General features: G+C 36.4%; 4 protein-coding genes and 1 non-coding gene across 6 annotated transcripts; 3 read left to right on the forward strand and 2 right to left on the reverse strand.

Annotated features, from left to right (window-relative positions):
* The first annotated feature begins 12222 nt into the window (after positions 1-12222).
* Positions 12223-25334, forward strand: LOC105032023 (protein LOL3). Of its 2 annotated transcripts, XM_010906345.4 has the most exons (7): positions 12225-12592; positions 13622-13735; positions 18389-18502; positions 24290-24399; positions 24521-24598; positions 24713-24778; positions 24885-25334. In XM_010906345.4, the coding sequence occupies exons 2-7, from the start codon at positions 13624-13626 to the stop codon at positions 24924-24926; spliced, it is 522 nt and encodes a 173-aa protein (XP_010904647.1). In that variant the 5' UTR covers positions 12225-12592; positions 13622-13623; the 3' UTR covers positions 24927-25334. The 2 variants fall into 2 exon arrangements, with proteins under 2 accessions (XP_010904648.1, XP_010904647.1); XM_010906346.4 differs by lacking the exon at positions 18389-18502 and having other exon boundaries at positions 12223-12592.
* Positions 25335-27415: 2081 nt separating this feature from the next.
* Positions 27416-27505, reverse strand: LOC114912793 (small nucleolar RNA snoR114). The gene has a single exon (XR_003798658.1). It is a non-coding gene; the product is annotated as a small nucleolar RNA snoR114 (small nucleolar RNA).
* A 698-nt stretch (positions 27506-28203) lies between these two features.
* On the forward strand, positions 28204-29629 carry LOC105032025 (CASP-like protein 1B1). Its single transcript, XM_010906347.4, has 3 exons — positions 28204-28479; positions 28691-28802; positions 29031-29629. Exons 1-3 carry the CDS (start codon positions 28253-28255, stop codon positions 29259-29261), a joined length of 570 nt encoding a protein of 189 aa, XP_010904649.1. The 5' UTR covers positions 28204-28252; the 3' UTR covers positions 29262-29629.
* Positions 29630-31778: 2149 nt separating this feature from the next.
* Positions 31779-36320, reverse strand: LOC105032026 (NAC domain-containing protein 21/22). Its single transcript, XM_010906348.4, is given in 5 exon segments — positions 31779-31906; positions 31909-32380; positions 33783-34030; positions 34033-34050; positions 36065-36320. Coding segments are annotated over 5 exon segments (945 nt in total). The 5' UTR covers positions 36249-36320; the 3' UTR covers positions 31779-31883.
* Positions 36321-57542: 21222 nt separating this feature from the next.
* On the forward strand, positions 57543-59034 carry LOC105032027 (uncharacterized). The gene has a single exon (XM_029260874.2). It carries the CDS (start codon positions 57718-57720, stop codon positions 58912-58914), a length of 1197 nt encoding a protein of 398 aa, XP_029116707.1. The 5' UTR covers positions 57543-57717; the 3' UTR covers positions 58915-59034.
* Positions 59035-72089: the final 13055 nt, after the last annotated feature.

Raw genomic sequence — 72089 nt, forward strand, 5'->3', positions numbered from 1 at the left:
AGGGTTGAGGGTGAGATTTTCTCTTGTAATATTTCTTTTTCATAGTGAAGTTTGCATGCCCCATGGAGGCGAGCCTTTTTTGGCTAATCCACGTATTTGATTATTTTCTATTTTATTTCTTCTTTCTTCCTACTGCATCACGCGATATCAAAAAGGTCTTGAGAGGGGGTGTCTTGGCCAGACATCCACCCAACATCTTTATGGCCCAATATGCCTTGTAAAGCAATAAAATTGGTAGCAAAATGTGTGGGTGCCGAACGAATTATCTCTTTTCCATCAGTAAATTTTCTCATCAAATACAAAAGATAACAATGGTTATAAATATATTTTGTGATAACTACAGCATGGGCTACAGTGTTCTTAATTGAAACTAACTTGCCAATATCTTGCATGATGAGATTAAGACAATGAGCACCACAAGATGATCAAAAAAGCATAGAAAAGTCTTGCTCCAACTTCTTATCGACAGCAACATAGTTTACAGCATTATCAGTCATTACATGAACCATATTTTCAGAACCAACAGACATGATAATTTTTTTAAACAACTTGTACAATATATCAGCTATCTTTGAGGTATCTAAAGCATCCACGCTCTTCAAAAATATGATTCCTTTAGGACAATAAACTAAAAAATTAATCAAAATTTTTCTACACTAATTTGTCCATCCATCAGCCATGATTGTGCATCCTATTTTCTTCCATGTAGGATGAAAATTTTTAACATACTTTTTTACCTTATCAACATTCTTGGTTAGCAAATAACTACGAACAGAATGAAAATTTGGAGCTTTGTAACCAGATCCCATACTAGTTATGGCATCTATCATGCACTGATAATACTTAGAGTTGATAGCATTAAATGGGGCACATATATCTATCATCTATTTTGCCATTACAAGATCACACCTTTCAACTGCTTCTTTATTTTGCAACAAGCTTTTTATAGTTGGTTGAGCATCAGGAGTTGTTCTTGGCATGAAATAATTTTCAATTATTTCTGGTTGTTTTTCTTTTCTACCTTCTATATTTTTACTTTTTGCATTATCTGTAGACTTATTTGATGAGGGAGAAATTTCTTGTATGTCATCATCTTCACCTAATTGCCTATAATATTCTTGTTCTTTATGTTCCTTATACCTTGCACTAAAGGAATTGTAATCTTCACCCATTCCTTTGCTCTTTTCTTCTTCTCACCAATAGTTTGAATATTTTATATCATTTGATGGTGAATATCCATCGGCACCTTACGGTATAGTTCTACTTCTCCTTTTACTCCTACAAGATGTTATTTGAAGCAATTGATCCCACCACCAGCAAATACTTTTCCACAATACAAGCACTCCAACTTCATCCTTTTGATATTACCACTAAGTTCAAGAGCTTTTCTACACTGATTCTATACAGGATCATTTTTACCTCTAATCTCATTTATTTAAGAGGATGAAGTATTACTTGAATCACCCATAGATGGCATACTACCCTCAACAGAGGCCATTTTGATAATCTTAAAAAAAAATTAAATTGAGCTATAATTTATAAGCAGGAGATAAAACAACAGCATCAAGCCATTGACTTTTACTCCTATCAAAAAAAATTTCTTTTCCATAGTCTCACAGAGTCAGACTCACAATCATGGGTCACAAGCAGCAATTGAACTTGAAAAAGTGGTGCTTCACTGCTTCATTGTGACATAGTAGTCACCACCATTAAAAAAAAATTTTTCTCCATGCCATCCACAGCTCCCAAGTCCCAATTGGGACTTCCAACCACTGTTATCTGGACAGAGGAGGAGGTGGAGGGGGAGGGGATGGAGTGGGGGAGGGGACTGAGTGAAGGATCATTTTTACCTCTAATCTCATTTATTTGAGAGGATGAAGTATTACTTGAATCACCCATAGATGGCATATTACCCTCAACAGAGGCCATTTTGATAATCTTCAAAGAAAATTAAATTGAGCTATAATTTATAAGCAGGAGATAAAACAACAGCATCAAGCCATTGACTTTTACTCCTATCAAAAAAAATTTCTTTTCCATAGTCTCACAGAGTCAGACTCACGATCATGGGTCACAGGCAGCAATTGAACTTAAAAAAGTGGTGCTTCACTGCTTCATTGTGACATAGTAGTTAGCACCATTAAAAAAAAATTTCTCCATGCCATCCACGGCTCCCAAGTCCCAATTGGGACTTCCAACTACTGTTTTTTGGACAGAGGAGGAGGTAGAGGGGGAGGGGACCGAGTGGAGGAGGAGGAGGAGATGGAGGGAGGAGGTCGCGGATGGAGGAGGCAGAGGGGCCGATCCCGAGCCCTATTCATTGGAGAAGGAGGCGGAGGGGGGAGGGGGCCGAGCGGAGGAGGATTGTTTTAATCTTACTCTTCCGTCGCATACTTTCATGATGAGATGAAAAACCTGCATGCCGAAACCACTCCATCGACTGCTGTCATCACCGCTGCTACCATCTTCGATAAGCCTCTCTTCCTCCTTTTCCTTCCGACCTAGGTATCGTCACCATAGCTTCGGAGCAGTATCCTTTCTTTCTTTACTTTTAGGACCCCTATCATCATCGGTCAGACTGTCACCTCTGGTTGTCGCTGTGCCGCCACTACAGATCGCTCTAACTATCTCACCGCTGACCCCCACCCTCTAGTCAACCCTCATGAAACCCCAAGAGGCCTTGGGTTTGAGAAAGAAAGATAAGAGAGAAAGAGAGAGAGAGAGAGAGAGAGGAAGAGAGAGAGAGGGACCTAATCTCTTTGGTAAAACTAACCTTTTAATTGGATCCAATTCAATTGAGTCTAGATTCAATTGAGCTGATAGATCTGACTCAAAAATTGATCTAAACCTCAACCTAGACCCAGGCCAGATTGAAAGTATTTCTATTCATCTTAATTTTTTCTAAATTAAGGGTTAATAAAATTTATCATCCATTTATACTAGAGCCTTTATCATCGAAAGAACACTGGATTTAGAGATCGGACTAAAAAGATTATAGAATTTTGGATCCGATCATATTCATGTGTTTAAAATTAGATTTTATAAATAAAAATTATTTAAATATTTAAAAATTATAAAGAATTAAAATTATATGTTTATGCATGAACAGTAATTTAAAAATATTGGATCAAGCATGGTATGACCTTAGTATGATACAAAATTTGGATTGAGATGATTTCTTGTTTTAATTAATGTTGCATGATTTCTAGAAAAAAAATTATTCATATTTATCTTCACATGAATATCGAATAAAAATTATTCTCTTATTTCTAAAAATGAGATATGAAATACTTGATTCGATATTGTTGTGAAAGAAGTGTGATTATTTGGTTATAGTAAAATAATGAAAAAAAAAACTCTCTAGTTTGACTATGATTCAGGTCTAGTCAATGGAACTGATCATTGGTCACACATCAGAAATATATTTCTTTCAAACCTAGCCAGTCGGGACTAATCACTGACAGAGCTAGTTCTTTCGAGCCTAGCCAGTTAGGACTGATCACTGGTACACGTTGATGCATCATATGTATGTGTTTCAGAATTAGTCTCTTTGTCTTATCATGGAGTTAATCATTGCCATGTAAATCAAAACTAGTTTCTTTCAGGTATAGTTAGTCGGGACTGATTACTAGCACATGCTACTGCATTGCGTATTTATTTTTTAGAGACTAATCTCTTTCGGATCTGTCATGAGGTTGATCATGACCGTAGTCATCAAAGACTAAGAGAGAATTTTGGATATTAACTAATTTATATGGCATATTTTAAAAAAAAAATATTTTGGTATATATTACCAAAGTTATTAAACTTGGTCCGAACCTTGACCTGGATAAGACACTGAGTCAGTGGGTCAGCGGTCCAACCATCGAGTCAACGATTGAACCGACGAATCAATGCACAAAATATAAAATATAAAATTTAATAACCTATTTATATTCAGAAATACAATAATAGTTTTGATAATATATATTCCAATGCTGCAAGTATCAAAATACAAATGAAACACAACTATAATCCTATAAATATAAATAACTAGATTAAAATATTTATGAATATAAAGATTTAATGGCATAAAATTATAAATCCATAATAACTACTAAACTAGTAGTTTAAAATATAACCATCCACATTTGCTAGCAAGATGAAAAGTTTTAACAAACAAGTACACAATAATATATGATATTTTACTTCAATATCTTTTGAAAAAAAAAGTTAAAAGTGATAAACAAGAATACAAGATAAAAATTCAAGCTAATGGACTGAAATTTATGTCAATATTTGCAAAAACATCTCCTTGACTTGCAATATTCTCATCTCCTCCATCTTCTCTCCTATTGACATCATCTCTATCATTTTCACCATCATCACCATCTAAATTTTTCAAGTTTAATATATCTACAAAGTCACAAATTTAATAAAAAGTTAAAAAAAAAATCATATCTCATGATTGCAATGATATTTTATTCACAAACTATACAATAAAATAATTTGCTCACCATTATTATCATTTTCTTGAATAGAATATGATGTCAATTCATGACAAAAAATTTTTAATTCCTTACTAGTTAACTCCAATAGCTCATTGACTAATACCCATGCATCATTATCACCAAACAATTCAAAGTCAATGGGATCATAGTTGCGACCCTTGAAATAAAATCTGTATTTAATATTTGTTAGTTTGAAAATTAAATAACAAGTAATAAATAAAAGCAATTGGATATCATTCATAATAAAATTATTTTTGTTGTAGTCTTAAATTATAGTGCACAAATACTAGATCATTAAGTCATTGGTGCTCTTACTTATTTTTCTTTTTAGAATGAATATGTTCAAAGATGCTCCAATTTTTTTCGCATTTGGACGCACTACAGGTTTGGCTTAAAACACAAATAGCTAACTTTCACAAATTAGATTTACAACTTTCATATGTGACCCAAAATTCATTTAGATACAAAATATTATATTTATTAAAATAGAATGTAATTGAAAAAACCTTATATCAATGAAAGTATAAGGACATAATTAAGGAACAAACTTATCTGGAGCCAAGTGACTTTGATCACTTTTAGCTGATGAGCATCCAAAATCATCCTCTGCATTTCTAAATAACCTCATCTCATTAGTTAAGTTTTTCTACAAGGTTGGATTACCAAATGAATATCTCTTTATGACATCTAAGAGTCCAGAAACATTACGAGGATGTTTATCCATGAGTTCTGAGTCATATTGAAAATAAAGATTCAACCAAAACCCAGCTGCATGAAGATTTTGGTGTAATTGCAAATCCTATCGAGAATCAATTATCCTCAAATAAGGTTCAACTATAACTTTTCTCCTTCTAAATCTCTTGATCATTTTATCTCTAGCTCGATGCATAGCATGATATAAGTAGCCCATTGAAGTTCTATCATCACTGTCAACAATTAAAGGCTCTGTTAGTTTAATAATGGTTGCACATTCATTCCAAAAAAGAGAATTAAATACATCATCGATGGGCCTTTTTTCTTTACTATCCTTAGCATAAGCTGAAGTTGTCCACTCTCTAGAAGTCACCATTGCTCTTAATGTATCTTTGTGGCCGAATATGCTTTGTAAAGCAATAAAATTGGTAGCAAAATGTATGGGTGCCGGATGAATTATCTCCTTTCTACCAGTAAATTTTCTCATCAAATACAAAGGATAACAATGATTATAAATATACTTTGTGATACCTACAGCATGGGCTATAGTGTTTTTAACTGAAACTAACTTCCCAATGTTTTGCATGATGAGTTTAAGACAATAAGCAGCACAAGGTGATCAAAAAAATATAGAAAAGTCTTGCTCTAACTTCTTACTGACAGTAATATAGTTTGCAGTATTATCAATCACTACATGAACTATATTTTCAGAATCAATGGACATGATAATTTTTTTAAACAACTTGTACAACATATCAGTTGTTTTTAAGGTATCTGAAGCATCCACGCTCTTCAAAAATACGATCCCTCTAGGATAATAAACTAAAAAATTAATCAAAATTCTCCTACACTGATCTGTCTATCCATCAGCCATGATTGTGTATCCTATTTTTTTCATATGGCACGAAAGCTTTCAACATACTTTTTCACCTCATCAATATTCTTGATTAACAAATAATCACGAACAGAATGAAAATTTGGAGCTTTGTAACCAATCTCCATACTAGCTATGGCATCTATCATGCACTGATAATACTTAGAGTTGACATCATTAAATGGCACATATGCATCTATCATCTATTTTGCTACTACAAGATCACACCTTTCAACTGCTTCTTTGTTTTACAATAAATTTTTTATAGTTAGTTGAGCACCAGGAGTTGCTCTTGACATAAAATAATTTTTAATTATTCCTAGCTGTTTTTCTTTTTCATTTTTTATATTTTTACTTTTTTTATTATCTATAGACTTGTTTGATGAGGGAGAAATTTCTTGTATGTCATCATCTTCACTTAATTGTCTATAATATACTTATTCTTTATATTCCTTATGCCTTGCACTAAAGGGATTGTAATCTTCACCCATTTTCTTTGCTCTTTTCTTCTTCTCACCAATAACTTGAATATTTTGTATCATTTGATGGTGAATATCTATCATAAAGCATATCTGCTGGTACTTTGCGGTATGGTTCTACTTCTCCTTTTACTCTTGCAAGATATTGTTTGAAGCGATTGATCCCACGACCAGTAAATGCCTTTCCGCAATACAAGTATGCCAACTTCATCCTTTTGGTATTACCACTAAGTTCAGGAGCTTCTCTATAGTGATTTCATGCAGGATCATTTTTATCTCTAATCCCATTTATTTGTGAGGATGAAGTATTATTTGAATCATCCATAGATGGCATACTCCCCTCAACAGAGGCCATTTTGATAATCTACAAAGAAAACTAAATTGAGTTATAATTTACAAATAGAAGGTAAAACAACAGCATCAAGCCATTGACATCTTCTCCCACTCCCATCAAATTTTATTTTCCCATGGTCCTATAGAGTCAGACTCATTGTCACAGGTCATAGGCAGCAGTTGGACTTGAAAAAGTGATGCTTCACTGCTTCATTGTGACACAGTAGTCAACACTATTAAAAAAAAAAATTTTTCCTCCATGCTATTCATGGCTTCCAAGTCCCAATTGGGACTTCTAGCCACCATTACTTGGATAGAGGAGGTGGAGGGGGGAGGGGGCCGAGCAAAGGAGAAGGTGGAGGGGGGAGGTTGCGGATGGAGGAGGATGAGGCAGAGGGGCTGATCCCATGCCCTATTCATCGGAGAAGGAGGCGGAGTGGGGAGGGGGCCGAGCAAAGGAGGCGGAGTGGGGAGAGGGCCAAGCAGAGGAGGAGGAGGTGGAGGGAAGATGTCACGGATAGAGGAGGAGGTGAAGGGGCCAATCCTGGGCCCTATTCATCGAAGAAGGAGGCGGAGGGGGGAGGGGGCCGAGCGGAGGAGGAGGAGGCAAAGGGAGGAGGTCACGAATGGAGGAGGTGGTGGAGGGGCCGATCTTGGGCCTTATTCATCAGAGATTTGAAAAAAAATGGTTAGCAATTACTCACCAGAGAAGGAGGCTTCGATCATCCTCACCGGCTCATTCTCAGTCTCCACCACCATTGGTTGCTCGATCTTCCTCCTTCACTATCGTCGTAGTCGACTTAGTCACCAACAAAGAGAAAGACGGGTCTTGAACTCGAGAAGTCAAAGGGATGATGGATGAATAGTAAATTCTTAAGAGTTAAATGGTTTGTTAGCTCAATCGGATTACGTCGGATCAAGTGGTTCGTGGTCTAATTAGTCGGTTCACATGGGTTTGGCTGGGTTTCAAACATAAGCGGTTCAATAAGGTAATTGGCTCGGGTCCCATGGCTAGGTCATTGGGTTTTCGATCCGACCAGTCGGACTGGATCGGATTTAATAACTATATATATTATTATTATATTATTATATTTTTAAAAATTAATTATACTTAATTTCTCAAAAATATTGATAACTTATTGATCTCGTAAAGTTCACCCATTTTCTCTATTTTTTTTCAGATTTAGAAGATCCTTCGGGGCTTGGGATCAATCAGTGAGGAGTATAGGAGTTAGAAAATTATTTGTTTAGCTATATTTGAATAAAAATTATTTTAAATTCTTATTAGATCTTTGCTTCTAGTCAGTTATAAAGATTTTATTTTTTTATTAAATAAAGACATTAGAGGTTTTGCTGTTACCACTATGTTGAAGTGATTATGTATTGATTTAAGATAGGCCTTGCATATTTGGTGGGTTTAAACCCTAAGGATGTGTAGCTGTTGTCATGCATTTGGCTCGATCTGTCAGGTTGGGGCATGACAATGTTGGAAAGGAGATACATAAGTATAGCACTAAGAGTTGACCTTATCAGGATAAGTCTGCCCATCATGGAGAGAGCTCTAGCCTGTCAATCCTTGAGCCGCTTCTAAATCGATTGCTCCACCACTACACACTCAACCCTCCTAAGTTTGTGACTTGTTATGGGAACCCCTAAGTAGAGCAATACCTCACTATATTCTGCCATCCCAAGAACATCCCTGATCATATGTCGAAGCTAGGTTGGTGTCTTAGGGCTAAAATACACCACTGATTTGTGGAGGTTCACTTTTTGGTCAGAAGATAGGTAGACTCCTTCAAGACCTTCCTGAAGCTGACAATATTCCAAACCAAAGCCCGGCCCACCAACAAGCAGTCATCTGTAAAAAGCAAATGTGAGATCATCTAGACCCTCGAAGTTGATAGGTAAGGATTTAGATTTGGTTCCTAGGACGCAGCACGAAGAGCTCATGAAGGTATATTAGCACAAAGAATGAAAATATATAGGGACAAAAGACAACCTTACCGCAGTCTAATCGTAGAGCAGAAGTAGTCTGAGGGCATCTTGTTGATCAAATGGCAAAGGTGGGACTGCAGATTTATGCCATTATCCAACCAATCTAGTAGGGATAGAATCCAAACTCCTCTAGGGCCCACTTCAGGAACCACCAGCTCATGCAATCATAAGTCCACCGCATGTACGCTTGATTGCTATGAGGCAATGACGAGTGGAGATCTGATCGAGATCATACATAAACTTCTAAGTGATGAGGACATTGTCGGAGATGCTCTGGCCACTAACAAATGCCTCTGCTTAAGGCAAATCAATTGAAGAAGGATTGACTTTATCCTACCAACCATCAGCTTGGCATAGATCTCATATAGGGTTGTGTAGATGCTAATGGATTTGAAGTGACTCGGCTTCAAATCATCCTACCTCTTCGGCAGAAGGATAATGAAGATCCACTTCTAGTCTACTAGTATCTGATCTGTGGCTAAAAACTCCTACATAGTGACCATCATCTCAGATAAATGATAGATTAATATCGTTTGAAAAAGAGTAGAGAAAAGTCATCAGGTCTGGAGACTTTGTCCTCTACCATAGACCACAACACCCCATGCACCTTGTCGACTACCACTATATCAATCAAATCCCTAATCTCCTGCTCTAAGACGGTCTCGTTGGGAGGGAAAAACTGAAAGGAATCACCCCTCCTAGAGACATCATCCATCTCGATATGAAGAAGTACACTAGCTCCTGCCTGACCTCCTCATCCTCAGTCTTCCATTGCCCATCAACACTCTTGATCGCTTGAACCCGATTTCAATATCTCTAAATGATGGTAGCCTGATGGAAGAGTTTCGTGTTTCGGTCCCCTTTCGTGATCCACTATACCCTGGATTTCTATCTCCACGGGATCTTTTGCCGTCTCAAGAGAGAGTAGTTCTCCAAAAACCTGTCTTGAAGGTTGGTCAAATTATTCAATAATAAGGTCAACAAGGTAACATCTTGCTATTATTTGCTCAATGTCTTCCTGCACTATGACATGCGTGAAGGGCCTTTACTTGGCTCACATAGATGCATGATGTATGCTACTATACTTGCACAATGCACGTGATGATTTTGCATCCATGTTTGTTGTATGGTTCAAGTTGATCACTTGAATCTTTTCTTTATATATGATATTGCACAGAAGGCTGCATGGTTTTTTTCTGCATGGTTTTTTTCTGCATGCTAGCGGTCCGTGGGTCTCAGAGGTAGTCATGTAATTTAATTGGCATCATAAAAACAAATTTGTCATAGGTGGTGCAATGGATTTTGACATATTATGCATGCGTGAATTGAAAGAAGCATATGCGTCAAGTAAGTCTATGACTAAAAGTTAACTCAGCCAAGATACAACATCGTATAAACTATGGTCTAAAATAATCTTATATAGATTTGAAAAAATATCGATTAGATTAGATCGGCCAACTCAATGGTGGATCATTTCAACCATAAACTAACACACATCTGTAGCAGTCCATTTTTTCCCTTTCTTTTTTTCTCTATCTGTGTTGGTTTGTGGTTGGATTGCCTGCCGTCGAACTGATGGATCTAGTCCAACCATTAATTTCTCGAGCAGGATATATATCAAAATAATTAATTTTTTGCATTCTTATCTTAGATAAATTATTGGTCAAAAAAATGGCATATTCCAATCTTTTCAATTGCGGCCTAATGGTGATGTTTATATCCCCCTCCACCATTCAAAGATTCATAGGTTAAAAACTTAGCCTACAAAGCAATGAAATTTATGTTGGTGATGACGCCAGTCTCCGTTGCCGACTCCCAAATAGCGACGTTGTTTGTCAATATTATATTCTGCTTCGAATCGTCGTAGTCAAGGACCCATGAACACAGCATGAGGTAAGGGCAAAGATGCCACGAATATCCATTTGTCCGAGGAATAGAACCGTGCCGTTCAATTTGAGATGGAGTGGTAGAAGAGACTTATCCATTCAAGTAGGGGATGGAAACCTTTATTAACAGTGTCCTCAACAATAAATACCTAATCGCTCCTGGAAGAAAAAGGAAAAGAAAAGAAAAGAAAAGAAAGCAATAAATACCTAATCCTTGGCCCCATGAGATGACTTGGACTTGGATGCAAGCCTCCTGCTTGGCTCTCACCCTCTTTTATCCTCCATACCTAATCGCCTTACCTTCTCTTCATTTTGTTCTTGGCTTTGTCTCAGTAAGGGGTGTTGGTTCTTCAAAACATGCATTAGGATGGTCCAATTTCCAGGAATTAGGCTAGCCAATTAAATTAAAAAATAATACTATTATTATTATTATTATTATTATTATTATTATTGTTATTATTATAAATATGATGATGAAAATGAGTAAAAATTATGTTTATGAAAACTTTCACATTAGATGCATTAAAGTAGATGCTCGTGTTCAAGTCCGGTATGGCTTGAAATTGAACAAGTTGACTTGATTTTTTTTTTGATAATTTATTCTATCTTATCGGGTATCCAATTTGACATGATTTTAATAGGGTAAATTTTATCTGATTTATAATAAATCTAAGATACATATGGTTAATGATAAAACTCAACTCAAATTTGATTCAGATGTATGTCTCTTCACAAATCTTTTTTTCAAGATAAAAAAAGATTTATATACAAAAAAATTAATTTTTATAATTTTACTTGATCAGGTCTATCCAACCTGCCTCATCTAATTCTATCCATCCTAACATTTTATTTATCTTTTTATGTCCCAAGATAAGTATAGAGCTAGTATAAATAATAATCTATCCGACTTCATCCCTAATTTGAGTGGTTCAAGTAGGGATGGCAACGGATTATGTATAGATCAGATCAGTTAATACTCATATTTATCTTATAATTAAAATCTTCATATCTATTCTTGTCTCGTATCTATTTTGGGTTGGGTCAAATAGAAATATGAATCAGATCGAATTGGATAGATAAGAAAGATCGATTAAGAAACTCATATAAATATTATAAAATAATTATAATATTAAAAAAAATTATATTAAGCTGGATTTGAAATGAGATGTATCGTTATCTATATTTAACTAGAATTAGTTTCAAATATATTTTTTAAATTTATTTTAATTATAAAATTTTAATTAAATTAGATAAAATCGATCACATTTAGATTAAATTAGACCGAATCAAATATCGGATGGATCGCCTAAAATTACCATCTCACAGCCTACTTTTCGGCCCTCGACGGCGTGACAGGACACAAGATGAAAGCGGAACAGCAGTCACCTAGTCTCACTCGCGGTGCTCATACTCCCACGCGTTAGCATGAAGAAATCGAAGCGTGATCGATCTATTTTTATATTATATGTTTACGATAAGCATAACCCTCATATTTCCGTGCGGAATTTCTAGACGAAATCTTTTTCTTCGTTCTGTCCGAAGCCCTTCAAACCCTTCGAGGTCTGTTCTTCCTTCCTTCCCTTCTCGAAGCGTTGCGGAAGCCGGAAAAAAAAAAAAGAAAAAGAAAAAGTAAACGAAATCAATTCCTGAGGAGCGTCTCGAATCCCCGAGACTCAAAGAATCGGAAGAAGAAATTATCCTGGATTCCATACGCTGATAGCGGAAGGGTTTCTAACCGGATTTCTTGAATCGGAGGCGAGATTTTGGCGATTACTTGAAATTATCTTGCTCCCCCATCGTCGGATTCTTGGGTTTCACCTTTCTTCCCAGGCTTGATTAGAGGTAATCCGATTTTTCTTTTAGGGATTCTTCGTTGGATTTGTGATCAAAATCGCTTCTTTTAATTCTGGATGTGTCGTAAAACTCTTTTGTGTGATGTATATGAAAAAATTTGGGAATTTTGTACTGTGATATGGTATAATAAGGAAATTCCCTTTTTTTTGAAAAAAATGATAATTTTATTAATTTTTTTAATCAAGGTTTGTATGTCTCCCTCACTTTGATATCATTTCTTTGTTTAATTAATCGCATTAGATATGGCAAATGGGTTGACAACTGCGCGATGGAATTACTGTACTATTCATTTGGATTTAGACAAGCTACTACGGTTTAAGGAATTTTTTTTTTGTAATTGCTTTCAGATGGATGGTTTTGGCTTTGTTATCCATCAAGATGCCTTGTTTCTCCTTGCCAACATGTATTGATTTGCGCTCAAACTTCAGAATCCCTGCTTTCTTGGTGTTTTGTTTGAAGATTGCAATCCATCATGCATTGCTCCACATTTGTTGAAACCAGTTTGTTTACTGTATCCTATAAACACTGATCTTTGCTTCTTATTGGATTACATTGCAGCAGAGTTCTGTAAGATTTTATGATCTTCTTCGTAGTAAGGTCTTATAGATATCTCTGAACTTATAAAGGGGTTTGTTTTAGAAGATAACAATTTTCTTGTGGATGCACTGCATTTATTTTTTTTTTCCGCTTTTTTTTTTTTTTTGGGTGGGGGGGGGGGGGAGGGTGTTTCATGGACAAGAATGTCATGCATGCTTATTAACTATATGCTGAGTCAGGGTTTGTTTGCCGTCTGATTTTTTTTGATGTATATACATTTTTCGGTTGTTGCATGGACAAGTTAATGTAGCATTGTTCGTCTGTTGAGATAGCATGGAAATTGTCATGATACTTTTATTAGGTGTACTTTCTTTGTCAATGATAATTCGTTCACATAAGCTATTTGTGTTGGCAAGGTGCTGAATTTTTATTAGTCAGTTGTATTTGATCACATTAATTGTTGAATCACTGGCAAGTCAGGTATGCAGAGCCAACTTGTGTGCAACGGCTGCAGAAGTGTGCTCCTTTACCCTAGGGGAGCTACTAACATATGTTGTGCAGTATGCAACACTATAACTTCTGTGCCCCCTCCAGGTACTTTTATTTTGCTCTCTGCTTGTCCCAGTTAATTGTTTTATGAAAAAGTATTAGTAATTATTATTTTTATTTATTTTATCATAAATATGAAATTCTATCTTATTGGGTCAATCTGGTGGGGCCAAAAAAATGTGGTTGATAAATGAGAGTAGGATAATCATGTTATAATTGGCTCAGTCACACTTGGTACTATAAAAGAACCATTTTTTTGATGAGCATATTTTTACTTCTTAAAATCAATAAATTAAATAGCAAGGTTTGCTATGCCGGTACCCGGGCTGGGCCGATTGGCAGGTGACACAGTTCGGTATGCCCCATGCTGTTTTGTGCCGGGCCCATACTGACACGGTAGAGAGGGTGATGAAGAGGGAGAATGGGAGAGAGGAAAAGAGAGAGAGGGAGAGGGATGGCTGTAGAGGCTGTCGGAGGGTGTGGAGGGCCGAAGGAGGGGCTCCGCTCTTCAGCCAATTGAACCAGGAGCCCATGGCCCCCTTTTTTTATTTTAGGATATTGCCAATTTTACTTAAAAAATTTAAAATAAAAAATAGGGCCATCAGGCCTTTGTTTTGATCAGTCGGAGGGTGGAGCCCTTCCTTTAGCCCTTCGCAGCCTTCGACGGCCTCCAGCGACCCTCCCTCCCTTTCTCCCCCTCTCTCTCTTCCTTTCTTTCGTTCTCCCTCTCCCCCTCCATTGGTTTTTCATTTCGAACGTTGACACTATATTGGTCCGCTGTTGGAACGCCTTGAACTGGATGGTTCGGGACGGTTCTGCATTCCTTGGTAAATAGATTCCAGTTTGATATTTTCATTATTAATTAATTCTAGTACATATCTTTTCTAGATACTGGCCATGATGGTCCCATAGGCAGTCTAGATGCCCTTGAATGCTGCTGAGGCCCTAGGTGAGCCATTAGATGTGCTGAAAACTCACCTAGGCCCCCTCCCTACTGCCCTATGAAATTGCACATCCTTCAGATTTGCAACTGAGTCATTCAAAAGGGGAATTAGGGAAGAAAGTGGTGTTTTGTTGTATTGCAGAAAGTGCCATGCCATTGCAATGATTATTAGAAGTTGTTTTTCTCCCCTTTCATTTTAGCCTTTTCTCCTTCCTTTTCCCTTCTTTAGTCATTTTCTATTTTCTTTTGCTTTTTCTCTTGTTTATTTCATTATCATCATTTTCTCGTTAATCCTTTCTTTCTTTCTTTCATTCTTGTCATCTTTTGACTATTTATTCATAATTTCTTATAAATTTTTTGGGGGGTTGGATGCTTGAAAATTTTTAGTTACCTGCATAAAATCTAGTCACTTGGCAATCCTAAGATGCTCATGGATGACTCATAGAAACACTGATATTGACTTATTTGGAAATGCTCATTTGTTGCAAAAGCCAGACTTGTTGACTATTGTAAGTAGTGTGTACTCAATTTCATGAAATTCCATTACAAGGTAGAGCCAGCCAACTTGCGAACATGTAATTTAATCTTCTCACTTGCTGTTTGTGTTTGATTCAAACGGTAATCAGCAAGGGAGACTTATCCTTTGATGCATTAAAGAGATCAAGTGGACATGTATGTGTTACAAGACAACCTAAGAATCAACCCCAACTTCAATTGGATCAGTGAATGGGGATATACTTATGCAGAACTAACTTCATCTTTGCTACCAAATTACCATTCTATTAAAGTAAAACATTTGCTGGTAACAACCAGTCTTGATAAACTAGCGGTCTGTTCTCTATCCCACCTCCTGCTTACCAAAGATATATTATTCCCTTAAAGTTTTTGTTGCTGAAGTGATGTCATCTTATGGATTCTTTGCTCCATCCTCTTGTTAGGAAAGAATATAAAAGTTAAAGCATAAGATGAAATTTATATTAGATATAGTTCCAACACATATTTCTGCCATTTGACTATGATAAAGGTTTGTTTTATGCAAAATACGTTTGAAATATATGGACAATATATGGAGGCATGTATAATTGATATGGAACTACTGACCTAAAAAATCTGAAGGTTTAATCTTTTAATATCTTATATAATCTGCGGCATTGCAGCCCATATTCTTTGGATCTGAATACAGTGGATCGTGATGATATCAACATCTCCATTGTTGTTCACTGTATTTTTGGATCTGAGGATATCCAGATTAAAGGTTTGTACATCAATCTGTAGGTTTTTGTATCGTTGGTGTATTCGGAATGTAGGTTTTATTGATTAGTTTTGTATTAATTTTCTATTCCAAAATTAATAAAGTTTAACAACTACACAAGAGGTGTTGTCTAAGAATTTCTTCCTCTGAAAGAAACAAATATGTTCTTTGTAAAATAGATGTGCATAGGGGTAGTATCGGACTGGACTTCTTTCTTGCTAAAGCAAATGTCAGATAATGACTTAGGAGAAGTAGACAGCATTGTTTTTCGTGCTTGCTTTCACCTTTATTTTTTTTATTTGCTTTTTCTCCCTCCTCTTACACCCAACCTCTCTCTCTTTCTCTCTCTAAGTTTGGTCCTTGCTTTTGCTCTCTATCTCGTTCAATGGGTCGGTCAGATAATGATATTACTTGGAACCTACCTTAGTATTGGGATGGGAAAATAAGGCCTGAACCAAATCTTGGGGTGGATTATCCAATTAGGTTTAGCAATGAGAAAATGGGGCCTGACTGAAATATACTTGCTTATTGGACTTAATCTAAAATGGTATAGCAGTTATGTCTGGCCAGCATATTCGTAAGAGTTCTATTCAAACCAATCAATGAATGAACCTGTTTTGTTCACATTGTGGACCCAAATTCAGTTTGCATCCTGGAAGGTTCATGGTGGACTTGGATGCAAATAGACCCAACCATATATGCATCCACATTCTGGCTTTGTGCTCACCCATCAAAAAGTGCTTTAGCAACATATACATATGAACTGCGACAAATATGGAGAGGTTCTTCTATGAAAGTCAAGAAATGCTGAACACACCATAGACATTTGCATTCCAAGCAAGATGCCTTTAGAGCGGACATCAAACATTATTCTGTCCTGCCTTAAGCAATCATTCGTTCTAGTCTAAGTAATACAAACTATTTCGAAACATAAGTAAATTACATAATTATGATGAAGATAGAGTCAGACTGAACTAGTATTTTAGCAATACTATTGATTAATATATGGAACTTTGAGAAAGAAACTGTGTTTCAGATGTTACATATGGAGTATTCTTTGCTCCCTAAAGTGTTTGTTTCTTAAGACAAGAGCTTGCTCTTTTTTTCTATACAGGCATCATTAAGTAGAAAAATTTTTTAGGTGTGCTTGATTGCTGCTTATCTGCTGGTTAAGGGCATTTTTTACACCTTGGTTGGGAGTTTGGGGAAGAAAAGAAAATATTAGTAAGGAGAGAAAAGAAAGAAAAAGAAAAAAAAGTGTATTTCCTTCCTCTTGGTTGGGAGTTTAAAGAAAGAAAAGGAAATAATTTCTTCCCTTCTTGGTTGGAAGCAAAGAAGAAAGGAAAAGAAAGAAAATGTCGCAGCCTTCTTTTATTATTATACCCCACGGATCTCTGAAAAAGAGAAGCAAAAAAAAAACAATCTAAATGGGAAAAGGTCTCAACTTTTGATTTTTTCGGTCTTTCTTTTGTTTTCTTTGATTTTTTTAACTATTTTTCCACTGATTTTTCTTCTATTTTCCATCCTCCAAAACCAAGAAACCCCTCTGTCTCCTTCAAGTGCTCTCCTTCCCCACAGATCTCCAAAAAAGGAGAAGTGAAAATAAAAAAAAAAAGCAATCTAAGTGGGAAAAGGTCTTACCTTTTAATTTTTTCCGTCTTTTCTTTTGTTTTTGTTGATTTTTCTGATTTTTCCCTTGAAAGGTGCTTCCACCATTTTTCCCATTCATAGGAGTCTCAATTGGGTGGGAGGCTTCAAGTGGCTTCCTTTTTTTTCTGTCCACATGAGTTTCAATTGAGTGGGAGACTTGAAATAAGCTCTAGGATTGCAATGTAATATTAATTTTGTTTATTATTATTATTAGAGGTGTAAGATGGGAATTATAAAAAGTTCATTAAGCTCGATTTGGAGGACAAAAAAATTATAGATTTGAAGGGGTTTGTATTCTTTATGTTTTTTTACTTTTCTTTTATGAAAAAACTTCCAACCAAGAAAAAGTATTGACTTTTTCTCCTATTCTTTTCTCTTCTTTCCTATTCTTCTCTCCTAACCAGGGTGTTAGTTTAACCAGCCAAAGTGAGTTATTTGTTCAATGCCCCCAAAAACCACTTAACTTGGTTAACTTTAGCATAGGGCAAAATAAAGTTAACCACCAGAGTTCTCTTCCTCTCTCTCTCTCTCTCTCTCTCTCTCTCTCTCACACTCTCATAATCTCTATCTCTCTCTACTTTTTCACTTTTATACAACTTGTCCCACTAATCATGGGAATGTTAAGTAAACAGCAGATAACTTCAACCAGTTGTTAGCTAATCTTGGGGTTGTTACCAATGGTTAAATCTATATACCTCCTAGTTAGCTATTTGGCATGCAAATGCAGCTTTAGAGCATGGAACTATTTAACCAGTTAGTGAGGACTATATCTGGACATTCATAAACTGGTTTCGTTGGTATATATTATATATACTGTAACTTAATTTGGAAGTTTGTTTCATAACTTCTGCAGCAATGGAGATGTCTCAGCTTGTATGCGGAGGTTGCCGAACTTTGTTAATGTATAGCCGTGGTGCAACTAGCGTGAGATGTTCCTGCTGTAACACAATTAATCTTGCAAGATCAGGCATGTACCGTTTATTTATGCCATTAATTATTATTTGCAGAAATTGTATTTACAGAAGTTGAAAATCAATATGGGTTGACAAATTAAAGGATTACAAAGTGCTTGGATCAAGTTGTTTATCATGACTGTAGACACCACACGAGCTGTTAAATATTTTTTGTGAATTTTGCTGTTTGAAATATACTAGATTCAAGAAATGCAATGAAAAACAAGGTCATGGGCAGGGAAACATTTTTGTATTCTGAGACCATATAACATCTCCTTTAGACATTTGTGGCTTTCCACTGATTTAGCCTTTTGGGTTAGCTAGGTCATTCTAGTCTTTAGCAATCTTGCTGTTGAAATCATTTTTTTTCTCATCCTTCAAGGGAAAAGGTGTTTACTTTTGGTCCTTAGTTTTTGCAGCATATTGTTCAGAAAAGAACTTGGAATTCTTTCATTTTATGTTTATATAATCAAGCATCACTACAGAAGGTTGCAACATTAATTGAAGATGATCCATTAGTACACCTCTTTATTGTTTATAAACTGGAGATCAAGCATGGATGACAAGGAAGAAGAAATTTGGCAGCAGAAGAGTCTAACTTATTGATTCAGCTTGCCATAACTTTAGTTAATTTTTGCTTATTTCAATTACTGCTGGTCTTAGGCTTACCATTAGGGTGTTTAGATGGGTTATTTTGACTATTTTAAGTGTCTGTTTGATGGAAGGCTGAGTTTAGATCTAAACATGGTTTTTAGAATCTAGTTTTCTGCTTTGATTTTGAGATCGGCTTAAGCATGGAGCCACAAGAGGAGCGGGCCACTTGATTGGGCCCCACATCAACTTAAGAGAGAAAGAGTAAGCTGCAGGATTCTCTTGAATCTGCACGGACTAGTGAGGCTTGTGCATCTTTTCTCCCAAACCAATTGTCAACAACAATGCTTTTATATATTTTAGTGTCCACTGGAGGACATATTGTGGGTCCTAATGTCTGTAGGTTGTTTCTTTGTCTCATTATTAAGATGAATAAGGGTGTGCGATAATCAGTTTTTGCAGAGAATGAATGATGATCCATAAAATTTCTTTTCTTCTTTCTCTTTCTTTTGGCTGATTTTCTTTGGGAGTTTTTCCTTTTTGTGCTTATAGTATAAAACATCTCTTCAAAATAGGTTGATTGAAGATGATCCATCAATACACCTCTTTGTTGTTCCTAAACTGAATATCAAGCATGGATGGCAAGGAAGAAGAAATTTTGGAGCAAAAAGGGTCTAGGCATTGAGTCGGTTTGCAGTAATTTCAGTTTAATTTTGATTATTTTGATTACTGCTGGCCTCTGTCCTACTTTTATGATGTTTAGATGGATTATTTTGATTATTTTAAGTGTCTGGTCGATATAAGGCTTAGATTAGATCCAACCATGGAATTTTGAGTCTAGATTTATGCTTTGATTTTGCCAAGTCGGCAGCCAACTTAAGCACGGAGCCGTAAGAGGAGCGATTTGATTGGATTCCACATCAACTTAAGAGAGAAAAAGTGAAACCATATGCTTTCTCTTAGAATCTGTATGAACAAGAGGGGCTTCCACACTTTTTCTCCCAATCCAGTTGTCAACAACAATGGATTTATAGTTTTTTCATTGTCCATTGCATGACATATTGTGGGTCCTAGTATCTGTAGGATGTTTCTTTGTGTTATTATAAAGATGAATAGGGTGTACAAGAATCAGCTTTTGCAGAGGTTGAATAATATTCCAGAATTACTGTTTTCTTCTTCCTCTTTCTTTTGGCTGATTCTCTTGGCCTGAGGCTCAATCTACATCATTGGACTGCAAACGCTCCCGTTATGCAAGTTTCTGCACTTTTTTCTGTCGATTTCTGATCTGATGTGAAATCAGACCTTAAAAAGTATCATAGATTTGCCTTTAAAGGGTTAGCATACATCAAACTGGTGTCAGAGTGTCAGAAGATCCTAAACAAGTGGTTTCGTGAAAAGCTACAGAGTTGGTGAATAATGCAGAATGGGTCAAGTGCCTCTAACAGCATGAACATGCACTTGAAAGAGTGGGGCAAAACAGTAGGCGATGTGTAGTGGCAATTTGAAGCAACCATATTGCAAACTGATAACATGGACAAATAGATGGACAACAATGATTTGATAAAGTAAAGGAAATCCTAAATTGGTTGGACAAAGGTAATTCAGATCTGGCCCCTTTTTCCAATTTGGTAGATTAAGCCCACCATGTTGCTTGTGGAAAAAACCCTTTAAATATCTTCAAAAACTCTGATCTTAAGTTTCAATTTTTGGGGAAACGATGTGCTGATTTCTTTTCTAAAATCAATCATATATAAACCAAGAAGCAAGAACAGTTGAAACTTGAGGACGGCAGAAGTATAGGCTTGAAGTGCATGGTCAGCCAGCTACATTTCATAGAAATATGGGGCAGCAAGCAGGTAATTTGAGGAACAAGTTGTGGAGGATTATCATCATAATTTTAGAGAGACATATGAGTTCTGGATCTCTTCAGCAAGCAATCGATATCTTTTAGCATGATGGAGAAAGGAGTAAAGTTGGAGGTTCCAAAATTTCATGGAAGGATGAATCCTGAGGTGTTCTTAGATTGGCTTTCAAGTGCCGATGATACCTGGCATCAATTAACTGAAGAGCAGGAAGGTGCAATATGCAAAAACAAGAACGGGCTGCTAATATATGGTGGAACCAGGTTCAAGAAGCAAATAAAAGAAGTGGTAGAAGAGTATGAAGACTATTGAAAAGACTGTCCTCCTGATGGATTACTTGCAAAGCTTGCTCATCAAATTTGTTTGACTTGAATAGGGGGATGACACAGTAGACGAGTACATGGAGAAATTCTTTGAACTATGTATGCATGCTGGGATGTATAAAAATTGAAGATATGTTAGTAGCAAAGTGCAGTGCGGGGCTTTGATTGGCAATACAAGATGATATGGCTGGATGTAGGCTTTGGACAGTTCAAGAAACATTAGTTGCTTTGCAAATCGATGAAAAGTTGAGCAGGAGATTCATTATGCACTTGCCGACTTTGGGAGCTCCAATCATCGCAGTTAAACCCTAAGGACAGCCATCTAAAGCTATAGAAGACAAGCCCAAGGTGTCCAAATTTACATACTTCAAATGTGGGGAAATTGTGCATATAGGCAGCATGTGTCCTGCCTGACAAGGGAAGACCACAAATGAAGAAAAACAAAAGGATGATGTCAAATATGACATTTCTCACGAGGATGGAGAAATACCCTTGAATACTGTTCAAGGGGATGAATCGAGGGGAATGCTTGTATGTTTTTCATGGAGACCAAATTCGCAGCAGCAATTTTTGCATGAGGATTGGCAACAAATATAGTCTTGGGCACCAAAGGCTGTTTGTTGTTTTGTTGTCCATGCCATTGCACACTTGTCATCGATAATAGGAGTACTAAGAATTTTGTTTCCTAAGATTTTGTTTGAAGATCGGATCTTCAGAAAACTAAGATTGCCTAGAATACCAACATGATATTGCAAATGTGATGCTTGTTGCAATTAACTGTTGGAGCCATGCTAGGAGAGTGGGTACGGTGTGTAGTACCAATGACAACCGCTCAAGGTTTACTTTGATGGCCATTTTCAATAAAGGAGGTGTCTACTCAGTAAGAAAATAATTACACATTTTTACATCAAGAACATTAATCATGCTGATACCAAAGCAGAGAAGAATTTCAATCAAAGATGGCTCTCTCAGATAGCTTAGTCTAATTCATCAGAGCCAAATTCCTCTAACCCTCTCAGCTGGGGGGAATTGATGCATCCAGGCTAAAGATCAAGTATTGATGGCGCAGGAGAAGAAATTTGGGAGCAAAAGAGAGAATAAGTTTTGAGTCAATTTGCTGTAATTTTAATTTAGCTTTCATTATTTCAGTTATTGATGGTCTTTAGTTTAGTTTTAGGGTGTTTAGATGGGTTATATTGATTTTTTTTAAGTGTCTTCTAGTTGATAGATGGCTGAGTATAGATCTAGCCATGGTCTTTATGGTTTAGTTTTCTACTTTGATTTTGCCAAGTCTGCAACCAACTCAAGCATGGAGTCATAAGAGGAGCCAACCACTTGATTAGGTCCCACATCAACTTAAGAGAGATAGAGTGAAGCTGTAAGCTCTCTTAGAATCTATATGGACTAGAGAGGCCGTTGCACCTTTTCTCTTCATTGCTGAAATAAGTCGCCTTCTTTTCTTTTCTTTTCTTCCTTCTTTTATTTTTTTCTGAATCAACCATTGTGTCTGCTACAAGCCATCTTGCGCAACCTATTCACCCAACCCCCTTATCTCTTTCTCCTCCCCCACCTTTTCTTTTACTTCTGGTCTTCTATAACTGGCATGGATAGTGAAAAAATGGATTATCTTATCCTTAAGAATTGCTAGTTAATCATGATCTTGGTTTTCAAGGTTGATGAATGCAAGGATTCAACTACTTCTGGCAAAAGACATGCCAAGCAGAGTGGCCAGCACACCGCAGTCATGTCATGCTGAACCGAAACAACAAAAGGATTTAAGAGCCCATGTTGGTAAGGTTTGTTACTAGGTTGACATGGGTCAGAATGGGCCAGCACTACTCAGTACCAAGTGGCCCAGCTAGTACCCCATACCAACCTAATGCCAAATGCCAGCATTAGCTGGGCATAGAGCAGCATGGAGTGGTATTTTAAACCATGAATGGATGTGCCTATTGTGTTGGCAGACAGCATTGTGGTCATTTTTGTATGCTAGAGGGTTATCTTATGTGAATATGGATGTGTTTATGTGTGACTACTAAGTCGGAGGTGGAGAAGGGGGGAGGTGGATCTTGTTGCTATTATTTTTTGTGGTTCTGATGGTAAACCATCTAATTGTTCAGCAATGAAGTTTCTTGACTTTTCATTTTGAAGATGTAGAGAATTTAAATTAATTAGCTTAATTTGCAAAATATCCGCTTAATGCTTAGGTCAAAATTCCATTGAGTGGGTCTTCTCAATTGTTGCTATATTTGCTAATGCTTGGATTTTTTTTTGCTTTTTATAAATTAGCATGATATCAAAACTATTTTTTAAGCCTTGTCTGTTAGATTCTTACCATTTATTTTTATAAAGATCCAGTCACCAGGGGAACACACATACACTGTTATTTTGCACTATTGCCATTCTTGTTTACTCTTTCTATATACCTACATGGCAGTCTAATTTCTTTTCCCCAGTTCCCTCTATTAAGCATGACAATGTAATCTTTGTGATACTTGATTTTGTCCAGGCGAATGCAACCCCCTCACACCTCTTCCCCACTCCCAAAAAAAGCCCAACCCACACACAGATGCCAAAAATATAAAAGGGGAGGTTGGAGGGGAGAGTTGCTTCTTGAAATGGATCATGACTTGTGTACGATTTGTTACAAGAGCAAAATTCATATAGGAAAGAAAATGAGGGCGATCTTGTAACCAAAAATTTGGTGTCAGGAGATTTGATCTAGTTTACTCTTCCTAAAAGGACTACTTACAGGAGACTTGCCATTCATTTTAGGACTTTCATTTGTATAATGTTGCAAGTTTCATTCCTTCACCAACTTGTTGCATTAAATTTTTAGGGCTAACTTTGCATTCTCAGAGTTTCCCAAGTACTTCAGAAATACCTTGTACTTACATCTGAATGGAAGCTCTGGAATAATTTCAGTTTAGTCAGAAATTTAGTTGCTGATGTTTTCACCTGAGAAAAAAGGAGCCTATCTGCAATATTGTGTTCTAAATATGGTTTGCTCATGCATAATATGCAGCAAATCAGGTTGCTCATGTGAACTGTGACCAGTGTCGTACAACACTGATGTATCCTAATGGAGCACCGTCGGTCAAATGTGCAATATGTCATTATGTTACAAACATCGGGGTTTGTTGATATCTTCATATGGTTTTTTTTCCCCCAAATATCTCATGACATCTTTCATTAATTTTATGAAAGAATCTTACAGGTTCTTGTTCCCCTTTCTCTCTTTCGCTCTTTGTTACAGGCAAGTAATATGAGAGTTCCAATGCCAGCAGCACGCAGGCCTAATGAATTTACAGCCATGCCACCATCTAATTCAGCCGTATGTTCACTTGTCCTTGTTTGTTTTTGTTTCCCGCTTAACCAATTTGGTAGGTGATAGCAATTGTTAACTCTTTGTAGCTTTGTGCTAAATTTCTGTTTTTGTTGTCATTAGCCTACTTCTCAAGCCCAGACTGTTGTTGTTGAGAACCCTATGACAGTGGATGAAAGCGGCAAACTGGTAAAGCCTCTATATTCTTTCGGCAGCATTTATATGCTCCGTTGCTAAGTTTATTAAAGAAATATAAAATGCTGAACGAAGTGCTACTTTATATTCTATGACACAGGTGAGCAATGTTGTAGTGGGAGTCACCACTGGGAAAAAATGATGTCTTACCGAGATCCAGTATGTTGGTGGCTGGTATTTATTGTTGTAAATTTGGATAAAATTAAGCTCTCCATTTTGGAGCTCGGCTGTCTGATAGGACAGTTAAGAATGCAAGACATCATGAGTGTTTACAAAACAATTGATGCTACTCTAGCCTAAATACCTGTGTATTCTTTTCATCTGTGTATGAGCTTATGTTATACTGCTAGTGTGCAGGTTCCCTTGACAATAACACTTTAGCAAAGTAGCAAGTGGTGCCATGATTGTTTTGCCGAGTTGATATGGAGTCAGTCTTAGGAATAATGCCCCTGTAGATTTATCTGTAAGCTAATGTGGTGCTAGTTGTGTTTGTGATTGTACTAGCCTGATAATAGATTGGTTCGCAGTAGCCTGTTGTTCCTGATGGTTATTTTAACTTGTTTGGAAGCTTGACCATTCATTTCATGTTTCTTGTGCTCTCAGGTGTGTTAACCAATGGGAATAATTTTTAAACTAGCAATAAATGGGAAATGCGGTATATGGCACAGTAATAGACTTGGTGATCATAGCATTCATTCGTACTGATGTGGTGATACGTTTGTCCATCCTAATATGCTTCCTCTCGAGGGATGACCAAGCGCGGCCGATAGTTATAGATTAAACATTTGGGTAATCAGTATTGTTCTTGATATGTTAACAGAGAAAATTACTTTCAAGACTGTTTTAAACAAAGTTAAATGCCAATTTTTATGTTTGCCTTCCTGTTGCTGGCAGTTGCATTGGTTGAAAGCTGTGGAATGATTGTATTAGTAAGTATCCAACCAAAAGGTAATTTATAAATGAGCTGCCATGCATCAATTAGGTATTAAAAAAGTAATGATAAGTTTAGGTCGGGATGTGCGCGGAGCTGTTGGATCTTAAACCAATTTTTTAAAGGAAAATTTTTTGTGCACCGCGGTGTGTGAACGTGTGCACCAAATGCGGTGATTGGCTAGTGGATGAAATCAGCAAAAAATTTTTTTTTTCACATGTTGCTTATCTTCGTGTGTGAGCCAATCATCGTGTGTAATGGTGCGTACGTTCTACACTGCATGTGGTGTATAAATTATTTTTTTTTTTTGAAACCAAATTTGAATCCCAAGAAACCATCTATCAAAATCATTTGAGATCTATATGGAAATTTATATGAAAATTTAGTTCAGTTTGATTTATCAGGTTGATTTTTTATTTTATATATATATATATATATATATATATATATATATATATATATATATATATATATATATATATATATATCATTAATTTAAAATTTTTTAAATTAAAATGGAATTGAATTTTTTTGGCTCAAAACTTTTGCAAATTAAAATTAAATTAGATTTTTTTAAAAAATATTAATCTAACTAAAAAATTTATTTGAATTTTTGCACACTGTTATTTACTTCTAATGTAGATCAAATAATTAATATATCTTACAAATGGATACTAAATGTAGTTAAAAGTTTTAAGAACGAAAGGAACATACGTATATATTGGAGGATATGTGTTGTCACTTTAATCTAATTTCTAAATAAGTGCTTACCAATATGCCATTTCAATTTTCTGATATAATTTTTATACGTATATTTATCTCATCGGTATCATAGCTAGCAACCAAGCAAAATCTAACATTTGCAAATTTTTTAAAGAGAAAATGGTATCTATAAGATACTAAATTGGCATCCGATGATGGGAATCCTACACATGTCCAGCTTAAATATCTATTTACTTAAATTAGATTTTTTTAAAAAAATATAAATCTAACTAGAAAAATTTATTTAAACTTTTGCATACCGTTATCTACTTCTAATTAGATCAAATAATTAATATATCTTACAAGCGGATGCTAAATGTAGTTAAAAGCTCCAAGAGCGAAGGGAACACCCGTATATATTGGAGGATATGTGTTGTCTACTTTAATCTAATTTCTAAATGGGTGCTTATCAATATATCATTTTAATTTTTTGATGTAATTTTTATATGTGTAATCATCTCATGGGTATCATAGCTAGCAACTAAATAAAATCTAACATTTACAAATTTTCTAAAGAGGAAATGGTTCCGATGAGATATTAAATTGACATCCGATGGTGGGAATCCTGCACATGTCAAGCTTAAATATCTGTTTACTTGTGCGACAAAGGAACAACCAAGACGGAAGGGGGGAGAGACTAATAAAATATATATTCGTGGTCCCATTAAATCCCAAGGAAACAAGAACCATTCTCTATTGATTCAGCCATATAAAGTTGGACAACCTAAATACAAATTTTTTTTTTTTTTGAGAAATGCTCACATAACGATATTTTTTTTGTTAAATAATCTAAAAAGAGACAAAAAAGTGTCATGATTAAAAAAAGAAAATATTATAATTATTGAAGTAAATAACCAAAAAGAGACTGAGGGAAAAAGTGTCATGATTTTAAAAACGAAAAACATATCATAATTATTAAAAACAGGGCAAAAATGGAAGAGCTCAGGAGCGCTGGTTTCGTCAGATATAATCAGACGGTTGTGATGCCCCCCGGCATCACACACGTTGCGCTGTTATCCTCATCGCTCTTCCATTAATTTTTGGGGTGGGAAAGGCTCGAACTCCCGACCTCCCTGACAGCGGCCACGCGCTGGCCAACTGCACCACGGCCCGTAAGTGCTTAGCTTTCGCTACTTAAAATACTATTTTCTGTGCGGAACAAAAATAATACTTAAAAAAAAAGTTGAAAGAGCTCAGGAGCGCGGATGTCATCCGATGATCAGACGGTTGCGATGCCACCTGGCTTGAAAGGATCTCGGGTAAACTTTTAAGTCTCGAACAAAATCCAACAACCCAACCTTGCCACGTAACGCCGTCTTTCCCAAGTTTCCAGCCAAACATGGCCACGGGAAACTTTTGCTAGTGATATAACCATTTAGCCACTTTCTTATCAAAACCCGAATGCACACCTAGACAATTAAGAATGTTCCTAAATAGTTCGTGTTGGTTGCATCAAACCCAGAATTTGCTTTCATATATATCAACATTTTTTTTTTTTTTTTTTCAATTAAATCCAAATGATGGGCACATAATATGGCTTAGTATTGTCCCAATGATTAAACCATCTCATAAGGTTCTTAACATTTCCTTTATACAAGAGGGTTGGCAAGACAACAAGGAAACCTAGCAACACTAATGTTTGATACTTGGAAGCAAGAATGCATGGGGATCAAAACTACAACCCAAACATAACTTGTTTGACCCTAGGGATCATGCATTCGATATAACCTTCATCTTGTCATGGCCTTTCCCATGCTCATCTGCTCTCTCTAGACATGGCTATTGAGAACGGCAACGAAACAAAAGTGGGTTACAGGCATAAAGCTAGGGTGCTTGGCCTGCTACTAGTTTTGCTAAGGTTGGCAGCTCTGTTGGCCACAGTTACAGCCACTATTGTTATGGCACTCAACAAGCAGACCAAAAGCATCACTGCTGCCTTTGTGGGTACTAATCCCATCATCCAAACCTTCACTGCCAAGTTCCAGCAGACACCTGCTTTTGTGTAAGCTTTCTCATATATGTGTAGTGATGTATTTTTTATTTCTCATTACTCCCTTGAGTCTGATTAACTGCATCAATAAAAGAGAGAGAGAGAGAGAGAGAGAGAGGAGATTTTCTTATAAAATTTCATCTAATTTTGCTCTGATTTTTCTGGGAAATTCAAGTAATTTTTCATATTTAGAAATACTGACCATGTTATCATCTCTTCTCAGGTATTTTGTGATTGCCAATGCTGTAGCCAGCTTATATAATCTGTTGGTGCTGTTGCTCAGGCCCTTCATGAAACGCAAGGCTCATGAGATTTTCGAGCACCTTGGAGGCATGGTAACAAGCTTCCTCTCTCACATTCCAATATTCCATGACGAAAAATCTCTTGCATCAATTCATTGAATTAATTAAGCTTTTGGTTAGATAGTCCTACGCTACTATTGTGCCATGGCCCAGCATCAAACAGGCCAGGTTTGGCTCAAGCTAGCCATGGATAGTTGGGCCATAGCTTCATCTTGCTTTTGAAAGACAGCAGTGACATGTAGAACTTGGATGGTTGGGCAGGTTATGGTGAGTGTAGTGGCAAGCGGCGCTGCCGCAGCAGCTGCAATGGCTGAGTTGGGAAAGAATGGAAACTTGCATGCAAGATGGAACCCGATATGCAACAGATTCGATGCCTTTTGCTGCCGTGGAGGCGTGGCGCTCATTGCATCCTTCATTGGAGCATCGCTCCTTATGATCCTCAATACAGTGTCCACCATCACTCTCTATAAGAATGTAGCTAGCCAGGATTAATCCATTATCTCACAGTTCACATCCACAATGCAATTCTGTGATGAATTGCGTGTTCCCCTGTACTAGTGTGGCCTTTCAGTAAGCTGAGTGGTGCAATGTCCCTCTCTGAGGCCTAGTGGAAGGAAGTTTCATGTTTAATCATTGCCTTGTCCAGTCTTACAGTGTTTGTCATCAATTTTATGCTTTTGCTTATGACTTGAGGGAAAATGTTATAGACCAAAGGGTTGAGTCTAAAGCAAGACACAGATTGTCACTGTACTTCCTTTGTTACCTTGTGTTAATTGGCTACGTTCCATACCAAAGCCTGAAGTTATGTTTCATATTTTGTTGGAAGTCTCTTTCTTGTAGTTAGAAGCTCTGCAGTGAATGATTTCTACTAGCCTAGTCTAAATGGATACATTTACTAGGTGTGAAGGTGTGCCTGAGCAATGTAGTCATTCCTTAAGTACTGGAACTTCCTTCTATGATTGCTATCTTCCTCTTATTGGAGAGAAGAACTTGGATGAGAGTTTCATGAGTCCCATCAGTAGCCCTACGATATTGCTAAATTAATACTTTTTACGTTGGGTTAGGTTAGGTTAGGATTTTCCTGTAAGAATTGTTCAATACACTGAAAGATTCCATAGCTTGGAGGTTGGCAGAGCGTTCCTTTCAAGAATCGCGATCAATTAATTATGAGGCAAGTAGGATTTCAATGCCAACTGGTGCAACATTCAACCTAATTGTGAGAGGCTTGTGGCTGATTTGGAGTATAGTCACATAAACATCCAAAGTAATAGAAGTGAATAGCTGCTGGATTGTTTAGGGTGATGTTGCTATATAACTAAATGAAGTGGACCGTGTAATCTGTCCCTTTATATGTCACCAAATCTAGTCTCAGATCATACAATATTTAATAGCCTAGTTTGAAAAAAAGATAATTTTACTATAAACTATAAAAAAGACTAACAAATGAGAGCCCCATGGTGAGGTGAGCCTAAATATTTTGCAGCCTTGGTTGTGATGTGCTGACCGCAAAAGATTGCAGTATCTTTCTTATTTACTGTTGTCCATTGAAAAATAATTTAGCTATTTGTATTGGTGCAGAAAATAATAGAAATCAATAAAAAAGCTGACAAAGCTGCAGCATGGCAATCATTGGTACCCTTCAGAGAACTAAAAAGGAGCTCCAAAGGCATAACTGATGAGAAGATCCAATTAAGTTTGGCAATTTTAGTGAGGAAAGAATAACTTAATGACCAATAGCAAGTATAGGATATTAGCTCCACTTTATTAAACTACTAAATCAATCATATATCAATTTCATTCCCTCTGTTCATGAATTGATGGGTGCAATAAGTTGATGCCCTAGTATCTTTGGCATGCCATGTGAAATTACTCAATTCAACAATACTAAGTGAAAGATATTCCATGCTTTATAAAGTAGAATCAGTTGTATTGCTAATTCTGAGAAAATTTGTCATAAACTTGTCCCAGTTAAACTAGATAGATATGATTAGAGATGGAAAGCTTCGAGTCAGAGAAATTTAGATGGATATGTCGAGGTAACTTCCTTGTATTCATAAGAAGATTCCTGGTAGTTCACTAGATTAAAGAAGACAACCAAAGCCTGTGAAAAATCCTGGAAATATATGGTTGTCTCCATTGCATGTGATATTCTTTTTAAAGAATCTTATGATGATGATTGCTTCAAACATTTATTCATTATCCTATCATGATAACCCATTAAAAAAAAAAAAAACTGAGTAACCTAATTCATTAATCATTGCCGCCTTACTTATTTTTGAGATGGTTGTTAGAAACAATAAACAACTTTAGAATTATAATTCTTTCAGTGCTAAATTAGGCATGATAACTTGATCCTTTCTCATATTTACTCTTACCTATGGAATGGGTAAGGTTATGACCACCTCAGTTGCTAATTGAAATACTTCACATTCTTGTAAAACTCAAAACATGGCCCCATTCAAGGGGCATTTTTTCCTCTTATAATTTTCATATAAAGCATCTATGAAATGTAAAAGGATGAGAAGTTTGTCAGACTTATGTTCAAATGCATACAAAAGAAATAGGATTACAAAGATACCAAAGATCGCAAACTAATGATCGATGATGGAAGAAATTATGACAAACATAATCTATTGTAAAATACCATTAAACTAATCATTCTAATAAGATTGTCCATGTCACACTAATACTATGGAAGAGATTTGGTATTACCAAATCTCATAAAATTGGCTTCATATGCAAGAGAACCGACCTGAATGATCCGATGTGCTTTTTTTTTTTTCTTGGTAGAATGATCCGATGTACTTGACTCACAACCTGCAACAAAGAAAGACATGACTTGTGCCCCAAAAATCAAAAGCAAGCTTTCTTCACATGGAGTGGAGTATTTCACCACTAGACCAGCCAGCTAGCCAGAAACTTTTGTCATCAATAATTATCAACCCTACTCCTTTTTGTCGCATTAGTAGAATTTGTCAATGTTCCCATAAAACTCATTCATTCGGGAAATTCCAAGGAAAAACAGCAACAATCTCACACCTTATAAGTATGAATATTTGTACAAATTTGATAGGTGACTCCCTATAAATAGGAGATACCTTCACCTCACAAACCTCACCAATCTTCACGAAAATTCAAAAAGGATTCCAAGCTGAGGGCAGACCCGTCTCAGAGAAGTAACCTCCCAAACTCCCTTCGGCCAAAGTTGGTGGCACCTCCCCCTTTGGATTGCCCTCCAGTTTGGTGAGCTGGTTTAGGACTGCTTTTATGACCTTTCTGTCAGTGGAGAGGGGGTTCACACAAGAGCCCAAGTCAGGCAAGTCCCCCAACTGGGCTAAGCCTTTGGTTAAGGGCAGGCTTATTTCCACTGGGTGCAGGTGTGGGGCCAATAAGGGGTTTGGGTGCTGGGATGTGTGACTTGGAGGGAAGCTGGAGAAGCAGGGCACCTGCTCAAACCCCTCAAAGTTTTGTGGGGTTTGGTCCAAGGTGATGTAGGTGTCCATGAGAGGTGGGAGGGAGGAGGAGCCTGTGTCATCATAGCTTGTTTCCATGCTTGGCTTGGTGGAGATCCCCATGCGCTTGTAGAACACTCTGCATAGGACCCAATCTTCCTGTTTAAAGAAGAAAGAGAGAAATAGACATAGGTTATATGATATTATGCATGATGACAGCACTAGTTGATCTTGACAAGTTTGGAAAATCTATGACAAGGAGTGTGTGGGATGTTGGATCACGCAGGTAACTAAGCACTTGCAATGGCTTCCAAGCATGGAGATTTACAAATTACTTGTTTAGAAGTTCTGTCTCAACCTGATTTAAACTTGGTTAAGTTACTAGATGCTTAATTAACAATATGGTATGTTTGCAACATATGGATAATTATGTCCTCAAGTGGCATTACAGTTTGGCTAATGAATGCTTGAAATTGTATATTTTAAATTTCAAATTTGGTTATATCTTTAGGCTATGATTAGAGAGATTTCAGCAGATTGAGCCACAAATCATAATTCTTGCTGTCTATTTTAAGTGAAAAGGATGCAGGTTAATCAAGAAATCAAGTGAACATGAGATTTGTCTAGGTACAATGATACTAAATTGTTTTGTCATGGAGAACTATATCAATACTAGCATAGTGGGAAATCTTATATTGTGTTGCATAAGGTGACAAAAGTTAGCTAGGCATGACAGTGAATGAGAGAGACTATAGGGAGGATAAATAAATAGTAAACAGATAAGTGTCATAGGGTGCAATGTAGGAGTTCCATATGACGAAGATAGTTAGGAGAACACAATGTCTGAAATAAATATAGACAGGACTTATGAAAGCAACTGATAACCCCCCCAAAGTTGGTACTCGGAGAACGTCCGGCAGTAGTAAATTTCATGGCAAGAAGGAAACAACCTCTAGACAAATGAAGGGTTCTTTTTCTAATATATTACAGAAAAAAAGCTTGCTATATATTAGGATTTAGTAAATTAACTTCCCTAAATATTCACTAGAATCATCACCTATTTAACAACATTAGCAGCTCTTGGATTCATAAATAACTCCCCTAATATGCACTCTATGTTTCACCATAGAGTGAATTTGGCTCTTCTTGTCAACATCAATTGCTATATTGAATTGTCTAAACTAATTCTGATATCTACCACATAGTCTTGATTCTGGTTGGGAACTTTCAACTTGTACCTTCCCTATGCCCAACATGATCTCTTAGTTTTTGCATTATAGATGTTTTTGTGTTTATAAATAGAATTTTCAGGCAATGACTACTGTAATATTGCTCCAATATGAGCACTCAAAACTTGAATTACTTCAACCCAGTTGTTTATATCTTCCATCTACTGATTTCTGAAACACTACTAGAGAATTCATTATTGTAATTGCTCATGATAATAGTCTACTAACTGTTTTTTTTTCTAAACAATATGAAGAATAATAGAATAATTGGTGCAACTATACCGAAGTGAAGAACTTATTTGTAGGTAGAAAATTTGACATTATAAATTCACCTTGAAGAACTTTGGCAGATCGCTGGATCCTTCCATGCGGAACTCATGCATGACCCAATCAGTCTTCTTTCCCTTTGGAGCTCTCCCTTGATAGAAAACCAGGGTCTTCCTCATCCCAACAAGCACCCCCCTCCGAGCTATCGGCCTATCCTTTCCGGTGGCCTTCCAGTAGCCCGTCAAGGTTGCCCGGTTTGCTCGCTGCCCGGTCGCATACTTCCGATCCCGGAGACTGAAGAAGTACCACTCCTTCCCCCAACACAAGCCATTTCTAACTCACAATCATTTGCATCAGCACCCACAAGTTTAGCATTCAATAATAATCCAGTGTGGGGCAGAAAAAGGTTAAAAAGAAAAGGTGTACATCAACGTAGGAGTGCATGCAAAAGTAGCAAACATAAGGATTACTATTCACTTCATCAATACAAGGAAATTTATGTGTGATTAATAGGGATTTACAGGATAAATTATTTTGCCGGGGTGCTGAAGTGTGAAATATCGAAAACAAATTAATTTTCATAGTTAGGGTTGTAGTTGATTTGATACTCTCATGCAACTAAGTAATAATCAGGAGATCACCTCCAGTGTTTTGGTTTGCTAATTAGCATTTTGAATGCTTAGGTTAAGTTGCAGTACTTGCCATGTGTAACCTTGGGTAGAGCAATGAATGAAAATCTTATAAAGTGATGCTAACGTGCAACAATGGAATTATGTCTTGATATGTTTGCTTTGGAAGTTGACCCATGGGTGAAAGGTTTGTGGAGTTGGTGGCATGCAATGAACCCTCCATGGCTTTTGTTAGAATCATCATGCAACCTGACGCCATGATAGAGATTGCTTGTCATCGTGTCGATGGTCGATGCAATAGCATGTCCACATCGGAGGCCCAAAGATGATTCCAGCATCGACATCAAATATCTCGACCCACATTTTGTTAGAAAGTTAGTTATCTGAACCAGCACCGAGGTCCTGGGATCAAAGAGGTTCATAGCTTCGCGAACACGCGTGTGGTCCATTTGAGATTGGAGATCAATCGAGGTCCCCTATATGTAGCCAAGGCCAACAACGTCTAAGAAAAAGTACTGAATATTGTGCACTAGATTCCGTTCTTGGTGTCGTGGTGTAGTTGGTTATCACGTGTTCAAGTTCGGGCGACGCCAATTTCTATTATTATTATTTTTTTTTTTTGAAAAATGATATTTCCCAATGAGCAGGACGAATAAAGCGTGAAAAGTTGGCAAGCCATCATGGAAGGAACGAGACAGCATGAAGAGGTTAAAAAGTGGCCAAATTCTGGCGCAAGAATATTTTCTGTTATGGAAGGAAAGCCCTAAAGAAGGGCACCAGTTTGAAGATTGGGATGCGGTCGTTTTGAAAAATAATTATTCATTTGCACTAAAATATTATTGTAAGGAACTTATTTAATTAGATCTTAGGGGGTATTTGGTCGAAGAGAATTGGGACTTGGAATTCGAATAAAAATAGATGATTTTTTTTCCAACCATTTGATTAAAAAAAGATCTGTTTTGATTACGATTTTGATTTGGAGGAGGAATAGAAATTGACTCCATCTCCTCAAAATCTAAACTTAACTTTTTTTTAAATTTAAATTTTTATTTTAATATTAATTTCAATTTTCATCATGAACCAGGTACTTTAAGAAATATAATTTTCATTCCAATCACTTTCGATTCTGATTTTGGTTAATCAAACAATCCGTGATCCTAATACAAAAATGTCTTTTAGCTGCTGCAAAAATTATAGGCCAGGACCAGGATATTTTAAGAAAACAAGTCTTTTCAACATAAGCATTGAGGCAAATCCGACAAAATAGAACTTCTAGAGGGCAGCACATGGTGTTCTCAGCTATTACATCTGAATAAAGCGGAGCCATTACCTTCCCTAGAATAAAAAAGATCTAGTGATGGTTCTTCAACAAGGAATAAGAACGATTCTCAAATCCAATACCGAATCCTTCGAGATAAACCAACCCCACAATTATTTGCTTGGAGCCTTGGAATTTTCACACTGGGTTTTCATGTCGGAATAATCAGAATAGGATACGCTGGACATGGTAATTCCATGATAAGAAATGACTCTTGGAACAAAGAGAAGTGCATATAGATGTATACACCACACGTGAAGAGAAGATAGAGAGAGAATTCCAAACTCATGAAGCCAAAAAACAAAGCCATGTAATGAAAATATAGAACTATGTTGTGTGCTATGCCAATATCGGTTCCACAAAGCAATCAATTGGTGGAGGAGATGGTAACTAGTCTTACCAGGGAGGTCCCATGGTTCACACTTGTTGAGATCGACATCGACGATCATTGGGCTGCCCCAAAAGCTCCCGCTGCGATCTCCGGCGACCTTCGTCGCCAGGTAGTCGCAAATTAGCTCATCATCCCTTGGGTGGAACCGGAACCCTGGAGGCAGATTAGCCTCCACCATGCTCAAGCAGCTCATGGAGCAATTGTCAAGAAAGAATTAGAAAGAGAGAGAGAGAAAGAGAAAGGGAGAGAATGAGAGGAGAAAGGGGATAAGAAGGTGTATAAATAGAGACTACAAGTCAACATTCAAGGAGAAGGAAAGAAAGAATGTAATGGAACAGTGATCACGTCTTCTTTTCTTTTCTTTCTTTTTTTTTCTTTTTCTGTAGATTGTGACAGCACTCGTCCTCGTTGGGTTCCCGCGTGGCATTATGACGTGGACCTACAGAGGATAGCCCGCCAACCCCTACCACAATCACCCCAGAAGGTTTTCAGATAGAGTCGGCAATTTCTCACCTTCTCCTGGGTTATGGAAAAGAGTTGCACCCACCCTTGCTGACGTTGGTTCTTATGGATCTTCCTACAGGTCACCAGGGCTGCAAATTGGCTTCGAAGTCTAAGTTTCAAATCCAAATCGAATTATGAGTTAGTCATGTATAAAGATCTAGATCCATTCGTTTGCAACAACAACAAAAAAAAAAAAAAAAAAAAAAAAAAAAAAAAACCAAGTTATTTGATACAAATAACCATTACAAGCTTAAAATTATTAAAATTAAAGAGATGAAATGAGATCCATTAGGAGTTGATCAAGTTGGTTCCAATTTTATAAAAGAATTATGTTTTGTGCTTACTCTACCGGTGGGAGTTGGGATCCAAGTTGGGTTGGATTTGGTTTAGATATCTGGATTAAAAAAAAAATCCGATGCAGAATATTGATATGATAACGAACAGTTACTACAAAATATCATTGGTTGGTTGGGGCTGTTTGTGTTTGTAGCATTGCTGCTAATCCCTCATCCAAAGCTAATCTTAGCACTGCGACATGCGCATGGTTTCTGGCAGTGACTTTTATTTTGATCCTTTATTTAAACAACAAAGAGTGAAACCTGTCCTACTTGCAAGGGCGTTTTTGTTTAATCGAAATTAGGAATGGACAACGAAGACGGTGACTGCAATTTTAGTTTGGTTTGGTTCAATCAATTGCGTATTCAAGTTTGGCTCGATTTCGATCATAATTATCCATTATAGCCAGCATGCAAGTGAGACTATTGAATGAGCCAACTTTTGAGCCCAGTCCGAAATTTACGCAGCTTGAACTTGAATGACTTTTTGAACGGACCCGAAGGATAACCACGTAAGCCCAAGTTATTTATGAAGAGATAGTAATTGTGAAGATCTACACAGATGCATTGAATAGCGCTTGAATATTTATATAGGATAAAAAATTAAAATAATATCTTTCGGTTAATATTTTTAAATGAGATCTTAGGTTATTGTAACTATATTAGCATGGACTCGGCTCATGGCCTATCTAAACTAAGAGATACTGTAGCATGCACCCATGAGAACTGATCATGAGCTAATCAGGATGCTTGTGATTAGATTTGAATGGATTTAGACCTTTAGTCCAAAAGAATGTCGGAACTTAAATAGAGAAAGTAGGAGAATCTGTATGAATGTGTGTTTAGTCCTATACCAGCTATGCACTATATAGATCTTGAATATTTATATATGATTAAAAATTTAAATAATATTTTTTGACTAATTTTTTTAGGTGAGATTTTAGATTGTTCACGTTTCTATGACCCAATAAGAACTACTTCCTTGATATCCAGGGTAGACTCATAAAATACAACACCAGATGTATATCCAAAGTTTTGGAAACTAATAACCATGTCTACTTCCACCTTTGGTTAGGATTGGAGGTGGCGGTCAACTCAAAGCACCACGGTTGCTGAGAGAATTGATGGTTGAAGTATTAGCTTTGCCTTGGGGGGAATCCTCCAATCACATGAAATGGACACGCGGCATGGACATACAAAGTTGCAGCGCAAACCCGTCATCTCTCTCGCTGCTGCACGTGTCCTGCAATTGCGCGCCGCCATCCATCCCAATTATGGATATCCAAATCAAGGTCAGCAGGTAACAAAGAATCCATCTAGGTTGCATAGACCATATAATCCATGGCTGCCATGAGAACACCTGAAAGATAGAACAGTATCTCTATCAGAAGTTGGCTCCATCGTTCAAAAGTGAAGATAAGATGAAACTCTTCACAATATCTCCCCCTGAACAAGTGCTGGGGTAATATCAGGTAGAGCACCCTACTTCACTTTGAAAGAGTCCACAACTACAGCCTCATGTTGCTGAGAAGCTAATGAGACCAACCTGAGAGCCCAATGCCTCACAAGGCACCAATGGAGGGGAATAAAGAGGCATCTTTTGTTGGTAGGAAATTGCATGGACCATTGGCAATCAACCATGTGCCACATGGCAACAAACGTGTGACGGATTAGATGCTTCCACCTTTGACTTGAGGTCATGATGTTACTCATTAGGCTAATCCAGGCCACTATTGCACCTGTCGTTGGCCATAGAGTTTGATTTTTTAAGCTTTCATATGACAAAAGCCATTAAATGGATCAGAGTCTGCTTGGCCTTATTCTCGCAGCTAGATCTGTTCATGAGTAATTCTTTGTACACTGTATCTGATGTAGAAAAAATATTTCATCCTATTTGATTGTACCACGTAACCTCCGCTTTTCAACGCGCATGATTTGCTTTTTCGGTTGAAATTTTGAATGAAAAAAATATCTCTTCTTTTGAAAAAATTATGACATCCCGTAGTCATATTATGACATCCTATAATCAAACTATGACTTCTTGCATTGGATATCATAAAGAAGAGAGGGATATTTTTATCATTTAAAAATTTCATAAATTTTCAATAACGAAAATACTTCTCTCTTTATGAAAAATTATAACATCATGTATGTAGAAAGTTATAATTTAACTATGAGATGTCATAATATGACTATAGGGTATCACAATTTTTTCTGAAGAAGAGAGGCATTTTTGTCATTTAAAATTTTAATCGAAAAAGCGAAACTGCATGCATTAAATGCGCGAAACTGCATGTATTAAATGTGCGTTGAAAAGTGATAGCTACGTGCTTCAAGATGATTAGATGGTGTGCTCCACGTCAACTTTATTACACTGCATGCGATGCACAAAGACTTTCTCATCTATTCACATCACGAGCGCCCTATCCGGCTTGTCTGAGCTTGGCTGCTTTAAAATGGACTTGGATCATCTTTTTCAACCCGATGGATCGAATCGGGTCTAAAAATCGAGATCGCATTTTAAATGGCCTAGGCTCGGGTTTATATCGGTAAGCTCGTGTTTATATCGATCCGACCCAAATCTGGCTCAAAAGCCATATCCCAATTCCCAAAATCCAGAATCCCGATCCCTTAATCCACTATTTCATCTAATCCACTATTTCATCTCCATTCTCCATTGCAGATTAGAACGATCAGAGAAGGCCCAGGGCTGCACCTCTCCACTGCCGCCTTCCCACTAGTTCGACATGCTGGAAAGACCATCTCATTCTACTAACTACAAAACTTTGTTTAATATAGTTCCATCATATAGTCAGAATAGAGGGTCTTCATTAACTTTCTTAAAAAATTTTCAATCTCCACTTGCTGATGATAATAAGAGATGCCAAACTGTTTGTAAAAGTTTTGTGGGGTTTAAGTCTTCATGGAACCTCTCATGATAACCTGTGAAGAAGAGACAATATAGTTAGATAACCTAAGGTGGATGGGAACATAAACTATCACCCTCACCACAACCCACTAAAGAGGGATTTAAATTACCGAATTTGGAAAAATGTAAAGGGCAGGCCCCTGCTTTCAGTGACAAGGAGATGAAGCGGGTCATACTCGCCCCAGGGATAATTAACAGAGGCTTGCTTCCATCTAGAAGTTAGAGACTGATAGCTTGCAGATGTTACTCAAATCTCCAAGGATTATATTATTCCCCTTATTAACATTAGTTTTGGCAACCATGGTGATCACATTGTCTCCAAAAGCTCCTTGGCAAATAATTTTCACACAGGCAGGTCCATATGACTATGGTGCAAGAAAAGCATATTAAAATTGTATCCCTTATATAAGGGCTGTGAATGACAGGCATGAACCAACTGTGATGTTTCATTAGGAGCAAACTTTGAAATATGAGAGCAAATACTGATTCGAAAATCAAAGCAACAACATTTGGTATCTGGTAAAACGAATACAGAGGACTGGTTGGTCTATTGAACCATGCAGGTTTAGTGAATTGTCAAGTAGAAAAAGGCCTTGCGGTACATTTTGGACTCCTAAATGCTAGGTGTTCTATGATGGTACATAGAAAGTTTATCTTTTACTTTTCATGAATGTACTTAACATTAAGCAAACATTATTGTGCAGACCCATCATTAACAGTCATTGTCAAGGATTATTTTCTTTTTTTTTTGGGTAAGGATTGTCAAGGATTACGTATTAGCAAAGTGTTCTTTCTCTAAGCAATTCATGCAAGTGGATCGGCAAAGGCTTCAATCAGAATAACAAAAGCCCATGAAAACAAATATATCTCATATTGGAAGACCTTCAGTCTGTAAGTTTACATGATAACCATGACATTACCATTGTGTAACCACTGAAAAAAAAAAAAAATATTTACTATGTTGCAAATCGAGATGGCAACGGATCGGATATGGATCGAATCAATCGATATCCATACCCATCCTATCAGCAAAAAATCTATATCCGTATCTGCCCCATACCCATCTCGGGTCGGGTCGGGCCGAGCTCCAAGAACGGATCGGATCAGATATATCCGAAATCTTTATATAATTTTTTTAAAAAAATTATGCAATGGAATATAGCTCCATAAATTAAAAATTTTATAGTCAAAGAAGAATCTTTTCCATCAAAAATCTCCAATCCTACAAAATATCATGCTTCTACCAAGATTAAGCTCTCAAAACCTCAAGGAACCAACTCATACCACCACAACTCGAATAGAATCCCATATAGTTGAGAAAAAAAACCTAATCGGAACCTGAAAACCCCTCTAATCTCTCTCAAGTGCTCTCCTTTCCCACATATCTCTAAAAAAGATAATGAAAAGAAAAGAAAAAAAAGTAAAAGAAAAAAAATGACAATCAATGTAGGAAAAAGCCTTATCTCTCTATTTTTTCTGCTTTTCTTTTATTTTTCTTTATTTTTCTTTCATTTTCTCTCAATTTTTCCTCTATTTTTTCCATCCTCAAGAGTCCCGATCGGGTGAAAGGCTTGGAGTGGCCGAATATGGAAGCTTAGGAAAGGTGGAGTGGCTGAATATGGGAAGCTTAGACGACTAAAATTTTGTGTTGGGTATTTGGATATATATATATATTGGGTCGGACTCAAGGTGGGGCATTCTATTATCCATATCCTATTCGTATTCGCTTCGAATTTTTTTCTAAAACTCATATCCGATCCGAATTTTAATCAGGTCAGGTAAAACCAGCCTTATTCAGATCGAGTCAGATCAGATATCCAATGGGTCAGATCAAATTGCCATACCTAGTTGCAAACAATTAGATGATAGGATTGTTAGACATCGTTACTAAAAGAGAATAGATCCAAAGCCATAATATAAGCTTAGGATCTCTTATAAAAAGGCTATTGAAAGATGATATTTCGATTTCTTAGTCATACCTAAGTATCCAAGATCTTTTAAATATATAATTAATGTAAAACTAAATACATATCTGCATGGATCTTTACATATTTTTTTTATTTAAGTCCTAACATTTTAACCTAGCCGAGGATTCAAATCTTGTTAGATCCAATTATAAATAATATGGTCGACCATGCTCAGTTTTAAAAAGATTCATTCCATAATATTTTCTAGTCAAATATGGATCATAGATCAGACCCGTTCTTATAGTATTTGTAGTAATTTAAAAGGTCATCCAAAAAGATTGACTGAAAATTGACATTTAGGCTCCTTCGCTCAAGTACCTAGGACCTTTTCAGCATACAATTAATACGAAACTAAACACATGCTGCAAAGATCCTCACACATGATGCCCTAGAAAAAAAAAAAAAAAAAAATGCATCCATGTATGGTCATTAAAAAATTGAATCAGGCAAAATCCACAAAGTCTTGGATTGTAGATGCCAGAGTTCCCCTCTTACACCGGTGGTGGACTATCTTTATGCAAATGACATCGACAAGGCTGCTGCTACAGGGGCTTACTTGTGATGGAGTGGTTTTTAGGGCTTGCATGTCTAAGGTTGAAATTTCTGTACGATATTGTAAGGTCGTCATTAAAGAATCGAGTGACATATACATTGGAACAAGTCGAAATGACTGGAAAATATCCGATGATATGTTGTATAATTCTATCCGCAAGAGATTATACGTCATTTCTTCGAAATGGTGGAGCAAAAATGCATCCAAAATATAAATTATCCAGCAGCGCCAGAGTGATTGCGTTTAATTATGCAGAGTCCGGTGAAGCTGAACAAAATCTAACATGTACGCTGCACCGACAACGCTCCATGTGGTGTTGCAAAAGAATGGTGGGATACTTTGACAACCATCGTTCGTTCGTGATCCTGGGAGCTGATCAGAGTTGGGATATGAAATCGGAATGAAAATAAATGATTCTCATTTTATCTATTTCATCAAAAATTTTGTTTCGATTATGATTTCGATTGCAAGATGGAATAGAAATAGCTCAATCTATCTAAAACTCAATCCCTACTTTCTCATAAAAATTCAAATTTCTATTCCAATTTCGATTTCGATCATAAACCAAATACTTCAGGAGATTTGGTCATTCCAATTCCAACTCCGATTTTAATTTATTCCTATTCCAATTATGATATATTTAGTTGGGAAGAGGTGGACTCTAGAATGAGAATAAGAATAAATGTTCTTATTGTAGCTATTTGGTTAGAGGGAGTTTCATTTTTATTCCAATTTTTTTAAGAGGGGACAAGAATGTCCCAATCTCTCAAAATCCAATCACGACTCTTCTTTAATATTCAAATTATTTTTCGATTCAACCAAATATATTGGAGGATATAGTTATTTCAATTCTCATTCTAATCTATTTTGATTCTGATTTTGGTCATAAACCAAACACACACCTTGAAATATTTGATTTGTTATCAGAATCGAAATGGAGATTTAAATATTGGGAGAGAGTTGGGATTGAGTTTTAGAAAGATTGAGCCATTTTTATTTCATCTCGAAATCGAAATGAGGCTCCCTCCAATCAAACTATTAGAATGAGAGTCATCCATTCTCATTCCCCCAACTCCCCCCAATCAAATATTCTCTAATATTAACCATGAAGAGGTTTTGTTTCTTTAAACTGAACCTCGACAAAATCTATCATAGATTAAGTCAAACTAGAGTCCAAAGATAAATCCTTCTATTTTTCTAAAATAACATGTCTAGAGATAAAATAAGAAAGTGTTGCAAAATTATCTATTAATTAGCATAAAATCTACAATAACAAAAAATAATCATATGCAGAAAAATAAAATATAGTGATTATATAGTTCGGCCTTTGGTCTACATCCACATGTGAAGACAAGGAGAGATTCTACTATATTAAAAGATTAAGTATAAAGAATATGCATGACTCTAATAATAAAAAGCATGATTACAATATACAGTAATCAAATCCTAAAATAACAAGAAAAGACCAAAATATTCAAACGGACTAACTAAATTCCAAAAACGAGTTAGGTCCAGACAGTAGGGGCTACACCTCTGCACCCCCTCTAGAGATCAATAATAGGCTTCATGCTCGAATCTGATGGCTCAAGTCCTCCACTTCCATCACAGATCGTGTGAAAAATTTGCTCATTATTTTCTTAAATAATTGAATTGGTTGATAAATTAGATCAAATCAAACTTCAAATCCTACTCAACAAGAAGAACAAATACGACCTATCCTATCCACGGAGGAAACGTATCATTGCAAAATCTCGTGAGAACAATTTGCTCTCCGAGACAGGCACGACCAGCTGCCGAAAGAAGGTACTTAAGCGTATAAATTTCTCCAATACATACGAACAAAACAAATGGCAGTTTCCAAATAATTAAAAGTACCAAGGCTAAATTCTCACAAAAGGCATGGCAAAATGCCCTCGGTGGAAATACGTACGGTAAGCTTTTGCATAGATATTCCCATGTCCTGTCAGTCAGATACCATGCCGAAAAATTTTCTATTAATATCATTTCACAACAAAATCTATTTTATTTTTGTAACAAAGATATCATCCTCCATCGACGACAAAATATATATGCAGATAAAAACCTAAATGAGTGGCTGCACAAATGGTAGCTATGAACGGATCCAGATTATTGTAGTGCCACGATATATCATCCTCGATGTACGGATTTGGAGATCTACTTCAAACATAAGGGTGAGGACCAAAGATATGTATGACCTCTTTAGAAGCAAGCCTGCGTAGAGATGAGTTATCACATGGATCTAGAGGCTACGTACTCATCCGAGGGTCTGGAAGATGGCCTGGGATCGCCTTCTAACTAAGGAGGTTCTGAGCTGAAGGGGAATGGATGGCCCCCTGGCTTGTTTATATGGTGGTTTGGAGGAGTCCATTGCACATACCCTTCTAGGTGCATGGTTCTTCCCTCAAAGACTCCTATGGATTTGTTCCTAGAGAGGTGCTGTGAACCGTTTTGGACTCTGCTCAGAGAACATTTTGAAACATTTTATTTTCTGATTTTTTTTGGATGTATTTACATTGGGATTGTATGTTGATTCTATCCACTGGCTCTGGTCTTACCATATATGCAACTTCTGATTACATACCACAGTAAAACTAATCGTGTTTATATGTCTTTAACAAAAGCAAACATTTTTATATTCTTTTGATGACTGAGGCAAATCTTACCATTTTCTTTTTGTGAGGCAAAGATAGTACTGTTACCATATCATGTTGTCAGTGTATCTGCACCAGTTTTTTGGGAAATTATAACCACATCACTTGGTGATCAAATACAGGGAACAACAATGCTTCCACTGAATTGCCTTGCTCTTGAAGGAACAATAACCTATCAAGTAAAATATAAGTTTCTCTACCAATGGCCCTAGAGCAGCCTATGGAAACCATTAAGGACCTAAAAAAATTCCTGCATGAGTAAAAGATTTGATCATGTATCAACTGCAGCATTAGTAAATCTTTCTTGACTAGAGTTCTCATATAAGCTATTTACAGGCATTCAAATTGAGCATGCCAATCTACAGAAAATCTCCTGAAAAAGTTTGGAATAGCCATATTAGCAGGGAGGTTAGATGCCGCTAATTTTAACTTACAACCATATCAGCCCAATGGAGGCCCACTAGATTGACTTGTAGCAGAATTTTGAAACTCCTTTTCTTCCGAAACTGTGCCATTGAACAAAGCAACGGCATGCTTATTGTTTTTTCTTCAAATACATCCCTTTAACAAGAACACTATTTATTCAACCTTGACTATTAAGGACATCTTAGACTTTCTAGCTGCTCCGGCAACAATTTGATTAGTGTTTATTACTTGGGAGCTCCTACCTTTTGGATTCATGAAGTCAACTTCGATGATAATGTTAGAGGTAGCAGAAGGGTGCGTGTCGTGATTCACGGATCAGGCTCTAGGTCCGTGGTTGTTGGCAGACATCACTTTATTGGGACCATGGTTCTGGCAGCAAGCGATAGGTGGCTTGGGCTGATGTTACATTTGCTAGATTAAGACTTAAAGTCAAGAGACTAGTTATTGAGGGGAACTCGGCCACCGTGATTGTTTGGCTTCGAGACCAACCATCATGGATGATGCTACACCATCTTCTTCATGACATTTGAGGTGTGATGAGTTGTCTCTCTATTGATATTTGTCATGTGTATCACCAAGCCAACAATGCTGCTGACTTGATGGCTTCTTATGTGGCCGAGCATACTGAAGGATCGTATGGAGCGATGTGGGAAAAATCTCTCTAGCTTTTCGGAAGACCTTTTTTTTCAGATTTTGTGAGATGCATTCATACTAGAGTTGTATAAACATCTCCCCCCCCCAAAATAAAAAGAACACTTTTTAAACAAGTGAATTGCAAATCACAAGGAAAATATTAATAGGGCTACAAAATTTTGGAAACTTAAACACAAATGCTTAATAAGGAAACAATGTTGGATCTAATCACCTGAAAACCATATATACTAAGAAGAAAAACACAGCATAAGTTAGAATCAAAACCTGTCTCTATTAGACATGGTGGTCCATCATAGCAATGCCATGAAGAAAAATGCAAAATGTGAATTCTCATTGTTGGGATCCATGAGTACAAACTACCAAAAAAAGGAACTATGGTATAAAGATTGGATTTACATTCCACAACTGATATACAAAATTTTGTGGTGAGCTGATAATTTCATGGGATCAGCCGACAATATGTGTAAGCATAAATAGTTGGTTGGTTTATTATTCCTGTATAAATTACATGAGATCCATACAAGATAAATTACTCAAATCTAAATACTTTGGTGCAGCACCTGATTCCTGAATTTGGAACCTCCTTCAACGAGAGAAAAGGAATGACCATTAGATATCACCTATTTAAACTACTGTAAATTAGCATCTAATTGATCCAATAATAATGTACTTAGATTAGTGGCTTTGGATGGTCGTTGGCTGGTATTGAATTTGGAGTTTAGCCAATGGGCCTTCATGCAAGCTGAACACAATTGGGACCAAGTCCACAAGCTGCTTCCCAAACTAGTGCCAATCCACTTCTCCTAGGGCTTCAAGCCCAATAAGTGAATTTTAGAATGTCAGGCTAGCAAATGATCAAGCTATTTGTGAGATAGCTCATGTTTATCTCAACATTTGACTTGAGTTTGACTTACTCTAATAAGAAATTATCTGAGCTAGAACTGTTTAGCTCGATCAAGCTCTACATTTGATGACAAATCAATTAAGTCCATCAAATACGAGTGCATCCAGAAAAATCAGATGGTAAAATATCTTTTAAATGACGCAACTTAAAAATCCGATCAAGTCAATAATTATTTCAGAATGATCCACCACATATGAAGCTATCCAGTCTGCTGCTCCATTTGTCTCCTGTTGATATAAGAGGTGTGAAACGAGATAAAGGAATCCACTAATCTCCAAATATCCTCTAATATAGGATAGTTCTCTATCAAATGGTTCTTCCTTAAAATCCAACTAATCACTGTCGCCAAATCACCTTCAAGGAAAATATAGTTGGCCTTCGGTATTAACCTTGCATAATCAAGACCTTCCCAAGATCCTATCATTTTTGCCTCTAACACAGCAACATCAAACAACTGGACCCCACCAAGCAAGCTCTACTTGAATCAGCCCAAGTTAATAATATATAAATAAATATTATAATATAGATCATACACTATTTTTTGATAATTATTATCAATACAAATAATTTTCTTTTGTAGTTATTTATATAAATCAATATAGTTTACTTAAAAAAGCATGTGTACAACTATATCGCTAAAATAAAATAGGAATTATTATTTTAAAAGAAAAAAAATACCATTTAATCCTCTCAACTTTGGCCATGTTGTACTTATACCCCTGCCCTCTAAAAATTTGAATCGGTTCTTCAAGTTATTTGAGTAAGACCCTTTGCCGCATCACGTCACAGTGTTGCCTCAAACGGCAGAAGCCCCCTCCAAAAAAAAAAAAAAAAGGGGAACATTCCACAGATAAAAGAAATAAACAACCCCCACTAGCTTTGGAATTCTAATCCAAACATGCGCCGACTTAAAAGGTTCTCTCTAGTGCGCCACAGAAGCCGTTAACTCAGCCCATGTTTGGAATTGTAAAAATCCAATGACAAGCTCCAAAAATTATGTCACCCTCCTATCTGTTGATGTCACTTAGGCAAGTCTTAGCCTTCTTTTTTTTTTTATTTTATTTTATTATTATTATTCAAAAAAGGACTTTGCCAGGCCATTTCAGCCTAGCTGTGTTAAACCTGCGGCCATGCGGCTCCAATTTTGCCTCCCAAGTCCTTCCACCATGCATATGATTGCTCCCCATCACATTCTGATCTTTTTCACTGCTCCTGCGAAATACACTACCATGCAAAGGGATTTATCCACTATAGTATCATTTTTTCCAAGCAGCAATCATTGGATTAACTTGCGTTTATTGCATGTAGCTCTTGGTTCCCAATTCTTAGTCCTAAGGGAGTACGATACCAAATACCATGGCCCAAATGCTTGTGGCCTATACCCAAGGGAAAGGAGTGAAGACACCAACATCTTTCTTTTCAACACATGATCACGATGACATGCATGATTAGATAGAGATAGATGGTTCCGGCCTTTTTACTTGTGGTGAGAGTACTCATAGATGCCTACAAGGCTATATCCCTTTTCTTGCTGGAGTACGCATTGGCATGGTACCCTTGGAGTTGAAGAGTCAGTGGATTCCCTCGGATGTACTTATATCCCTCCATTTTTGCACATAAATTTTAGCCAAATAATATTTTTTATAAGTATCACTAATCCAAAATATGGTCTAATAAAAATAAAGGAGACAAGCAAAATACGATAGTCTAAAGCCAACTTCTCTAAGGATAAATTTGATTAGAAGAAATTACATTCACTATAAAAAAATTAATTTTTAGTGATGATCAAAATCATCACTAAAAGTTTCAAATATTATTATTAAATCTATTTGTGACAATCAATAGTGACTACCACATTGATCACTAAAAATTCTATCACTAAAATAAATAGTGATCCACAATGCGGCCGTTACTAAAAGATCTCTTTAGCGGTGGCTGGATCCCAGTCACTAAAAGATCAAACTTTAGTGGCAAATTAAAGTGGCTGCCATATGATAAAAGAACTTTATAGTGACGGCCATGCTATGGTCATAAAAGGGTACTTTTTGTGGCTTTCATAAATGATCACATTAAAAGTCATATTATTAGTGGCAGCCAAGTAATAGTTACTAAAGTGTGATGTTTTAATGACAACTATGTTTTGATTACTAAAAGACTATAACTTTTGCAACGATCAGTAGTGGCTGTCACTGAAGTAGTTTTATGGCTTTCATAAGTAATCGCCACTAAAAATTATATTATTAGTGATAGCTAAGTAATGGTCGCTAAAGAATAATATTTTAATGACGATCATATTTTGATCACTAAAAGATTATATTTTTGGAACGGTTGTAAGTGGTCACTACTAAAAGAGCTTTAGTGGCAGCCTCCTACTATTACTGAAAAAACTATATATAATGACAATCAATGATAGTCGTCACTAATATATCTTTAGAGACAGTCTAATATGATCACTAAAAATCATATATTCTATAATAAAGTGACTGCCACTAATAGTATTCTTAGGTGGCAAGAGCTGCAAATTTATATAATAATATAAATAAAAAAATAATAATTTATTTTTATATTTAAAGCCTTCAAATTTATCTCACATAAAGATAATAAGAATTTTATTCTCACTCCAATAATATTTCAATATCATAAAAATAAAAAATTTAAAAACATCTATAAGACAACCATAACAAAATATCCATACATCTTATAACAATTGTTAAAACCTATACATCATTTGCTAAATTTTCAAGTTTGCTGAGACAGTAGACAACAGCCAAATATACTTGTTAAAACTTTATAATTTCTATTTTTCGAATCCATACCACTCAATGATCTTGTCCTTCATCTAACTATTTTTCTATTTCAAAAGTACATTGGATGATAAAAAATATTATATAACTGAAAGCAAAAGATAAAAAGTAACATGCATGGTGTACTACACAAAAAAAATTAAAACAAACTAAAATATGTTTTTTACAATCTTTTGATTATATAAGTAATATTTTGATCTTATTTTTCTATATATATAGAAGTTTAATTAGCTATATATAAAAAAAGAAGTAGAAAGGTAAAACTTACCATATTAGAAGTTCCTCGAGATATCTTGCTACTCCTCATGTCCTCCATAAAAGCTGTAAACTTCAACCTATCCTCTTCATTTTTTTTCTTTTCCTCTTCAATCGTCTTCTTCAATTGTCTTATTTCATCTTTCATTTCCTCATTATGCTAGTTTAATTCTTTCAATTCATTGATAAGTTTTGCATGAGTTAGAGCTTTTCTTTCAATCCACTACTTTGAGTCTTTCTTTCCTTCCATAGTCCTTAGTGTGAAACCTAAAACCATTAATTACACATGCTTTATAACACATCACTTACTGGATAGGACCACGAGCGAGTGACAATAAGTGTCTATTCACTTCTCCACTCTTAGAATTGTACAATTGTGTCACCTATTCAATCCCAAAAAAATAAAAATATATTCAAGTCAATAATCAATTAATAGAAATAAATATATAAGTATAAATATTCATAATACTTACTTGACTTTCGAACCAATTTGAAAAATCTCTATCATAAACATTGTCCACCTCCTTTGCATGTGCATTTATCAAACTATTGACAACTAATTATTTGTGTTCTCTACTTCAAAAAAAATCAAGAAGATAAGAAAGAAAATTAATTACTAACATTATTTAAACTATAAATTAAATTAATAAAATGATTGTACTTATTCGATGAATGGATAAATTTCATTACAACTTTTCAAAACATAAAGATGAGCTTGTAGACATTCTTCTCTAGTGAGTTCATATGGGGTCTCCTTTCCTAAAGTATGACCAACTTTTTTAAATATGGATAATCCTTTGCTTAATTCCTTCATACAACAATCATTATTTCTTTCTACTTGATTTAATGCACTTTCAACCCCTTGTAGATAGTTTGTACAAAAAGTCAAACATTCTTCTGTAAGATATCCTTCTACAATTGAACCCTTTAGATGATTTTTATTTCGAACATAACATTTTAATGTCCGTAAATACCTGTAATATATATAACTTGGAGTAAATAAATAAGGTAATACCAATTAGTATTGTTGCTGCCAATCTCTAACGAGATGGTCAGCAGTGAGCCAAGTTGCAGCGCTTGAGTTTCAGTAGGAAATCTACAAAATAAAGTTTACTTATCGAAAATTGTCCGACGGAAGATCCTTCGCTGCTTAAGTCAACCAGAAAAAGAGAATAGTAGTGAGTCAAAAACGAGAGCCAAAAACTTGTGATCAAAAAATTTAATTAGTCTCTTTTTGCTTACCGCTTTATATTGGATGAAAGAAGCCATTACTATGCAACCCTCATTCCTGAATATCTGAAACGTGGAGATTATGGTATTTATTAGATGATTACCTCATTAATTGCCATCAAGATCGAGTAATGGATAGTTCATGGGCGACTATTATGCCTCACGATCGCGAGTGATTAATGCTCGTGCCAGATAACTGTCGTTTGATCCATAGATTTGTGGGATCAAAATAGTCAGTCGAATGCCGAGGAAGTCGTCGGTTAGACATCGATTGAATGTTGAACGTTGTCGGTCAAATGTCGATCGTGTGCCAAACAAAGTAGGTCAAACGTCAACTTGGTCTCATTCCGTTGATCTAAGTCAGCCCAATCATTATGTTGCACACTTACTCGTGAAGTTGACGTCGTATTTTGAGAGCTGTGCAAAGTATGATCCAACAGTTAATGTCATGAAAAAAGATCAATCATTCTTCCGTGCAAAGGATATAATTCAAACTCTATTAAAAGTAAAAAGAGAAATCAAATCTGAATTGTGCAAGAGCATACCTCACCATCATAAATAGAAGCTGCATATCTTGATTCGTAAATCATCGATGAAAGAAAAAAAAAATTACGCCATACTTTTGTAATTTAGAAGTCTTAAAATTTTTCATCATTTGGTACTCACTTTGTGATAGTTGTCACTCAAAAACTATCATTTAGCCATCATATTTTTCCACCACTAAGAGTGCTATTATTTTAGACTGCTATTTATGGCTGCTATTAAAAAGTCAATATTTAATGACCAATCATTCATAGATGCCACTAAAGTTTCTCTTTCATGGCGACCTTTTTATGGTTGCCACAAATATTTGATTTTTTATGAGAGCCTACTACAGCCGCCACTAAAAGGATCGTTTAGTGGTCACCATTCTTTGATTGCCACTAATAATGTATCATTTAGTGTCTACTATTTTAGCATTGTTACTAAAAATATCATCTTTTGTGGGGATCACTAATGGCTGCCACTGAAGAAAATCATTAGTGATGACTATGTAGTGGCCGCTTTTAAATGTTAAAGTCTTTGTAAGGGCTAATATTGGCCGCTACTAAATATCAGCATTTAGTGATAAATTTTTTTGTGGCCACCACAAAAATGATCCTTTTAGTATCCACATACTACTGCCGCCACTAATGTTATAACTTTTTATGTGGATCATGGTTGATCGCCATAAAAATATTATATTTAGTGGCCATGTGGTATTGACCATCACTAAATATAGAACTTTATGTGACAATCAGTTTTTGTTACTACTAAATATCTTTATTTGATGATCAATATTTTTTGGTCACCACTAAAAGATTCTTTATAAGGCAGCCGCTCCCAATTGTCTTTAGAAATACTATGCAGTGACTATATTTTTTTGACCGCCACTAAATATGGTCACTAAAATTCATTTTTGTTATGGTGATTATAGAATGAAAATACAATTGAGCGACTTCTATTCTAGCTATTTGGTTGGAAAGTCCTATTTTCATTTTGATTCTAAGAAAGAATGATGAAATTGCCCTAATTTTTTAAAGTCCAATCCCTACTTTTCTTTAATATTCAAATTTCATTCTCATTCTAGTTTTGATTTTGATAGCAAACCAACAATATTAATCCAAAAAATTCTTTTAGAAAAAAATTATTAGACAACGTGCCCTTATTTTTTTAAGTATTTGAATATTTCTGTGGGTGCACCAAGGTGTACAACATGAGCATCTATTACTAATAGGTGTGTACGAACTAAAATAAGTTTGTGCATTCATTTGATAGCACCCTGTTTTCACTCGGGGGAGAAAGAAAGCTTTTGCATAATGAATGTATTTTTCAAAAAAAATTTCAATTTTATCTCCTTATAAGAAAAAGCAAGACAAATAGTTATATAAATGGTATGGTTCGATCAGTTTCCTTTTAAACTTAAAAGACTTAGTTTGTGAGAAAGCAATATAGATGACTGCTAAGATTTTCCTATCAAAAAGAAAAATAAAGAAAGAACAAAGCTTTTGATCAGGCATAATATAGCTTAACCATGGCTTGAGTCCAAGACCTACCTCATTTGTCTGTCCTGTCTCGTATTTTATTCAAGATCTCATCTATCAAGTCATATAAACACTTAAAACATATATATAGATGTAATTAAAGCGATCTATATTTCTTTTCTGGTGCATTTGATGCATCAAGTACTGGTTATGCTTCAATCAAATATCATCGCCATTGGGCTAAGCATTTGATCAACAAATCTCTATAATTATAATACAAGTATTTGCAAGTAAAACTCAATCTCTAAATGACCTTCTCTTAAGGATTTTTTAACTGTTCTTCTAGTCCCTTGAAGCCATCAATCTATGTGATTTTCCTTTTCTTTCCTTTTCTTTTTTTTTTTGTAAAAATGTTTTGAAATACCCATTATACAAAGGCTTCATCAAGTTTAGAACAGTTGCTTTGGCAACTTGGTGATCAACCAATTCTCTTATTTGATCATAAACCTCACAGGTCTTTTTTTGCTAGATGATAAGGGTTTATTTGATTAGGGGTAATCTGACATCATAATTTAGATTATTATATTCGGTATGAAAAATGAAAGAGAGAGATGGTAAAATGATTGGTGGGCTCTATATTTATTTTCTGAAAGAAGAAGATAAAATAAATATCATAAAAAATTAGTATTTGATAAATTCTTGATCAATAATCCATACTTAATAAAAATATCTTCAATAAAACTGCATATGCAACTATTGAATTTGTTCTAATGTCTTTTCAAATTTATTTAATAAAAAATTTTTGTAAAAAAATTAAGATGAAGATAACATTATATAAAGAATTATGTGATTATAATCATTATACAAAAACTAATTGAAGACGACAATGCTATCTTAATATTAAAAAATTATTTTATATTGAAGAATATATTTATAAATTTGATTATATTCCTATATAGATTTATCTTCAATTAAATATAGTAATATTTTTTTTAGTATTATTTTTTAAAATAAATTTTTCAGTATTAAATATAATAAAAATTATTTTTTTATAATTATTTTTTAAATAAATAAATTTTAAAAATTATTAAATTATCTTATAATCTGATATATTTCAATTAAACGGATCCTAAGCGATTAATTTGCGTACATATAACGAGTTCCTTTCTCCACAACCCACATGTGGATCTCTAACAGGCAAAAAATAGTAACCATCAAACGAAACGATTTCCTGGTCTCGGCGACTGTGGGCCAACACGAGCAGACACCTCGTAGCTCGTTCCATCTTTGACCAAACGTCTACTTCATCTACGGACCCGCCTTGTGCCCCTACCACTGTCGTTTTGCCCAAGAGCTTCAAATCGCAAGGATACCCTCGTTGATCTCACAAGATATCACATCAACCAATCACGACGTCTCGTGGGAAACCGGCATTATAATAATAATCGGATGGTCCAGATATCATCTCTTCCAGTGCACTAGCCTGCCTTAAAAGAAGACAATTCCACGCACGGCAATCGACGACCACGTGGCTTGTCCACGAGCAATTCCCTCTGTAACGGCTACTTCATGAACCACCTTCCTATGTAAGTGAACCCGACACATGTCGATCGATGGAAGCATGGAGCTGGGACCAGGAAAGATCCATCACGTAGACGGTGGATCTCGGAAATTGGAGCACCGAAATGTAAACATGCGAGGGTACACGATAATATCACGTACCCTGTCAAAACGATCCATCACGTGAACGATGGATTTTGGGAATTGATGCACCGAAATATAAATATGCGTCGATATATGGTAAATACCACGTACCGTATTGAAACGATCCATCCGTTCGTACGGCTGGAATTTATTCCATCTAATTTATGAAAACGCCCCTCATAACTGAACGGCAACCGTTTCGAGAATAAGATAATGAGGGATGGTTTCGTCATATATAATTAAGGACCGATTCCGTAATGATGAGTCCTAATGGTTTTGTCATCACTGGCTTTTGGTGGATTACCAACTCCATCCCATCCGTCCGATTTGTGGTCCCACGGGAGAACAGGGCACGACAGCGTGCCACGTGACCCGAAGCAGGGAGGGGAGGGAGTCGACCAAGGGCGGCTGGCGTCACGTGAGCCGCCGCGTGTTCCGGATAAGGCTGGGAGGGATCGGAGCTGTTGGATAGGGATATGGCGAAATGGATGGATAGATGGGATGGGGTGGGGAGGAGGAATCGTTGGGGTGGGGGTCTGGAGGAGCGGTCAGCGTCCACTGTACAGTATTGTAGAGAAAAAAAAACAAAAGGAAAAAATAATTGGGGAGGGAACATGACAAGGAAAGTACCGTTAGAAATAGACGAAAGATATCAAATCAAATTTAAACAGAGTAGGATTAGATTATTTAGCATGAAGACAACTACCGATTTACCATTGTGATGGGTAACAATGGAGGTAGGGTGAAACAGTGTTAGATTGAGCTGACCATTGCTGGTACATTGGCTTGCTAAGGATTGGAAGTAATGTGTACTGAAGCTCTCTCTCTCTCTCTCTCCTTTCTTTTTTTTTTTTTTTGTTTTTTTGGTATCAGAGCTCTGGTGTTTTCATTAAAGAGAAAATGGGCCAAGTTGTTGTAGATGGCTAGTGGCCTACATGACATACAGTTGTTGGCACATTTTTATCAGTACTGAAATTAATGGTCACATGGTACAAGTTGGCTGATGCTATTCCATGCCCATTGAGTTATTTTACTTGCACTATTAGAACTGCATTTGATGACAAGAGAAGGATATCTAACACAATGTATGTAACTTAATTTGCATAAATCTCCATAGATCTACTTATTTATAGGTGAAAGTTTTGAAAAGATCTGGTGTCTGAGCATACGATATATTGTCACATTTTATGTGACAATTTTCATGGAATAGTTGCTATGAATATGAAATTAGCTAGACTCGTGAAAGTCTTGTAGGTCTCCAATTTTATCATATTGATGGAGCACATCAAACTATTGCATTGGAAATAATACTATATTTATTTGACAACATCACAATCAATGTCGAACAAATAAGAATGAACTATTCAAAATATCTACATGTGGGGCTTCCACTTGGATTAAGTGTTTTACTCTTAGATGCAAATTATTAGGTGTTACTTCTATTTCCTTTTTTCAGGGTTATATATCTTTTATTATGATCATGACATTATTCATTACACCATGTGAAAATTAGATATGAAGGTAACAACCATATTGATGAGGATAGTAGCCAGTAATTTTTATTTTTTGTACGCGTGTTCAAGATGAAGTGCCCAACAATCAGTTCTATGACAAAAAACAAGTATAGATGACATATGATAGAAACATAATCATAATCTACTATGTGCTGGCAAGATACACATGTGTCTTTATGAATCAAGTTGCCCTTTCTAATGGAAAGGGTTAGTTTTGCTTGTTTTACATTCCTCATACTTAAATTGCCATATAATCGGCACAAGTTTTGCAACTACCATTTGAGTATCCAAAGCCTTAGTGTCCCTCCTTTAGAAAGAAGGTGGGATGCCACTAAGGTTCAAACCAAGAACTTACTCCATATAACTATTTCACTAAGGCTAGTTAGCCAAAATTTTAGTCATTTAAGTAAGTTATTAAATCATTTTGTAATGACATCTAAGGCGTATTTTAAAAAGACAAATATAATCGAACAAACTAGTCATGTCGGACAATCCATTAATTCATGGTGCCGCCTCTTGCAAGGTATGCTAATCATCAGGTGTGACTCCAGGCTCTTGGCTATCATTATTCTCATTCAATCACCATCAACCACTGACTATAAACAACAGGACCACCTAATGGTTAGCAGCAAGAGCAGATAATTATAATGCATTCAAGAACTTTGGTGACAATTATTAGCAGAAAAAGTAGTTAAGGATTTTTCATAATTGGGGTGTTTATACCATCACCAATCATCCACACCATGTGAATTTGCACCCAGCTATAAACCTAAATTTGCTCCAATCAAGACATTTGTCCCCTTAAATTAAGGAAGACAACAATTAACCTGTAAGTGATGTTCCCTTTTGATTCTGCAGGGCCAGCAAATGAAAATGATGCTGCTTCCCTGATTGCACGAACACTGACAGCATTGTGCCTCCGCTGGAAGTGTAATTTTACCAAAATTCCAAGGGCAGGTAATATACCGGTTCTCAGAGCCACGTAAGCTTCCACGTGGTTTTCTGTTATTTGTACGTATGATGCTTATTTATCGGAGAACCGGCACACCGCACCGCACCTGACCGCTCCATTTCCACCACCTCCGCCTCCTAATCTAATGGTCTAGTGGAACCTTAGTAGGGATTCCCACCAAAATCCTCGTCGCCGATCGAGAAATCGGCCGGCTCCCCCCGGACTCCGTCCCATCTCCTCATCTTGATGATCACCGATGATGGCATCCGCCTGCGTCAACGATGTCGGAACAACGCCGGAGGCGTTCCTCGACTGCCCCCCGGCCTGCCCCTCCTACGGCTGGCTCAGCCCTAGGATCTCCTTCAGCCGCGAGGTCGCCGACGACAGCCCCCCAGCGTCCACCGCCGAGAAACCCGAGGCGGAGAAGCCGGATCTGGATGCCGCCGGCAAGGATCTCGCCGACTTCGAGTTCCGACTCGACGATCCCGTCGCGATGCTCCCCGCCGATGAGCTCTTTTCAGACGGGAAGCTTGTACCGCTCCAGCTGGCGACGGCGCGGACCGTGGCGGAGCTGCCGGCTGCGGCTGAGCACGGGATCCGCTCGCCGGAGGTGGCCGCAGCGCCGCGGAGGGTGGCGGATGTTCTCGGAGCGGATGCCTTCGTCGCGGAGTCTCCCAAGGCGCCGCGGTGCTCCAGCCGGTGGCGGGAGCTTCTCGGCCTCAAGAGGCAGCAGAGCTCCAAGCCAGAAACCCAGAAGGCGGTGTCCGCCCCTTCCAAGAGCCCTAACACCAGATCTCTCCGGCATTTCCTTCACCGTAACTCTAAGCACAAAGCCTCCTCCACCGACTCATCTCTGAGCCTTCCTCTCCTCCGCGACTCCTCCGACGCCGAGTCGGTTTCCATCTCTTCCCGCCTATCCCTTTCCTCCTCTTCCTCCTCCGGCCCCGACCACGAGGACCTCCCCCGTCTTTCCCTAGACACCGACAAGCCCTCCCGGATCCCGCTCTCCCTCGGCCGGAACCCACCCCGGGTGCGGGTCTCCCGGACGAGAACCACCCTTCCGGACGGGCATCAGTCATCGAGGGTGGGCCGGAGCCCGGTCCGCCGGCCTGCTGAGGCGGCAGCGTCCTCGCGGGGGGCATCGGTGGACAGCCCAAGGATGAACGCTTCGGGGAAGGTGGTGTTCCAGGGGCTGGAGCGGAGCTCGAGCAGCCCGAGCAGCTTCAATGGCGGCCCGAGGACCAAGTACCGTGGCATGGAGCGCTCCTACTCGGCCAACGTAAGGATCGCTCCGGTCCTCAACGTCCCTGTCTGCTCCCTTCGCGGATCTTCCAAGTCCGTCACGGTGTTCGGCTTCGGTCAGCTTTTCTCTCCACAGAAGAAGGAGGAAGCATCCATGGCGAGAAGCGGCAGCAATGGAAGCAGAGCCAAGATCGAGAGGGGGAAAGCTTGAACGAAATCTAGGTACCCGAACCTTAACAAGAAAAAACTCGATTAACTGTTCTTTAATTCTCTTTGCTTTGGTTTCTACATCTCTCTTTTCAAAAAAATTCTGGTGGGGTTTCTTTGCTTACGGATCTACGTGTATAAAATGTGTGTTGTTTTTTTTTTTTTTTTAAATTTTTTGCATGAATTTTATCCGGGAGTTTGATCGATTTGATTGCAAAAATCGCGGTGGTTTGTGTTTCTAAGATGCGCCGGGTTAGCCGGTGCATGTTAGCGTGTGGGATGCTGCGTGGGCCGGAAGGACTCCGATGTGTTCGTTCGTCAGTTATTCGCTGTTGTCTTGGCGATGCCTCCGTTGATGTGCACGATAGCGCCAGCCACAGGTGTCCTCTTCCACTGACCACTGTACAACTGTTAGCATGTGATGGAGAGCACGTTACCTTCGGGTCTCCTTCTCGCTAAAATGCGCCGGCGGGTCCTCCCTATCCTTTTGTCGTTTTTTTGTTATAGAGCCCCAACAAAGTCTCCCGGTTTCTCTCTCAATATGCCATGCTAATAGATTATTATTTACAATGATGTCCGTGCTCTTGCTCTTGGATTTAAGTAGAGGTGTTAATATATCGTAAATATATCGAATCAAATCAAATACCAACTCAAAGATGGTGGTGGGAGCAACGGAACTGAGTCAAGTGGACGTGCTTCTTTTATTATTTTTTCTCTTAAATAATTTAAATAACTACTGCAGTTGCAGGAGGGATCAGGCTTTTCTGAAAGCCTGCTGCTATTTTAGGTAGCAGGATTCCTTTCTACTGTTCTAACTTTTGTTTTTGTTTTTGTTTTGGCGTCTTCTGAGCTGAGACTAGGTGGGAATTGTGATTTTTTTTTTCTTTTTCATTTTTTGTTTGACAATGATGCTTGGAGTACCCCAGGGAGAAAAGGAACGAAGGAGAGGGAGGTATTTACATGGGCATTTGGTTGGGAATTGGGATCAAAATTAATTGAAATTATCATGTACTCTGATGAAATTAAAATCGAAATAATCGATGGAATGTGGAGGATGTAAGGTATTTCCTCCACACAAATTAATTAATTTAAAATAAATAAATGTACATACGGAAAAAAAATCTGAAGAGATATATGAAAATAAAATTAAGGTGAAGTTAAAGAGGATATACAAATCCAAATTTGACTATATCCTTCAATCATTTTCTTCAATATTGAATATTTCTATAGATAAAAAGAGTGGTTACTCCTTTATAGAACTGAAAAAAAATAGATACTTGCTGATGAAAGAAGATTCTTTTGTTCCTCTCGAGCTAAATATATCAAAATATGGACATCAACAATCAGTCCCATTCTCTTAAGATTGGTTGAGTAAATATGCCTTTGCTTATTAGATGTTCATAGAGAGTGAAGATTAGGTGGCCATCCTCTAATGGCAAGATAAGATTTCAAAATAGTTGAAACACTTCTGGTGAATAGACATTTAATGAGAAGATAAGAGATAAATTTCGTGTTATACAACCATAGAGAGGGCAACTTGTACTCGCGGCCCATCCCTTCTTTATAAAGATCTCGCTTGTGTGAAATTTGCTTTTCAAAGCTAGTCAAAGAAATATCTTGACCTTCTCCAACATAGCTCCTTTCCAAATTACTTTATAATAAAGACAGATAAGTCTATCATTGTTGAGAAATAAGAGTCGACTATAAAAGAGCTATATTGAGTGAGCTTCCAAATACGAGTGTCAGCAATCTTGATGGTTGGACTATGGAAAAGATATCTAACATTGTGCACAATTGAGACATTTGAACCTAGGTCAATGGGCCACAAAGAGAGATTTTCTATCGAAGCATTCTCCAACTCCATTGTGAAGCAATTGACATATTCTCTTTCACAGTATAGGAATACAGATCATCAAAAGGATGGGCAAGAGAAGTGGTAATAACCCAAATATCCTCCCAAAATCCAATATGGCTAACATATATCCCAATCTAAAAGATGTACCATGTCAAAAGATAGAGATGTCATTGCAGATATCCTTCCAAATAGAAGAGAGTTTAACAAGATTTTTACATACCCTCGTACTTCCAAATACAAGAGTTCAACTAAATATTGTCTAACATGATTTAGCTACCCAACAACCACACCTTCCATCTAACTTGCTTCTCAATAACAATGCTCGTTCGTTTCCTTGTATGTTGGTGCAAATAAAGTTTTTGATGGACCCATAACGTGCTGTGACAATAACCACCCGTCATTCTTGATGGTCTTGGTTATCGGCGGGGCATAACAACCTAACTCAATTATATATGGACCAGGAAATGAGTACTGGAAAAAATTAAAAAAGTGGCATGATCTGCAGGTGTTTACAAGCCTGCTCCCGGTCATATGTGCCGGATGGTCCCCATATGGTGTCAGCTTCTGAGAGAGTAAAATTGTTTGCACATCTATTAGGTCATTTCTCTTTCTCGCGGACCCAGTTCACTGCCTCCTTGCCGTCTCAATACCATAGTTGGTGTCTTTTGTTACTTGTCGAGTTCCATACTTGATTATTCTCCGTAGTTGATTGAAAGAAGTGTACAGCCAAAATCTAATCCTAGACATTTCAGATTTGATTGGTCTTGCAAGCACGCACCCTGCTTCTTTCGAGATGCCAGGCATTGTGATGGCCTTATTTCCCGAAGCTTTTTTTTTTTTTTTTCCTCCCTAAAAGTTGAGAAATTAATTGGGAACCGAGAAAACAATGTCGAACAGTGGCCAAGAGGATCCAACTTGGAACTGTGTGCATGTCAGCCAGTACTAAATCAACTGCTGCTATTCGCTGTTCCGTTTTTAATGCATGTGGAAGGCGATGAAGATTGGTTGGAAGCAAGCTGGGAAAGTTGGGGAAGCTTGATGGAACTTCTTCCTCCCACGCTCACTTTCTGTTTATATCCGATTTGATTTGATGGCAAGAATCCCTGGTCTTTCTCCACGTAGGCCAAGAGAATCAACTCCACCAGCTTGCAGGAGCAAGATAGAGCTTGTTTCGACTTGGGAAAAGCTTGGGCCGCCTGAGTCCAGCTCGATCGAGCATCTACTTAAAGTTCTGGGCCGAGCCAAGCAGCCTGATACCCGACTCGGCTTTGTTCTTTCATACACCTGTACATGTATGGTTCTGGCTTCTTTGAAGGTATCAGTAGCAGGAGTAAAATCACTCTCCCCTCTCCCTCTCTAAAACACCTACGCCTGGACGAGGCTGTCAGCTAAATTTACGTCCAAAAGTTGACTCAAATTCAGCTCTCTTAGTACTTAGTGAATTACTTTGCTTGGCTTGATTTAGCTAAAAATTCGAAATATAAAATAATATTTTCATTTTAATAATTATTTATTATGTTTTTTATATTTATTGTTTTAAGTTTGCATGGATTATTACAAAGGATAAAATGTAACCAGGATGACTAACTCTATTCTTATACTTATATTTATTATAGTATATTTATTGTATGGCCGACCAATTACTTGAAATGAAATGCCAGATTCAAATAAATAAAAAAAAATTTAACTAAAAAATGATTTATGGATTTCTTATATAAGTGAAATGTGTGAAAAAAATGATATCTTTCATGAGTTATTAGAAACCTTTGATTTGCACTTTCATGATCTTCCTTGGCATTTCATCAATCGGTCTTGCTGGAGACAAAAACAATCAGATTGTTACAAGAACAGTTTCTTTCTGAAAGAGAATTGCAACTATTCTCTTTTTTTTTTTTCCCCCTTAATTAGAGAGATAATTAGAAAATAAAATAATAGCCACAAAAATGAGTAATGAACTCAAATATAGACCAGTACAACTCAATTCAATATTTATTTATTAGTGTTCGATTGTCTCATAGCTCTATAATTCAAACTATATTTCTGGTTCGATGAACTACATTATTGACACTGAATCCCAAGAAAAAAAAGGTAGGTAAAATAAATCCATAAAGAACCAACCATCCAAGTCTAAAAATTGAATAGGTTTGATCTATGGTCATTAGAGGGTCTCTCTTAAAAGGATTTACTAACATTATTGAATAATGTCAAATAATCAAAACTGCTAGTTATTAATGGAATTGCTTGTTGGTTCATTATGAAATACTTGTTTGGCTAAGAACTTCCAAACAAATCATAAGTTAAATCGGTATTGATGAATAATCGACCTGAAATGGTAAACCATGAATGACCCAATATTGAATATTGGTCATAATATCAACAAAGAATATCTGCAATGACTCTAGACATGCCGGACATGCTAAGCTCCAAAAATTCTTGTAGATTCAAAACAAAAGGTAAATCAAGCTCAAGCACTTACTTTTTTAGTTAGAGATCCACATCTTGGAGTTAACATTGGATTTATCCAAGACCTTATTGGTTTAGGTAAATATTTTTGGAGGAAAAACTATGCATCCTTCTGAACCCTTAAGATTGATTTTTATCCTTTTGACTGATATCATGTTAAAAATTTGTAGAAGAATAGGAAAATAAGAGAGAAAGAGAGAGAAATAGAAGATTTATTATCTCTATTTCAGTCACATTCGGTAAATCTCAAGAATTATATATACTAGTGCATAGACTCCGTATAAGAAAAATAATATTAATAGATACAGAATCGTACTAACAAAAAAAAATTATATAAAAAAAATACTAACAAAGAAAAATATTATAGGATCATGTTAATAAAGAAAGATATTATGGATCGTCATGTGATCTCTAAAATCATACTAACACTCTTCTTCAAACTCAAGGTGTACTATAGATGCTAATTTGAGTTTAAAAATTAGGTAAGCTAATATGATAAATTGACGTGTCTATTGATATAGTTGATTTAGATAACATGATTCCAAGAAGACATAAAAGGTGACGATTATAGAAAGACCAGTGCTTAGAGAGAGAAGCTAAATATCGATGATTCTTGCTGACAAAAATGCTACAAGAGAGAAGATCGATATTCAAATAGAAGGTAGTGAAAGGTTGATGATCTTTACAGACAAAAATATCATAAAAGAGAAGGTCGATGCTAAAAAATAAAAGTAATTGAAGGTCGATGATCCCTACAGACCAAAATACCACAAAAGAGAAGGCTGGTGCTTAAAGACAAAGTAGCTGAAGATTGGTGATGGAGAGAAATTTGCCAAATGATGATAAGAGGAGACGACCGAAGATCTGAAGCTGTGGAGAAAAGCGGTGGAGAGGAGCTACAGATTCAATGAAAAATAAGAAATTTTTGAAAATTAATTACTGAAATATAGAGAATCTGCAGATCTATTGAAATATAGAGGATTTAGAGGGAAATAGAGATCGATGGATCAACAATGGAGATCTTCATGCCACGTTAAAATATTTATAGAAGAAAAAAAAAGGAGAAAGTTAAAAGGCAAAATGAGGCTTTATTATACTCCCTAGGCGACGTATTTAACATGTTAGCTACAACACTATATAAATTGATATGCTAGATATCTTGAAACATCCTAAGTTCTCATTATATCTCATGAGCAACTCAAGTTCATTTTGAAATTAAACAAGCTAGCTTGAGTACAAAGCAAGTTTAGCTTGAGCTATTCCTAGCTCACTTGTGTTAAGCTTATTTATATCCTTAACCTCCCTACTTGAAAATAGAAGCCCATAAAAAGCTTCTATATTTAACCACAAACCTCAGGCATTTTTTTATATGTCTGATTTGGAGGGTAGGGGGTGGGGGGAAGGAAGTTGTACTCTACAGTGGGAATAGAAATGAGTAACTCTTATTCACATTCTAATTTTAGAGGAAATGAGAATACCCAATCTACTAGTGCTCATCTCCACTTTTCTCTTGTATTCAAATTCTATTTTATGATTCTGACCACGAACCAAACGAGTAGGAGGGTATGGTCATAACAATTCTCATTTTAATTCATTTCAATTCTAATTCTGGTTCCAATTTGGTCGTGAACCAATTGCACTCTTAATCTTCTCAATGATCTAAGAGAGCATACGATTTCTCAATGGCCATGGTCCTTGTTCATCCAGTCACAAGCACCAGAATTATCTTGGATGGTAGGTGCCCATATAACTGCATTTGTGTGGCTTCATCATGCACGCCATAAACTTCCATATGTCATCTGAACGTGCTAGCTTTAACTTGTTTGGTAAAATCTTTGAATGACTATACCACTATGCATCCTTGCATCACCAAACCGGCATATGAATACTTTTCACCAAGATATAAAATTGGTATTTCAATATAATTAATTGCAAAAGTTTTTTCTCCCATGAAACTTTCCTGTAGACTTGGCTGGTCCAGCATGCTAAAGGTGGACAGTGAGTTTATAGGATTGTAACTTGTCATCATACTTTTCCAAAGCTGGACAGTGATTTTATAGCATCTTCAACCATGGAGATAAGTGAACCTCTCAAAAAACCATCAGTAGCAAAATTGTACTTGAGCTTGAGAATACACTCCATGGTAGCGTGATTCCTTTTGAGAAATTAACATGGCATGAAAAATGTAGAAACAATTCAAAGTTACAATAGAAATATTAGAACACTGTCAAGAGTAAGTCTCTTGCAGCTGCCCTCTTGAAATCTTTGAATGATATATGTTAATTTTAACAACTCATGGACAGAAATATGATTTGTTAGAAAGTAAATATGTTATGCTGTTTACTTGAATATTATTTGCTCTATCCTATTGCATCTTGCATCAAAATTATTCAGAAGGAAGTAGAACATCATGTTGTGTAGTAGAATGAATCTGTTTTAGAAATGTCATAGCAATGGAATTAGTAGAATTTTGTGAGATTACCAACAAAAGAATTTAGTGGTGCTGGTCTTTGGGCCTCTGTTTAATTGTTGGCCACTTTACTGATGTACCTGTTTTGGGCTTGAACTGGTTTTGGGCTCCAACACTATGTTCGGAAAAGCAAATCCAAGTCGGACCTTTGGACAAACCTTCACTTCCCTCTACATTTGCTCAACGTTATGTCCATTCTAACTTTAAACAAGATTTTGGTGAAGGTCCATTGTTATTATTACCGCCATCATTGTTGTTCAAGATAAACATCAACATTATCGAAACCTCATGTTCACGTATGCCATGATCCAAATCATGGATATCATTTGATGCCATGGATTGTAGTGCCAGCAATCTATTAGCCATTATAGCAAGAAAATATTTGGCTCCTCAATGACTCCAAGATCTCCTTAATGTATTACTTGGATGGTCAGCCATTTGCCAACACCACAGGGTTTAAGGGTTGAATGCTTGACCTCACCTCCTAAGACTATATTACCTCCTTTTCTTCACCTTCCCAGGTCCTCATCCTCTTTGTTTTTGTCTTCAAATACCTTTTTGATCCAATTCAGCATCATCCTCTTCTCTTATTGTTGAAGAAGCAGCAAAAAGATAAAGAAAAGATGATGGACTGGGCTGAAAGGTCAGGAAGATGGATCTGGACAGGCCCAGCTCATCCAGGAAAGACTTCTTATACATGGATGGTGTAACACAATGTTGTACATCATTTCTTCTGTTTTATTTTCAAGTACATCACCTTTTATATTTCTTAAAGTCCTTGTTGGGAGGAGGAGAGAAAGAAGTAGCCTTCTCTATAAGGACTATGATTTTTCACAAGGGAGTTGGTAAGGAGTCTTTTTCTTCCATTACCTTACTTTGATTTTATTCTTGGACTGGGTCGCTTTGGAATCATTCATTTGCATTGCATGTGCCTAGAACTAGGATACAGTGACAATTTGTTTCTTATTAAAATGGTCGATGGAGATGGTAATGGTCCCAAACCATTCCCCACATCCGCGCACACGCACATTTATGGTTGTAACCATCACGTAATTAATAGCATGTCTTGTGGGCGTCCGTGGGTCTGATCTGAGGCCACGTCAGTTAAGGCCGAAATGAGAAATTCTTTGCATCGTCCGCCGTGATTGATTCACGTCTAAATCAATTTTTTTTTTTTTTTTTACTCATCATGCTTCAGTCTGATATACGAGCCAAACACCATCGATGATGCATGCGTTCTGCACTGCTCATGGTATACAAAAAATTTCTCCAAGCAAAATTCTTTGTACATCACTTATGGTGTAGGAAATTCATCGCCTCTTCTAAATTGATCCACACAGATCCAAGCTGGCGCACGAGGATGGAACATGATCTCTCCTAAATGTCTGCTTGAAGAGTAGGGAGCGATGTCTGTTATCAACATAACGTGCATTAATATTTGACCAACCTTTTTTTTTTTTTAGTTTTGAGCGCACGAAAATACTCTTTCCCGCTAAGATACTTAGAGTGCATGTTATTGCTTGGATTTTGCTCATTCTAAAATATTCGAAAGCTATTTCTAGCAAAATTTTTCCTCACTCTGAAAAGTACTCTGGGTGTCGGGTCTAAAGAATCAGATAGCGTCCGAGGTTGAAGTAAGATTCTTCCTCGCTCTAAAAAGTGGTCTGGCTGTCGGATATACCATCTATTTTGATCCGAGATTGAAGTACATAATTGAAGGTTTCTTCTGTTACTTCAAAACAAAATGTCATCCCAACAGGAAGTAAAAAATCCTTCGTAGATTGTTTTTACAATTTTTTTCGTAGATCCTTTATTACATCAACTGTTTTGGTAGTTAGAGGAATTTAATGCATGAGGAAACCATATAAATACCCCAGGATGTCATAAATTACTTAACCTAGTCACATCTTGAATATCAGAAGTGTTAAGTTGAGCTCAGTTAGTCATATTTTAGGCAATGGATAGTAGAAAAGTTCTGGTACAGAAGATCAAAATATTCAGTTTTTTGTTTTGTGTCTGAATGTCATAATTTATGTGAATGGGTGTCATAATTCTGTAAAGAGATGTCATAAGTCCAATTCTCATATTTTCAGATCAAGTTGTTGCCGTGCCATATTATGATATTCTGAGAGTTATATTTTAGCTAACGGATGATGGAAAATTCTGATAGAAGAACAAAAACCTTCAGTTTTTCTTTTTGTGTTGGAGTGTCATAAATTTCTGAAGGAGTATCATAATTTTGTAAAAGGGTATCATAAGTTCAAATCTCATATTTTCAGAAATTTTTTGTCTCATGACCATATTATTACTCTTTGGATGTCATATTTATGACAATGGACAGTTGAATAGTCCCGGTACGGAGAATCAAAATTTTTATTTTTTCATTTTGTGCCAAGGTATTCATATTTCTCATATTTTCAGCTCAAGTTGTCTCAGAGCCATATCATTACACTCTGGGTGTTATATTTTAGTCAATGGATAGTGAAAAAGTTTTAGTACAGAGGATCAAAATTGATAATTTTTTATTTTATTTCGAAGTGTCATAATTTTCTAAAGGGGTGTCATAAATTTTGTGAAGGAGTGTCATAAGTCCAATTCTCATATTTTTAGGTCAAATTGTTGCCGTGCCGTATTATGATAACATGGGAGTTATATTTTAGCCAATGGATGATGAAAAGTCCTGATAGGAGAATCAAAACCTTCAGTTTTTTTTTTTTATGTTGGGGTGTCATAAATTTTTGAAGTGGTGTCTTAATTTTGTGAAGAGGTGTCATAAGTTCAAATCTCATATTTTTAAAATTTTTTGGCTCATGATCATATTATTACTCTCTGGGTGTCATATTTTAGCCAATGCATTGTGCAATTATTAATATCCTCTAGAGAAAATGTCACCTAACACTATTGACATCGATATTATTGATCTTGTATAGAAATTTCTACAGATGATGTTGAAATTATAGATCTAAAAAATATCCAATATGATCAGTTGGATGATGTTGCTGGTGTTATTCAAAAGAATGTACTTTCTCCTACTACCTCGAATGCAGATAATGATTATGTTGATCCTCACATTGGATTGGAGTTCAATTCAGCAAACAATGTGTATAATTTCTACAATGGATATGCAAGAAGAGTTGGTTTTGGAATTACAACCGTATGTAGTAGGTCCAATGATAAGAAAGAAATATGCTTCAAACACCTAGTATGTTAGAGGGAAGGAAAATCTAGGAAAACAGGTAATTCCATGAATCTTAGGGACACTGGCAAAATTGATTGTAAGGTATCGATAAAAGCAAGACTAAATTCTAAGAATGGTAAGTAGACATTGGATGATGTTTTTCTAGAACATAACCATAAGCTGTCCATATCAATCATCGGTTATCTACGGTTCCATCGAAGGATCAACATACTAGAAAAGACAGAGATTAGCAATATGCATGCTGTGAATATACCTACAACTCAAATATACTCTGCCATGTCAAGAAGAAAAGGGGGTAGAAGGTAATTGAATTTCACAGCAAAGGATGCTCATAATTTCATTTGTCAAGAATGTCAGAGTCAGCTAAAAGAAAGAGATGCACAGTCAATGATAATCCATTTCACACATATGCAAGTTAAAAATGCAAATTTCTTTTATACTTTAGATCTGAATGATAATGGGTAGCTCAGGACTGTCTTTTAGATTCATCCAAGATCAAGAATGTCAAGCACTTACTTTAGTAATGTACTGACCTTTGACTCAACTTATCTGACAAATACATATCAAATGACATTCTTTCCATTTGTTTGAGTTAACTATCATGGATAGTCCACCTTCCATGGTTGTGCATTGTTGTCAGATGAGAGGACTGAGATATTTAAATGGGTATTCCAATTATGGCTGCATGGAAATGGGGGTCAACCACCCAATGCCATCATAACCGACCAAGATAAGGCAACCGAGGCTACTATCAGGAAGATTTTCCTTAATGCATGGCACCGATTTTGTCTGTAGCATATATTGAAAAAGATCTCTGAAAAGATCAGCCACATATGCATTGCCAATTCCAAATTTATGTTGGAGTTTGATGAGGCGATATATGGCACAGTTATGATATAGACTTTCGAGGAAAGGTGGGCGCAACTCATGGAGAAATATAAAGGATGCAAGACTATAGATTGGTTAAATGACTTTTATGAATGTCGGGATAAATGGGTTCTAGTTTACCTTAAGAATACATTCTTTGCAGATTTCTATGGCATTATATTTGATTTATGTGCATGTTTGTAAATTTCTAGTTATGGAGATATTTAATACTTTTTTTTATAATCCTATTCAGACATGTCGTTTTCATAGAGGAGCGAGAGTATCAATCACTTCTTTGATGGATTCGTAAATTTGAAGACTACACTCAAAGAATTTATTGATGGGTACGATGATGTCTAGGAGAAAAGATATAAAGCAGAAAATGAACAAGATAATAAATCATTGTAAATGAATGCTTTTCTGAAGATATCCTTATCTTTTGAGAGGCAAGCAGCAGCCAAATATACAAGATGCATATTCAAAAAATTTCAGAATGAGATCCTTGAAATGGCTGCATCAAAATATAAAATTAATTGAAGAAATTGACGGTTGTGCTGTATATTTCGTAAAGTCATCTGAGAGGATTGAAGTTGATAGAATAAGCAAGAAGATTATAAAAAATTATGTCGTTTCATACGATAACTTATTGGAGGAGGTCAAATACCAGTGTCGATTCTTTCAGTTCAGTGGATACTTATGTAGGCATGCCTTATTAGTCCTTCATCAAAGTAAAGTATTTTGTATTCCAGATAAGTACTTCTTGAAGAAATGGTGCAAGGATATGAAACACCAATTCGATGATTTCGACTGTAATATTCAATTTTATGATAAAAGCATTAAAAAATTACGGTATGCACTCACATTATGTAGATTAAGATGTTCTAATTTATTTTTATGAGATCCTGTTAGATGTCATAAAACCCTATTACAAATGTGACATCCTATTGATTGTAGATATGCTTTGACGAGTCATCGAATGATGAAGCTTGCAAAGATAGCTTCCATGTTCGAAGATGTATTTAATTTAGTGATAGATGATCTAACATCATTATTCAGAAGAGCAGTGGATGCTAATTATGCAGCTTAGCCAAATACACAACTTCTTATCTAAGATTCTGACCAAATCACCACAAAAGGCCGCTCAAGAGAGAATAGAATTAAGAGCAGACTCGAGAAGAAGTCAAAAAAAAACATGAACAAGATTTTTACTGACAAATTTTTTAAACAAAACCAAAAATAACCTACAAAAAGATAAAGAAACACTTTCCATCAAATAGCAGAAGTAGTCCAACAAACAATTGAAAGCTCCATACCATCTACCGATCCATTTTTGGATGAGTTTGATGCTTATGTATGCAGTCAACTAATATAAGAGAGAGCATAATTTTTTTTAATTTTTTTATAATTTTATATAATTTTATGATGTCTGTAGAAATTTATAACATCATATATTTGACATATGATTTACTGTGGTAAAATTATGATATATTGTTTTAACATGTGATTTCAGAAATTAAGTTATGACATCCAAGATTAACAGAGAAAAAAAGATGATGACTATTTGTGGAAACAGAAATATGATATCCTTTCTTAAAAATTATGATATATCTTCACAAAAATTATGACAAACTTGCAGAAAATGCTAAACTAAAATTGTTAACCCCTTCTTCTAGATCTTCCTATCATCTTTTGCCTATATTATGACTTCTAGGATATAATAATATGGCACCAAGAAAAAAAGATGATAAATATGTACGAAAATAGAATTATGATACTCCTTAAAAATTATGACACTCCTTTACAAAAATTATAATACCTCTGTAGAAAATGATAAACTGAAGTTATTAATCCCTCCTTCCAGGTCTTTCTATCATCCTTTGCCTATATTATGACTTTCAAGATATCATAATACGGTATGAAGAAAAAAAATAAAAAATATATGCAGAAATAGAATTATGACACTCCTTAGAAATTATGACATCCATTCATAAAAATTATGACACCCCTATAGAAAATGCTAAACTAAAGTTATTAACCCCTCTTTTCAGATTTTTCTATCATCCTTTGCTTATATTATGACTCTTAGGATGTCATAATATGGTATAGAGAAAAAAAGATGATGACTATATGCAGAAACAAAATTATGATATCTTTCTTAAAAATTATGATATTTTTTCACAAAAATTATGACATCCCTACAAAAAATACAAAACTGAAGTTGTTAACCCCTCCTTCCAGATCTTTCTATTATTCTTTGCTTATATTATGACTCTTAGGATGTCATAATATGATATGAAAGAAAAAAGATAATGAATATATATGAAA

The sequence above is a fragment of the Elaeis guineensis genome, chromosome 6 (genome assembly GCF_000442705.2).
Source record: "Elaeis guineensis isolate ETL-2024a chromosome 6, EG11, whole genome shotgun sequence".
Lineage (NCBI taxonomy): Eukaryota > Viridiplantae > Streptophyta > Magnoliopsida > Arecales > Arecaceae > Elaeis > Elaeis guineensis.

Bases quoted from the DNA above. Each gene is read 5' to 3' on its own strand.
- LOC105032023 (XM_010906345.4), top strand. From the start codon at position 13,624: ATGCAGAGCCAACTTGTGTGCAACGGCTGCAGAAGTGTGCTCCTTTAC. The intron at 18,503-24,289 runs GCATGTACCGTT...CATAATATGCAG, and splicing joins AATTAATCTTGCAAGATCAG to CAAATCAGGTTGCTCATGTG. The intron at 24,400-24,520 runs GTTTGTTGATAT...TCTTTGTTACAG, and splicing joins ATTATGTTACAAACATCGGG to GCAAGTAATATGAGAGTTCC.
- LOC105032025 (XM_010906347.4), top strand. From the start codon at position 28,253: ATGGCTATTGAGAACGGCAACGAAACAAAAGTGGGTTACAGGCATAAA. The intron at 28,480-28,690 runs GTAAGCTTTCTC...ATCTCTTCTCAG, and splicing joins CAGCAGACACCTGCTTTTGT to GTATTTTGTGATTGCCAATG. The intron at 28,803-29,030 runs GTAACAAGCTTC...ATGGTTGGGCAG, and splicing joins TCGAGCACCTTGGAGGCATG to GTTATGGTGAGTGTAGTGGC.
- LOC105032027 (XM_029260874.2), top strand. From the start codon at position 57,718: ATGATGGCATCCGCCTGCGTCAACGATGTCGGAACAACGCCGGAGGCG.